This window comes from Pseudopodoces humilis, chromosome 1, assembly GCF_049639895.1.
Source record: "Pseudopodoces humilis isolate 2021_Gansu_Grassland_sample_001 chromosome 1, ASM4963989v1, whole genome shotgun sequence".
NCBI lineage: Eukaryota > Metazoa > Chordata > Aves > Passeriformes > Paridae > Pseudopodoces > Pseudopodoces humilis.
The window spans coordinates 28566679-28638767 of NC_142200.1; the positions used below are offsets into that span (position 1 = coordinate 28566679).

Here is a 72089-nt window from a genome sequence, read left to right on the forward strand (position 1 = left end):
ATGGAAAATGCCATATTTGTAATGCCACAGTGGATTCCCCATATTTAAATTTAATGAAATATCTGCAGTTACTGAGAGGGTTACCTCTGTTGAGAAACTACCCCATGCAATGCCATGACTACCATGAATTTTTGTATTTTCATCCATATATTCACTTGATTTTGTCTTCTAAAGCCTCTTGCTTTATTTATGACCATCTCTAGGCTTTTTACCCATCAGGATGGTAACATTCATGAGTCTTATCTAATTCTGAGAAAACTGAAGTTGTTCTGAGACTTCTCTAGGCATTTTAGTCTCTCAAATGTATAGTCTTTAAGACTAGTTGCTGAATAAAACTGCAGTTCTATCTACTTGGACCTCTTTTTTCAGCCAGTTCTTGTCTGCCTAAGTGTAACAGATAATTTTGTATTTCATTTCTATTTGCTTTCTGTTACGACCACTGTGAACATAGTAGTTATTTGGAGACCAATACTGTCTTCAGAGTGATGCAAAGTCATATTTTAAACCTTTTTCTTAGTGAGATAATATGCATTGTGCAAAAGCTTTTCTGTGGTTTCAGGCAACTGTATCTTCTACTACAAGGCTAGCAAGAAGAAAATAAATCATTGTTAACACCAAAATAAGGAATAAATCACTGAGCAGAATAAGAAGATCATTTTCCCATCATTTCCCCGTGTTAGACAAACTAAGAAAGATTAAGTTTATGTGTATAGCCATACCAGGATTCATTATCAAAGTATTTGTAGTTGATTTCCACTGCTGGGAGAGAAAGTGCAATACCCCTTTCTCCAGAAATCAAGATGCTGCTTAGAAAATGGTGTGTTTCTGTTTTAATCATTCGTTTTTGCTTACACCTCAGACCTGCACATCATCCTATGCTGGGCACAGAATTTTAGAGCTCCGAAATGCAGACAGAGTTCTTCAGGAAGCTGGAATACTTGACTGACTTCTTGCTTTTGTCTTGCCTTTAAGCCTATTGGAAAACTGTATGAAACACGATGGAAAGAAAAGGAGATATACAGGTTATACCTGTGTGTTCCACATTCCTGTAAAGAAATGATCTTCAGTTTAGAAACTTCTTTTCCTTTTTCTTTTCTTTTCTCTTCTCTTCTCTTCTCTTCTCTTCTCTTCTCTTCTCTTCTCTTCTCTTCTCTTCTCTTCTCTTCTCTTCTCTTCTCTTCTCTTCTCTTCTCTTCTCTTCTCTTCTCTTCTCTTCTCTTCTCTTCTCTTCTCTTCTCTTCTCTTCTCTTCTCTTCTCTTCTCTTCTCTTCTCTTCTCTTCTCTTCTCTTCTCTTCTCTTCTCTTCTCTTCTCTTCTCTTCTCTTCTCTTCTCTTCTCTTCTCTTCTCTTCTCTTCTCTTCTCTTCTCTTCTCTTCTCTTCTCTTCTCTTCTCTTCTCTTCTCTTCTCTTCTCTTCTCTTTCCCTGGAGAATCCATAGAAGACTGCAGGTAAAACAGTATCTGACTCCATAGTGGTCCCCCTGTGCTACAGTACATGAGCAAGGAGCAGTTCCCTTTCAGGGAAGGGAATTTTTCTCTTCTAAAGAAAGATCTAATTTCTCTCAGAAAGGAGAAAAATGGGGTGGTGAAAAAGCAGTTCCTACATTTTATTTGTCCAAATAAAAAGAGGGGATTTTTTTCCCCCAGTATTAAAACATAGGAAATACTCAAGTTTTCCATAAAATCTGTGACAGTGCTCCATGCTTGCAGCAGTAATCAGTAACATCTTTGTGTGAGCTGGAGCCTGTGTAGCTGTGCTTCAGCAGCCAAGTGCTTGCTCCCAGTGTCCTGGAACTCCCAGCTTGGCTGGGGAAGACCCTGTTTTCGAGGTGGCTGAGCTCAGCCTGCTCTGAGCACCAGCCAGGAGCATGGGGCTGTTTGAATACACCCTCCCACATGTGCTGCAAGGTGCCTTGGGCAACGCAAGAGACTCTATGGAGCCAGGACCTCTCGGTGCACCTGGGAGCATTAAACAATTGGCACGGAGGCCAATGGGTGTGAACACCCTGAATCCCAGGAAACCATCCCAGCACCTGCCTGGTAGGAATGTGGGGCTCCCCAGCCCTGCCTGGGATCTGCCAGGCACAGCAGCATCTTCCACTGGCCAAAAAAGACCCTGTCAATTCTGTAAACTCTGCATGGTCCAGAGCCCTGGAAAAAGATGTCCAGTTTTGCCTTCAGCTTTGGTGTGGAGAAATTATACAACTTGGATAACCATAAAACTAATGGGAAATAATGAAGAATCTTCTTAATTTCAGTGTTTAAATTTCAGCTTGGTTCGCTGATGAGCTGTATCAAAGCTGTGGAAGTGCACTCCCTACAGAACAGAAATGCCTGCATGCCTTCAAAAACTCATCAGGCCCTTTCATAGGGAAATTCCCTTTCTATATGGAAATTCCATAGGAATTTCCCTTTCATAGGGCAAAAAATTATGTTTTTAAAACCAGTCCAAGCACTTGATTATTGTGTAAAACACGAGGGTAAAATTGCATAGCGAAACACAGAAGTAGTATAATTTCTAAAGTCAGCTCTAATATGGAGCCAACAGCTGGCCAGAGGACAAGCAGATAATGCCCAGTGCTGATGACCTGCTGTGAGCTGGGGAGCGCAGGGCACACACCCCTGCAGCGGTGTCAGTGCTGGAAAGCATCTTGGATGGGTTCAGAGTGCAACTCCCAGGATGCCCTGGGACCTGCAGTCCTGGTTTTAGCTGGGATAGAGTTAATTTTCTTCCTAGTAGCTGGTAGCATTAATTTTCTTCCTAGTAGCTGGTAGCATGCTGTGTTTTGGGTTTGGGGTGAGAACAGTTGATAATACACTGATGTTTTGCTGAGCAGTGCTTACTCTAAGTCAAGGACTTTTCAGCTTCTCACACCACTTTGAGAAGGCTGGGGGACAAAAGGAGATGGGAGGGGACACAGCTGGATCAGCTGACCCCAACTGCCCAAAGGGATATTCCATACCTTATGACATCATACTCGGTATATAAGCTTGGGAACTGTCTGGCCATTAGTCAGCAGATGGTGAGCAATTGCATTGGGCATGCCTTTTTTGGTATAGTAGTAGTAGTAGTAGTAGTAATAATAATAATAATAATAATAATAATCCCATTTCTATCCTATAAAACTCTCAACTCATGAATTTAACTTTTCCCCCCCGGTTTTCTCCTCCATCCCACTGGTGGGGGAGAGTGAGCCAGCAGCTGTGTTGTGTTTAGCTACCTGCTGGATTAAACCATGACATCCATGTATGGATTGCCTTCCCACAGGACCCCTCCTGAGGTGCCAGAGATCAGGAAAACTCAGAGCAGAAGCAACATCCCCCAGCCTGACCCTTGTTCTCCCCCAGCTTGGCTGCTGCTGCTAGTTTGCTGCTGTCTCTCAGAGGCAGCCATCATCTTCCCCCTTCCCTGTATTTCCCAGATGACATCTTTCCCTGCAGCTCTGCTGCAGGCTGTGCCTACATGGACAGGCACCCAAGGAGAGGCTGGGTGAGTCAGGCTCCCTCCAGCATTGGCAGGATGTCCTAGGAGCATGGCACCAGGCAGACTGAGCTGGCCCTTCATGGGGACATCCAGGGTCTGACAGACACTCATTCTGAGCTCAGACTGTGTTTTGAAAGCAAGCTGCTGTGCTGCCTCTAAACTCATCCCTGGAGGCAGAAGATGTGCACTTATCCAGTGCTGCTCCCAAGCTAATACCTGTGTCAGGAAAATATGCAGTCTGTGCAACCAGCTCATGGTCAGCTCTTCATATGCCACTGCACCCTGCCATTTTTTTTTCATCATTTGCAAACATCTAAGTGTAAAACAGAGTGCAGGAAGGTATGTTCCAGTTTCTTATGCAGTGAGCATCACCCCTTTTCAGCCTGCCTGAAATGCATCTGAAGAGCAGTGATGTTTTCCTGCTTCCATCCAGCACTCAGGAGAGCTGGCTCAGACTTGCTAGGAGCAGGAATCAGCCTCTAAGCTCCAGAATAAGGAAAAGGTAATATTAACATGTTTATTCATATGGCTACCTTATCCTTTAGTTTCTTTAAATGTCTTCCCAGTGCTGTATTTTTAAGGAAATGTAGCAAAAGCAATGAATTTTGCCCAAGGAAAAAGTGTTATCTTTTATGTTTTATATAAACCCAAATACATATTTTAGGGTAAATATAGAACATCAGGCTCCACAAAGCAGAATTTCAGGATTTTGCAGAGCTTGAAATGCTCTTCAAAATAAAATTTACCATCTGTAGTTGCCTATTAAATAATAAGAGATTGCCATCTTCTGGTCAGAAGCAGTTGTACATGGGGATGTTTGTCAGCTTTTGTGAATATGTAGAAATTATCTAAGCGACTTCTTGGAAAGCTGTGTATTTTAAGAGTTAATGTTTTTTAAAATGTATTTTTGATAGAGTGAACCTATTTTTTCAAAGCTTGTTTAAAAACATATTGCAAGAATAATAGGTAAAAAAAATTAAGTTGTAGCTTGGCTGTTTCCTTGTGTCACACTTGTCTGGGCTGTATCTGGGATAATGCCTTTTATGTCTCCATCTTCAAGAGGTGCCCAGGGTCTCCCTTTTCTGTGACCCATTTCACCAAAGCCAAACTGTTACAGCAGGAAGACAACTTTCCAGCAGCTACTTACTGCCATCCAAAAGAAGTGGAGCATGGCATTGTATTGCAGAGTTGAAGCAGGCAAATGTTTCCCTAAGTAAATTATCAATCATATGCATTCCATGGTCTTTGAATAGAAAAAGGAATTTCCCTGGGGGAAAACTAAAAGATCAGATGGCATCAGAGCTTCAGCACAGCACTGGAATTACGAATGGCTAGAGCACAGGCATTTTACATTTTCCATTGGAGACCCCCTAATCCATGGCATAATCCAAGCATGTTCTGGTTCCTAGTGTTCACAGAGCTATGGATAACACACACACACACACACACACACACATATAATAGGCTGGATTTTAGGTTCCTCTGTCTTGTGCCCTAGTTCCATTGGTGTGGGAATGGAGAAAGAAAATGCTGTTCAAAGGAGACAGCTTCAAAGATGACTATGCTCTCTCCTTCACTGGGAGAAGAAAAACTACTTTTCAAATGTGAGATTTGTTTCACAGTACATTTTGGCCCCTAATCTGCTGATGGTTTCTGGCAGAGCTTCTTTTGCCCTTCTCTTCTGTACTTCAGACATTGCTTTTATCATTTTCTCAGTCTTTCTTCTGAGCTGGCTGCTGTGCGCTATGTTGCTTTCTAGACATATATGAAGTTTCAGCAATGTAGGAATTATCATAATCAGATGTGCTTCTGATGGTGGTGTTGCAATAGTAATTCTGCTTGCTCCATGTTCCACACAAAAATATCAGTCCTTTCTTTGGACTTACAGCAATCCGTGTCTTGCCACTCCTGTTACAGAGGAGTTAAACCTGAAAATCTCTGGACTCAGGCTTCAGATTTCAAAGCTGCCATCTACCTAATATAAAGATCCTTATATAAAGTGTGAACTGCTCAGCAGATGGAATGGGTATTCTCCAGAGGAAATCCTTGCATTCAATCCCTGGTGTATTCCCCTTGCAAACTCTGTCCACTGCATGGCAGTATTACACCAACAGCACTGTGGCACCAGCCCTGAGGCACGGGGAAAGTTGCCAGAAATTATCCCAGTATCACCCTGGTGGTATCCCTTCTGCTGAGTGGAAGTCTCCTCTTCCCAACGCTGGAATATGCTCAGAGCAGGGCATGTGCTGCAAGATGGATGTTGGGCCTCCCTGTTCCTGTGCAATCCTTGATTCTCTCTATTAAAACCTGATGGGAGGGTTTGATTTGACATGTTGGGATCTGGCAACAGTGGGATGAGAAAGATGCTCATACTGCCCTAATGTCTCTCTCCTTCTGGGAGAGGAAAGGACCTCTCTTCTCTGCATAGTTTAGGTGCTGGGAGTAAAACCCTTTCCTGTGCTGATCACAGAGCCCATGTCTCTGACAGGGTGGCAGCCAGGCAGACAACTCTGAGTGTGTGCACAATGCTGCTGTTCATCAGTCACACGTTTGGGGATTCTGGAGTGAGGGAATGGGCAGCCATTGCTATTTGGCTATAGAAGGGTTAGGATTTTCTTCCAGTCATTCAAGAACAAAGCAACAAAAAACCCTCCATGTGACAAGAAACATGATAACAAAGGGCAAAAGGCATTTTTTTCAAGTTGTGAACTGGTGGTGGAATTAAACTGTACATCCAAACCTCCTGACTTTGGAAATATTTTGAGGTTGTAATAAGGTTGGTCTCTTCTCCCAGGTAACAAGTGACTGTACAAGAGGAAGTGACCTAAAGTTGTGCCAAGGGAGGTTCAGATTGGACATTAGGAAAGAATTCTTCACAGAAAGGGTAATTGGAATGGAATCCCATATTGGAATGGGCTGCCCAGGGATGTGGTGCAGTCACCATCCTTGGATGTGTTTAAGGAAGGACTGGACATGGACTCAGTGCCATGGTCTTGCTGACACGGTGGTTGGTCATAACAAAACCATAACATGGACTAAGTGGTCTTTTCCTACATAAATAATCCTATGATTCTGTGACTCTGATATGAGGAAAGATTTCTTCACCAACAGGGTTATCAAGCATTGGAACAGAAGTGGCTGGGTTGCCATCCCTGAAAGTATTTAAAAGATGTGCAGATGTGACACTTAGGGACGTGGTTTAGTGGTGGAGTTGGCAGTGCCAGGTTAATGATGCCAGGACCCAATGATCTTAAATGATCTTAAAAATAAAGATGTCTTAAGAGACATCTTAAATGTCTCTTCCAACCTAAGTGATTCCAGGATTCTATGAATTGGTTTGAGCATAAATGTTGTGGCTTCAGTAGGACCATGAGAAGTGTAACAAGTTTGAGCCATTCCTGTTTGATTACCCAGGCTGTCACCTCGCTTTGACAGAACTGATGAGTTAACCAAGAGGAAATCAAACCCTACCCACTCCTGGAGTCCTTGGACCTGCAGAGATAGAGGCCAGAAGTGCCTCTCTAGATGTGCTGCACAGCTCTGCCCTGCTTCTGAGCCATCATACAGCCCAGTGAAAGGAGGAAACATCTGTGTGGTGCAATGCCAGCGCTCCAGCCTCCCTCCTGTCCTGTGTGAGGTTTCAGGCAGCCTATGGAAAATGGTCTGCAGTTCAGCATGGATTTGGGCATCTACAGTTAATCAAAGAAGAAGCCTAATTTTTATTATCTTAAAGCCCTGAACCCTCTGGTTGCTGTTGAGTTAAAAAAAGTCCTGTCTTACCAAAATGGTAATACTTTAAAAAGCAGGTGTTTTATATTTTATTACTTATCAAGATTCTTTATCTGTAGCTACATGTGAAGAGAGACCCATGGAAACAGTACACTTTTGCTAGCACAAGCAGGGAAGAGCTAGAAAGGCAGTACTAAAGCAAAATATAAGGAAAAGTAAGTAAACAGGAGTAAAAGAAGGAAATGGTGATGCTGCAGGTCTCCAGATATTTCTTTTTGCTCTTAGCAATTAAATGGGCAGTGTCTTTTCAAACAGGCTTTCAAAGCATAGTTATACATTAATAAAATGAACTGTAGACCTTCCACTGCTCAAACAGCCAAGTGAGCAGGAGCAGAGCATGGTTTGTGACCTGGGGCAGCAGTTCTCCCACTGGTTCTTCACTCTTTTCCCCAGTTCAGCCTTGGTGCCTATTGAGAAGCACTTCCCAGGCAAAGCCCAGTTCTGTGGCAGGGTGAGAGTGTGCTGGAGACCATCCCAGTTGGCACTTTGGGTGTGGACACCCTTTTCTGGGGGGAGGAGAATTGAAACCCATGGAAATGATGCAGGTTGCCCTGCTTGGCCCGGCACCAGAGATTTGTTCTTGGCTTGTTCTCAGAGCAACTGTAGCCAGGAGGACAAACAGGAAAAGGGCTTGAAGTACAACCAGAATTTGTTAAATCAATGGATAGGGAAAACTGTAAGTGGCTTGCCATTGGGAAATGAAAACAGAATCCACGAGCCCTGAAGATAAGATCCTGAACCTTAAATTTAATTACAATAATGTTATTTTTTTTTTTTTTTTACTGAGGCTAAAAGCAATATACAAACATTATAGGTTTGGCAGCATTGAAGTTTGTGTCTTCCAGATTCAATATCTGCTATCTGGCTTCTGTGCCAGGTTTACTTCTGGTAATTTCATGAGAAAGATAAGTAATTTAGGCAAGAAGACCCAGCTGCCGTAACAAGTTGGAATACTCATTTCGTTCTGTGGTATTTTGAGTTCACTGCACACAGAGTTGAGCTCACAGCCTTTCTTCAGGTTCAGCTGGTGCTGCTTTTTGACCACAGGCCATGTGCTGGCTCTGAAAAAAAGTCTGCTAAAATAAAAAACTGACTGTTGCAGACCTGGAGCATAAAGTCCATCGCTCTGAAAGAGCAAGTAAATGATGCCACTTTGATGACTTCAAATAATTAGTTTGGTTTTCTACTAATCCTAGAGATAATTCTTTATCACTTGTACAGTTGAAAATGGGGCCTGATTCAATTTTACATCTCAGGTCTGCAGCTCAGCAGAAACCCAAGTGATTTTGTTCTTCAATAAATTCTATTAATCAATATTTTCTACCCTGAAAACCAGTGTGTTAATACCCAGAATCTTGTAGTTATTGATGTGTGTATCCAGAGCTAGATTATTTACTTTTCTTTCCCCAAATTCCATTTTTCCCCAATGCTGAGTCAGGATTAAGGAGTGCATGTGCATGCTTATGTAGCTAGTTCTTTTTAATAAACTCGGTGCTAGAGGTCACATTTACAGGCTCAGTTTATATGGTAATCTTTAAAAACAACCAGCCTAAGCACTGGAAAATGAGTATCAGGGGTTAGTCCCATATTAGCAGAGAAATAAGTTTGGTTTATTAATAGGTCTTTTTTAAGTCTCATTTCCATTCTTTTAGGTTTTCCCCCTACATGGGTGCATGCCAGAGGCGTAATGGAGCGAGAGAAGAAACAAGCCCTTTTTCAGTTCACAGAACCCCAATTCTTTATTAATCACAGCTTGCTCACAATGACATACAGGAAAATAGCACTAATGAAGAGTAGAATATGCAGGCAGCAACCTCTAGGGGGGTAGGGACAACTTCAAAACTGCAGCTATTTTGGGGATGATGTGTTAGGTTTGGTGATACTGTACTTGGCACAAGCACCCTGTCTAGTCATTCCTCCTGCTTCAGCCCTCTTAGTCCTAGATGTCTGTCACTAGGTAGGGTTGGCTAACACTGAAGAGTAAAGTCATGATGAATGGAAGTCAGCAGTGTCATAAAAAAAAAGGTAACAACTGGCTCATGGGTTCCAGGTGAAATATTCGGTAGCCTCTTGTACTATTACACATGTAATGTGGTAGCATCAGATAAGTATCATAGATCATGGCACCTACAGATAAAGCCACTTGATGCTATCTATTAGTTGCTCCATCAATAAATTTTCAAGTGGTGAATTAAGCTCACTTTACAATTAGCATTTGTATGGCTGTTTGGCATCATCCAGAATTTGTCACAGCTTGATGGTTACAATGTGCCTTTTAAATTTGTTGATTTCATTCTGTTGAACAGCTGTTGTTGCCTCTCACTTCAAAAAGCAGGAGCAACAAACACTCTACAAGGAGATTCAACCTCAATTGTAGAGCACAGTCCAGAGTCCTGCAGCATAAGTTGCATTTGAAAACCCCTTTTAAGAGCCTTTTGTCTTGGACAGCTGAACGTGAAGTCACAATACCCGTGATCTAGTCACTGTTTCAAGAAAGCTTATTGATGGCAAAGCAGCCTAGGTTATTAGGCAATGACTGGTCTCTAGCACCATAGAACTACTACTGACCTCATGGTGGGTTGGAATGAGAAGTCGCAGGGAATGGAATTAGACATGAGGTGCTTTGAATGAACAGACCCAGCAAATTCAACCGAGTGGAAATAGACAACATCAGAAGCCTGTTACAGGACATGTAAGATTATGAAATAACTTGCATAATGCAATAATTGTATTTTTTAACAAAAATGTAAGTATTTACAAAATAAGATCCAAGTTTTTTAAACATCAAGCAAATCATTCTGCAAAGAGACCGCATTGTTTTTATTTTATTTTTTGTTTCTTTTTTAAAGTTTTTTATTGAGTTCTTGATTTTTACCTTTTTTTTAAACCACGTCATACATTTCCCATACTTATATCTCATGATCCATAATAATATAGGCAGGGGGAGTTTACTAATGGTGGGGATGGGTCACATCCACCATTGCTGTTTTCAGCCAGACAGTTCCACCTGGAGCTCCTTGTTTCTACGGACCTCTGCAGCATGCCTCTCCTGGAAAACATCAAGAAGGGAAAAATCAAACCTTTTTCTCATTCCACCTGCCTAGGGAGACTCATGCTGATAACCTGTTTAGGTCATGCATTGATGCTTGTGCAAAACTTGTTTCACAGCACAACCATCTTTAGAAGAAGCAGCACGGGAGAAGTGCCAGCTGGAAGCATGTTTTGTCCTTACTTTCTACTCCTGCTCTGGAGCTCAGTCTTTTATCTGATATGGCCTTATAATCCTCAGCACTTCATGGAGTTTCATTTAAAAGGGCCACATAGAGAAGTGTTGCTTGCAGCATATAATGTGCCACGTGCTCACATTTACCCTTTGAATTCTTGGATATTAAACTAAATATAGGGAAGGATGAGTGAGGAATTAATTGCCTGCACATTGTATGTTACTTACTCTTCTGCAGCACTTAGGAACTATAATAAAGATCCAAGAACTTAGTTGCCATAAGCCAATCTGAATGTCTCAAACATCTCCTTAATCTGAGCACTGGAGCTACATGTCCTCTTGATTCTTTCTCTGTGTCTGCCAAAGAATACCATCTATTGCACTGATTGAACCTGTACATCAGTCCTTGAAAAATCTGTAACACTGAATGCCTTTTATTTGTTGCTTGGTGTTCCTATTAACTGCAGTATACAGAAGTTACCTCTGCAGTAGCTGCTAGACACCAGTACCTTGGGGCACCCACAGCCCTGTGGAACTTTGGAAGACTTGGAACCAGTTACCTCACTTCTTTTTCTGTATATTAAGGATTCACTTTTGATGTTGGCAAATTATGTCTGTTTTTGATGTTTTGGTGTTGGCAAAATTATATTTTTTAATTACTGGTCAGTGCAAATGTTTCCAAGTGAGTTACTGTCATCTTTCTTCATAAGTCTTTCTTGGGTTTCATGCATATATGCCAACACATTTCTGTGGAAACAGGGTTTAACAGTCTGTTAACATTAACATAGGACAGAGAGATGCGTCAGCTGTCCTTCCCGCTTCCTTTTGGACCTCAAGGACAACCAATTTGTTTTTCCCTTTGTTTTCATAAGGTCTGGGCATGTGCCTGCAAAGGAAACTAAATGCAAAAATGTCAAGCAATATGGCTATAGTTCTTAAGCTCAAGAATTATCCTGTTTACATTTTTACTTGTAACATCATCCTTTGACTCTGTTTCTTTCCTACTCTCAAAGACTTTTGTCTCCATCAAAGATGTAGAGGTGCTTTTGAAGATCTCCTGGAAAACTTCTGAGGGCTGTTTTCTTTAGCCAATTTACTAGTATATTAAAAACTTCAATACTGAGAGAAACAAGTGATCACTCATGCAGAACTAATTATTTTTTTCTTAACATTTTTAAATCTTTATTTGCATGTTTCTCTCCCTTGTGTGGAACATGTTTTTGGAAAAGGGCATACCTCACTCTGCATCTAGGGTTTGTGATTCCCTGTTTCCTCTGGCTGCATCAAAGATCTCCATAGGAAAATTTACTATCTTCCTTGCAAGACTCGTGGAAAGACAGACCTCTTTTGCTGTATATGAAAAGTTTTTTTTCCCATAATTTTTCATCTTTCTCCTCTGGGCAAAAATTAAAACCCATGAGGTTTCCTCTGAACATCAGGGAACACTTTTTCATTGTGAGGTGACTGAGCACTGGCACAGGTTGCCCAGCGTGGAATTGGAGTCTTCATCCTTGGAGACATTAAAAAGCCACCTGGATATGGTCCTGGGCAACTGGTTCTAGGTGGCCCTGCTTGAGCCTGGGCCTGGACCAAATGATCTCCAGAGGGCCCTTCCAACCTCAACTATCCCGTGATTGCGTGACTGTAGCACTTCAGTCCTTTTTCAAAGGGAGTGGGGGTTTAGACAGGTATCCTGGACTTAAAAATAGCTCAAGTGTAGCAACTGAAATAAGGACTATGCACAACATCTCTGCAAACATTGATTCTTCTCTCTAGTCTAAGGTAAGGAGTGATGGTGTGGTTACCTTCTCTTGGAGGCGTTCAATAAGAGCAGCTAAATTAGCTTCACGGTTTTCTTTGATCTGTTCCATTTTCAGTATCAGCTTTTCTTCTGCCATTTTGCTGAAGTTATTGTTCTCCTCCAAAGCTTTTTGAAGCACTTCTCGCTCATGTTCTCTCTTCTCTGCCAGATGTTTCAGCACCTGGGCCTCCTGGGACTGGAAAAAGAGATGCAGCTGAGAGGAAATACTCATGTGGAGCAAAGCATGTTGCCATGTTGCCAGGGAGCACAGTATGTTGCCATAGGGCAAGAGTTCCCTGAGTGTGGAAACTGTGTAAAGTTTGCTTCTCTTTTTTAGAATGGTCACTTTGTGAGTGAACCAGGTTAGCCTCAATAAAACAGTGTTTGGAAGCAGTGGATAAATGTGGGGTACACGCCTGAGGCAGCAGCAGAGAGAGTCCAAGGCACTTCTGTTAACAAGAAATGCTCTTGTGCTGCTGCCCTGGCTGGCCTGGATTACTGCAGTGGTTGCTCAACCCCTGACAGCTGCAGTCTCTCAGTTATAGGCCTTTTATCTTTAGAGATAGGGACCTGGCGTTGAAGAAATGTACAGAGTTAAAAGGGAGATTACTGATGCAGGACAGGTGCAATTTTCACCCAGGTTATACTCTTCTTTCATGAGCTTGAATAGTTAGCAACTGGCTTGGAAGTTTATTGACATGAAAGACAGGTAGCATCAATTCAGACAATGTTTTTTACCCATTGCACTTATATTTAGATTAATCTCACTGATTAGGAAGGGAGAAAAAGTGTTTTATTGCATAGGAAATAACAAAAATTTTTAGTTCAAAGTTTTTATTTTTCAAGGAAGATAAAAACTATGAGTAGGAATTAAACAGATCCAGTCTATGCAGTCTATGCTTAATATTGTGTTCTTCCTTGTTGAATTGTGTCACTTCTCAGAAGCGTAAGGTATGTTATTTATATTACATCAAATTTCTAACAGGAAACCACTAATCCTAGGAAAGAAGCCAAAAGACTTGCAGCATTGGGGCCATTCTCCAGTCAAATCTAGTTGAAATGACAATTATTTGGAAAGGATAAACAACATCATGCACTTTTGGATAAAATAAATAAGAGGCAGCATGAGAAGAAACAGAAAAACAGAGAATGAAATAGGGTGCCAGGAGGCTAAATGCATATTTGAGTGCTGATCCCAAGGCACTGTTGCCATTGTGACCCTTAAAAATGAGTTAGTTTAAGGCCTAAATTAGTTTTAACCATTAATTACAATTAGTGGTAATGAAACATTTTAAATTCTATCATGTGGCTTTAAATGGACTGAAAAAGGCTGCAATTCTTTTGTATGAGGAAGACCCCACTAGGAGAAAACAAATATTTTAATGAAAGCAAGATATGCATAAAGCCAAATGCAGTGACAAGGCAAATTAAGCAGATGCTAGAAAAGGCTGCAAAGGCCAGGCAGAACATCTTGCAGCAAGATGTTGGAGTAAAACACATCTGGCTTGGAAAGGTTGTGATGGCTTGCTTGAGATCATAGGAGAGAGCCACTTCCATCCATCCTTATCACTTATTGCCTTTCATCTCTGGCCTGGAGGCAGGTACAGCCTCATTTCTCAAACTGATCCCTGGAGCACTTGCTGGTAGGAATGATCTCCTGGAAAGGCTGGCACTTCCCAGCGACTCTTCCTGGTTCTTCCCTCCCTTACAGCATATGCTGAACAGAGTAATAGAGCAAACACTTTTCATGTCTTTGCCCCTGTTGTGCCAGATAAAGAATGTTGCAAATGGGAACAAAACCCCTTAGACAGATGAAGCCAAAAGCAGGGCGAGTTTCACTGGTGGAATATAGAAGGATGAGCCAAAGACAAGTGGAGCTGGGTAAAGAAGGAATTTTGTATAGCAATTAAAAAAAATCATAAAAGCCCCATAAATTTAGTAAAAATGTCAACATTTTTAATAATAATATAATAAAAGTATCTTATTTTGAAACAAAATATTTGATTTCAGATACTTAGTATTTAACAGTTCTTAACTGTAGATTATTTTACGACGTAAAAAAGTTATTTAAAAAGATATGATGCAATGTAAAACTGAAATAATGAAATACTTTCATCTCTTTTTCCCACTTGTGGACAAACCTGAGTGGCTCAGTTTGACCAGTGATTATGAAATTATTCTGAATTTTGTTTTTAATTTACTATTCAATGACAATCTCTCGTCTACCTTTGGAAAAGTTATGATCATTACATTTTGTTTGCTGATATGAATTTTGTGAACTCTTTGCTTAAATTATGTAAAAGTAATGGATAATCTGAGAACCCATTTCTCTTCCTGTTGAGAGTTTCAATAGAAAATACACTATTAGACTAATTGTAATGTCCTTTCCCATGAAACATTTCAGAAGAGACTTGTTAATTTGAAAGGCTAACATTTCATGGTGTTTAAATATGCATATATAATGTGTTATAAAATCAGATCTTTTGGATTTGGAAAACAATTTTCAAGGACATAGCCATGCACTAATAAAAAGTAAGATTTGGACTATGCATATAAGAAGCATTTGCTTTCAATGGAGGTTGTGAAATGCCTTTGAGACTTTGAGGCACCTGTCCATTTTTCGAGATTTGTTTTCTTTCATTCAAGCCCTTTGCCTTCTGGAAAGACTTTATCATAAATCCTGGAGAACAGTGGAAAATTAGAGCTTCATATCAAAGTACACACATTTCTGGATGCTGTGCTGGCAGACAGTACATTCAAAAGTAATTTGTCTTCTAATTCATGATAATGAAGAAAATCCTTATACTCTAATTCAGTATTTATTGGATGCAAACTGTGTTGGCACCAGAAAGACACTGCTTGAAAGCTGAAACAGTCCTCAGGAGCTGACTGTAAACCCCTAATGCGATTTTCCTTTTCAATATGTCTTTAATCCCATATTGTAACAAATTTTGAGAGAGGAAAATCACTGGTACCCAGGACTGCTTCAAAATAAAGGAACCCCCCTCCCTGCCACAAAACATCCACAGGGCAGAGTCTCATTTAGACTGATGTCCCTTCTGTAATGGTGGTGTAGCCCAGCTGTCAGTCTGCCTGTTTCCCTGGTGTTCAGACCATTCTGAAATCCCCTTATGAGAATTCTGGAAGGCGGCTGCTATGTGTTTGTACTGGATTGTCAAATGATTTTCTGTTTCCAACCCATTTGGCAGCAGAACTTGGCCACCCTGTCTGTTCAAAGTCTACTGCACATCCAGAAATGGGTAAATGAATGACCATGGATACCCAGGGGAGCTGGGATTAATAGACTCCCTTTGTTGTTTGCCTTGGCTTTTAAATGGCTCTGTTTGGACACACACAGTTCCAGTGATGCAGGATTCCAACATACATAGGAAGTTTTTATTTTGAGTTTATTTTCAATGCTGTTTGAAGTGCTGCAAAGGATATTTTCAAATCTTTGATAGTTCTAACATAGCTGTAAACCTCTTATGGTAAGTGTTTCTTATACAGATGTAGTGAGAAAATGAAAAGAAAACAAAGCTGTAAATGAGATGAAAGATAAAGAGATTAATAAGGAGAGAAAAATATGAAATGATGGAAAATCAAAAAGCAGTATTCAAGGGAGAATATTCAGAAGACTTCTTAAATATAACAGGGCATAAACAATGCAGCTCCAGCTGCAGCATCTAATGTTACATCATAGAATCAAAGAACCATAGACTGTCTTGGATTGGAATGGACCTTAAAGATCATCCAGTTCCAAGTCCCTGCCATAGGCAGGTACATCTTCCACTAGACCAGGTTGTGCAAAGCCCAATCCAACCTGATGTGGGACACTTGGAGGGATGGGGCACCCACAGCTTCTCTGAGCAACCTGTCTCGCTTTCTCACCACCCACACATTAAAGAACTTTCTCCTACCATCTAATCTAAATCTCCCCTCTTTTAGTTTAAAACCATTCTTCCTTGTTCTATCACTGTCTGCACTTGGAAAAAATCACTTTCCCTCCATTTAAAAAGCCCCCTGAAGGTACTGAAAGGCCTCAAAATAATGTGGGAACACCAAAATGTTTATCTGTTAATATTTAAATATGTAAATATGGAGGAATAAAATTATTGGAGAATATTCCTGGTACAGATGGCTTTGCTCCAAGAAACATACTGATATGCTAAAAATGCAGGCAAACTCCTGTGATGTTCATGTCATATTTTTAAGGGACCATGTGCATCTTCATTTTTCAGAGATGAGTGGTGTGAAAGGAAATCCACACCTGTTACCTAGCTGGCCAGAGATAGATGCAGACTACTAAACACTCATGTCATGAGCAAAATTAGTTATGGAAACTGGCTTTAGAGATACAGTGTTTAATTATTACTCACAGGAAGAAGATTCTCCTTATCTGAGCAAGAGGTGCTTTATTTTCTCACATCTATCTATCTATCTATCTATCTATCTATCTATCTATCTATCTATCTATCTATCTATCTATCTATCTATCTTTGTTTGACAGATATAGCCAAATATTGAAGTAATTGATATGGAGAGAAAAGTAATCCTTTATTGCTCTTAAACAAGAAATGGGTTCAGAAAACTGCTTTTAAGCTGGGAATTTCAGCTTGAATGCATTCAACCTCAGACACCAGTACCCCTTGTTACTAGGGTGTCTGAGACACACTACCAGTCATGAGTGCTCCTCTTTTACAATACATTTGTTCACTGATTGGGGTTTTTTTTAACAATATAGTTGTTCAGAAGAAGTGCAATAGCATTGGTATTCTTTAATATACTTCAATATTCAATATACTTTATATATTCTTCAATATTCTTCAATATACTTCAATATTCAATATACAATATATGTGTATCTAAGAGATACTGTTAAGGAAGATTGTGAAGAAAGGAGGAAAGGCTCCTACTGAAATGTAAATGCCAAGGTGAAGCCTGGGTGTGGTGACTTGAAGTACTGATGTTTTCAGGAGAAGGAACTGTGGCTGGGATTTTTCCATGTGAAAACATGGGAATGGATGCAAATTCAACTTATCTCAGAAATACCCACTTGGCAGGAGAGTCAGACAAATGTGATCTGTAACTGGATGAAGCTCTGCTTCTAGTGAAGGTAGTTGATGAACAATTTTGCTTAAATTTAGGTGAGGATCTCTTTTTTAAATTTATTTTTGTACAATCTGCCAAATGACCTTTGGGATGTGGAGTAAAAAAAAAAAAAAAGGTCCATCCATGTTGTGATTCAAGAAAACTCAGTTTCTCTTCCTCAACTGGCACAAAATTGCTGCTCTCGTGGTTGTGACCTGTGAGGGTGAACAAGGCATGTTGGGGGCATGCAAGAGGTGCCACCTGAGCCCTCTGCCTTCATGGTCTGCTGCAGTCTGAGGCCTGGCATTATAATGTTAATGAAGACCAACGTCAAATTGTCTTATGGTTGTTCATTAGTGGCAGAGCCCATGGCAGACTGGGGAGAGAATGTTTGCCAGCACTGCGATGTATGCTCATGGCTCCACGTGCTCTGAGACAGACCCTGGTGCCCAGCACCAAATCCTCTCCTTGCTGGTAGCAAACATCTTCCTACAGCCACACATTCCATAGGCTAATGGGTTTCTTTTTGGATGTGGAACTGCAGTTTCTTGCAGTTTTGTCCATCTTTTGTAAAACTTAGGAGTGAAGCACTGCGTGTAGACTCACCATGGTGTAAATCAAAATGTGACAGGAACATCTGTTTTCAGTGCTGATTACACCTATTGCTGGGACATTTACATAGAAAAATGCTTCATGCTGTATTCCTTCTCCACACAAGCACAGCTGAGGGCCAGCAGCAATAGAAAGGGGGATCGATAAGCGGGAAAGACAGGAGACACATGCCTTGGGCACTGCCTATTCTCATTCCCATCCTTCTCACCTTAAAATTTGGTGGGAAACTGTAACAGAAAGGAGATGGAAGAAGAAAGCTCTACCTTTGACAGGGAAGGTGTGCCCTTCTCCACCTGTCACCTGGAGCGGCAGCTTTGCAGGTGCCATGCAATGTCCAGGGAGGAACATTCATCCCCCAGCTCTGCCGCCTTCCCTGCCTTGGCAAAGCCCCATCAGCCTCCTGTAGAGAGCTGTAAAACACGGGCAGCCAAAGCAGAGATGGATTAAGAGTACCCAGAGCCGCCTCTGGGCTGTGGGGCTGGCTCAAAGGGGCAGAGATTTGGATGCTGAAGCCAGCACTGAGAATGGTCCTGATGCTGGCACAGGTGCCCTGGGCTGGCTGCTTCTGTGGGGAGCACAGCGAGCCCAGCCCAGCCCAGGCTGCACCACAGGCTTGTCTTGTGGCATTCTCTTAAAATGGCATTAAAAACCCATGAAACTGTAAGTCTATATCCAACAGCATGAAAGTTAAAAAAATAAATTACTGTTTTCCTGCATTCTTTGTCACACTAAGCTCTAGGGATAAGCTTGATTCAATTTCATCCCAACACAAAGCCATTAAAAGTATTTGATTATATACAGTTTCTCTCCTATAATCCAAAGTCTAGTAGAAATGCACATCCCTTTAGTGTTTCTTTTTTATGCTAGTAAGTAAATTTAACATAGGCAATAAAAATATATAATTTGACATATGCCCCTTGAAGTCTGTACACCACTAGTAATAACAGCTGAACATTCAAGGCCAATGGGCAAAAATAGATAAATGTTAAATATTCTGTAAGAAAAACTTCTGCTGCATACAATGTCACAGTGCTCTAATTTCTCAGCTGAGGATGATGAAAAGATCTTTCTGATTATCCACCAAGGTATGAAAATATAGCACATATGTTCCAAAAAAAAAAAAAAAAGAAAAAAAAGGATAACAGTGACATGCTGCCAAGATGATTCTATAAATGGAAAGGACAAATCTGTGACTAGCCCTAATGGGCTTTGCTATGTAATGCAAAAAGCAAAAAAAATGCGTCAGGTAGAGAAAAAGGGGGAGAAAAAGAAAGAGGAGTCCTCTAAAAGCTTACAAGGAAATAAACAAGAATGAAAAACTGGAAAAAGCATAAGCAGGAGACTGTAAGTGCATGTATTGCTCTAGATGTTCTCATGAGTTTGAAAATTTATTAATGAACACTGCCTAATTAACAGAGCAGAACCTAATTCCTAAGCTGTATAAAATTCATTAGCAATTTTTCTTTAAAGAAGTCAATTCTCGTCCATTAGTTATACAGGATTTTAATTAGAACTGCACTGGAAGGACATGATCTAGAATGGCCATGCCTGACATAGACTGAAAAGTATGATAACAGCAGCCATGCTGGCTTTCATAAAAAGTCTGTCTGGCTCATCTAGCAGCAGAAAGTGGAAGAAGATGCTGAGGGAAACTAGATGAGGTTGAGCAAGCCTCTCTAAATTTCATCAGTTAGCAAGTTCCATATTTTTTGAGTCACAAGTTCCATTCACATAATAATTTTCTATAAGGAAGTGCTCTATTAATTTTGCTATTATATTTTTGACATAAATAATATTTTAATAACCTCTAAACAGTCTGTGATAACAAATATACCTTGAATAAACAATACATGGAAACATGATTTCTTTTTGAAATTGCTGTGTGATGATTTCTTTGAATGTTTTGTCCCCTTTGGATTGTGTGAAATGAAATATAATTGTTCCTATTCGTCTTCTCATTACCATTCATGACTTTGTAGACTTCTATTTTATCTTTCATCTGTTGTCTCTTTCCAAGCTGAAAAGTAATTTATCTTCTTATGGAAGATTTTCTGTTCCTCTAATTGCTTTTTTATCCTTCTCTGCACTACGCTCTTTTTTGGGGCCAAAATGAAATCAATAATTGAGATGTGAGAACACCGGGGATTTTAACAGTGATGCAAAGAAACATTTTGCTCTGTTCTTTGTTCTTTCCCCAGAAATTTCTGCTGCAATTCTTATGTGGAGGATCTTGTCTATTAAAATAACTCAGTTATATGTTCATTCAAAATGAATATAGTGTCAAGAAGAAATGGCAGGTGCCTGTATTGCTATCACTGATTACCAATCTATTGCATTACGAGTTTTTCTTTAGGAAGAGCAGTAATGAAATCAATGGAATAAGATCTCTGAAATGTTCAATTTGTATTTTCCACCAAGTATACTAATAATATCAAGTTTTTAAATTGCTGTCATTTCATTCTGTGTCTGTATCTTGGGCATTTGTACTCAGCACAGAGGAACTTCATGGACTGAGTTTTTGGGGAATATCTTAACTTGGGTGAGTGAGAGCTCACCCTTCTCAGCAGGTGCTAGTGCAAATGGAAATTCCTTTGATATACAGTCATGTCCTCTGACTGAAATGAATGTTCTGGCAGAAATATTTGTTTGAAAGAAGTGATAGTGCTAATGGGTGTGTGCTAGAACCACAGAGTCATTGTTAGCTAGTTAGCAAGCCAGCAAAAAGGACAAAAGTAGCAACACTGCAGTTCTCATCTAGATGAATTGCTCAAATTAGTGAGGCTTGGAATAGTCAGGTTTCACTGCAAATCCAGACTGAGTGCCAGGTTTTAAAGACCTGTCAGTAATCCAGATCTACTGACTTCAGCAGACACATAACAAACCACTCACCAGAGTAATCATTCCCTTGAGGTTCTTGGCAGTGATCCTGATCTGGTCTGACAGGAATGAAAGAGAATGGAATTCTTTCCCTGGATCTGATCCATGTGCTATCTGTGATATAGATGCCGTCCCTGAACTTCTGTATATGTTTTTGATGACATCAGGAAAAGCTCTGCTCTCAGCAGTTTTATCAAGAAATCACATTGTTTAAAATAAATAGATAAATAAATAAATAGATTTAAAAAATAGATAAATAAAAAGCTTAAGAGACATATAAGCTTGTTTCATTTTCAGAAACCCTCTACCAGGGACTCCATGGGCAGGTATAAGGAGTTTCTAATGCTTATTTAACTGTGCAAGCTGATTTGCCACAAAATAACATTGATCTCCTGGGTGAAGGACACATAAAATCCTAAAATCCTAGAGCTTCTGTGGATCTCCTTTTGTGTGTCAGAAAAAAGAAACATGAATTAACCAGGACAATATATTACCAATTTTGATTTTTTCTGTGGTCATTGCAGCCAGTCATGACTTTTCTGAAATGGTGCAACACCGCATAAATGCTGTGTGTACATAGAACACTGATGATTTCCAGACTGGCAATTCAGGCTGGCTATGGTGAGTGTCATCTTCTGGCTTATCTGATCTGGAGTTTGTCTTCTACTCTTTGTAAAAAGTAAAAAAGAAAAGCAACCCAATTTAGCACTGACTTAGAAAAAATGAAGGCCTCTTCAGCACATCAGTTATGATGAAAGCCAAATAAGCAGTTAATGGGTATTTCCAGCTGCCTTTGTGCCAGCCTTTGTGAAAAAGGTGTAACAACTCTTCCAAATGGTATGTGACAAACTTAGTGATTATGAAACAGAGCTTTACCATTATGGGCAGGATCATAAAGAGGGGAAGACAGTCTGTGGAAAACCCTAGAAGGCCAGTTTCCATCACTTCTGAAACTGCTAGAAATGCCTCTTAGCATCTGCACTATGCTGGTGTCCTCATTCAATTCTGTGTGAATGATCCCAAACTCACTCTGTTCAGAGTGTTTCTCTATATTGCACAAATAAGACATTTTAGCTGCCTTATGCAGACCCTGTGAATAATTTCCACAGACACTACAAGGAGTCAAAATCTGGTATCTCACAGAGCATCTGCTTGAATTGCAGATCTGTCTCTTAGACACAGTAATTGCACTGGTTTTGAGCAACTATTACAGATACCCTGAATGAACCACTTAGTTATGTTCACACAGTAAGCAAGCGCATTTGAACCCACTTGGCCCCTGTCTGAAGCTATGTCTATTTTGTGATGCATGCTTCCCCAGCATTGAAACCAGTGAGGCTTGTTTGCAAGCTGCTGAAAGAAAATGAACTCATTCATTTCTATAAACATATTGATGATTTTTGTCTGTACAGGCTACCATGAGTCAGTGATGGCAATGGAAAACATACAAATGGACAGGAAACTAGACTCCTATTCTATACACTAAATCATGTCTAATTACTAGCATTTTATTTTAAGGAAAGATACCTTTCTCCTCTCCTCTGCAGCCTCCAGCTTTTTCTGGATCTCCTCAAGAGAGAGTTCTTTCTTCTTTGGAGAAGCTAAAGTTCTTGGTGCTTCTGAGACTGGAGATGGCGGCTTTAGGATCAGTTCAAAGGCCTGGCCTGAGGCACGTTTGTTGATTTGTTTCACTTCCATGTCTGCACAATAAGGTGGGAAATTGTAAGTCCTTCAATACACCAGCAGTATGGAGGAGAGAAGCAGCACCGATATCAGAGTAGGATCAGAAGCACGGACAAATGATTTAGCATTTTTGCCTTGGGCGTTTTAAATGCAATGGCAGATTATGGGCAGAAAACTGTTCTCGGGAGTACATTCCATTTTATCTGTAACAGCTTAATTATACCATAATCTCATAAAGATAAAAATTTACAGCAATTCTGGAAGCTTATTGGGGTTCTGTGCCATTTAACACCCCCTGCAAGCAGTGCCCAAGCTGATTAATTTTTTAAGCATGCTTTCATCTTTTCTTCATCTTCTAGGGAATTATGCCAGCTATGAAAGCTGTAATTCTCAAACAGTGAGCAGGGAAAGAACAGCTCAGTATGAGAGGGCTAACATTAAAAGTTTAGTTAGATCCTATTAGGAACAATATCCAGCATCAGGGTACTGCACACTCCATAGAAAGTAATACCCCAAACCAGCAATTGTTAAGTCAGTAAAATATATACCAACTAAAACTATGGACTAGGGGGTGATGGGTGATGTGAGTGGTTTCCCAGCACTAGCACATTTTCTGACCTGCAGGATGATTTCCAGCAAGCATCACTCACCATCATATTTATAGATGTTCATGTTGCGAGGTTCTGGGTAGAAACAGGAGCAGATCAGCGAGAGCATGGACAGCTCCTTCATCTTTTCCTTGTAAGCTGAAAGGAGAGATCTTGTTAGCATACTTCACTTCCCCAGCTCCTCCTTAGTGAATCTCTAGCTGAGATGAGTGGCTGGGGACCAGAAAGACTACTCCATCACCCACCTGGCAGACTTCTCTAGAATATTTACTTTACTTATTTATTTACTTATTTTATTTCTTCTCAACATTGAACCTTTATCAAATCATAAACGAGATCCTCAGAACTGCAGAGATGGCTTCTGGTCCTCTACATGACCTCAGCCTTGGGCATAATGCGGGCACTCCTCTCTGGTTTACAGAAAGTGAATCTGGCTACCAGGAAATGCATTTAGCATTGGAAGAGTGCCATGACTCCACTCTCCCCTGGCAGGTGGAGAGACACAAAGCTCTTACAGTTTCTCTGACATATCCAAATGCAGTTGAGAACAGCTATGAAAAGCTGGCCATATATTGCCATAGGCAGATGCTAAAGACATTATTTTACAAATGAAAATGTCATCCAGGAAATTAAAAATAAAAACAGAAATGAGGATACATTTATCAAATCATTTGTATAATGTCCTTAATATGCTTAACTACCTGAAATTAAGCTTTTCCTTCCTCACTTAGTGGCCAAAATATGTGGCTTTCACACTCAGGGCTAGCCTATATTAGCTGATGTAACTAATACCCTTGTAATTTACCTTTATGGTGCTATCTTTGCTGACTTTATAATGCCTGTAGGCCCCAGTCATGAACTGAGGAGGCACTGGTCTAAAAATGCTGATACCAATACATCATCATTATGCAGTCTGCTGTGCACACCCTTCCTAACTACTTGTAAGTAAGAAAAAGTCTTGTACTTGGTGCCTTGGCAAGCCAATGACACAGCCCAGATTAGAGGTGGTTCTCCTGGGCCCTGGGGCAGTACCCTGCCCACTGCCCACTCTCCACAATGCAAAGATGTTAAGGCAGGGTGCTTCAAAATTCATCTTGGCACACACAAACCCCTGCTATTATCAGTATCTACAGAGGCAGATACCCATTTGCTGCCAGCATGTGAAAATGTGGCTTAAAATATGTGTGACTCAAAGTATTGTACTTAATAGATCAGACCAAATTAACCCTTGTTGTTGCTAAAGGAAAATCAGATGGTCCTTTGTTCTTCAAACTGTGGATACATATGAAATTCTCAATCAGCCTCTGTCATGGATGCTCTTGTGGTTTTGATTTTGCTTTTCCTACTGAGAAAGAAACCTGTCATTGATGAGGGCTTGAGAGCCTTTGGGTGCTGCTCGGAATGGTGGTAATTGAATAATCCATGGTTCAAGAAAAAATTTCCAGCTGCCAGTAAAGAGTTAGTTAATTTAATTAAGCTCTGCACAAGGGCCTCTAATCTTGTACCTTTAATAACTCACTTAAAGGAGATATAGCTTTTCAGAAACCATTGGTAAAGGACAGGATTTGAGGTTAAGAGTGTACTGAAGACTTTGCTTTCTGTGAACTTAGGCTGTCACAGAAGCTTGGTCTTGATACAATTTTGGTTTGAAACCTAAGTACCAACTTGCAAAGAATAACTCAAAAATCTTCTGAAGAGAAAAATCATGTCCATCTGATGTATTTTGAATTATGAATAATGATAAACATAATAAATTGTTCACTTAGACCTCCATCCAACAAGCACACAGGTGTGGTTTTCCAGGCTTTTCTCTGAGGAGGGCTTGCCCAGCCAGCTGCTCATACCACTGGAGTTGTGTCATTCCCAGCAGCAAGGTTGGGGAGTGGGTGCACATCAAACCCTGGCACATTGCTAAACATAGAGAAAATGGACACTGGGCTGTGTGTTAAAGACACGGCCATTGATGATACAAACAGAATCTTGTACAAGATCTGCTGAATCACAGCTAAAATATATACCTTGAAATATCTTTGTAGAAAAAGGCATATAAAACAGCATCCTAGGAATTTTGCCTTTTGGAGCCTTTGTTAATATTTTTTATCTTTGCTTGACATATGTTCTTCTTCCTGACAGCACTTAAAATGATTAGAGAAGGGTGTGTTTATTTCCCAGCTTGCCATCTGCAAAGCACAGCAGGAGAAAGGTAAGAACATGCTCAGCTCTCTTTCCTTCCGTGCAATAGCTTCACTGAAAGCATGCTGGCAAAATCATTGTTTTAGTTCATTCTGGCCACTGGCAGAATTAGGATGACTTTCCATCCTTCACAAGAATGACTTGAGGGTGTCAAAGGACCAGAAGAGGCACACACGTCCTCTGGTGTCCACCATCAGCATCATGATGACGTCCCCCTTGATCAGGCTCAGCTCTGAGTAGCAGGAGCCCTGCTTTGTTCAGCTCTCCTTTCCTTAAACATTTCCTTAAAACATATTCAAAAAGTGAAGGCAGTAATGTTAGTCCAGTTGGTGGTCTGATTAAAGTGGCTGGCCCATGTCACACAGGTTAGGGAGGTAACTTTACTTTCCCAAACCCCAAGGGTTAGTGTTTTAGCAATGGGAGCCTGTTATCTTGAGAAGCTTTTCTGTTAAGAGGGCAGCACACACTGACCAGACAACCAAGAGCAGAGCATTTGTGCAATCTGCACAGGACCTCTTGTGCAGCCCAAAAGAGGCACAAAAATTACCTGCCTCAAAGTGGAGCTTTTCAAAACCCTTGAGGAAAAGCAGTGATTGCAACAAAGTTTATTTTCCAAATGTGTTTCCACTGGCTTGCTAATGATATCCCTCCTTGTGCAGTCATGTAGGCTACATATCATTCCATTAACTGTGCAAGTTAAATGAAGGAGAGTAAATGATGGTAATCGTAATACTACAAAAGCTTTGATAGGGAAATCGCTAGGCAAGAACAATGTTGACAAAAGATGGCAACAGAATCTTTTTAGTTATATGTATCAAGATCTAAATGTTTATATACACTAAGAACACTGATTTTTTGCTAAAACCAGAAGAGAATTCAGTATTAGTATTTCTTATAGTTTTGCTGTGAACATACTAATATTCATAGGTCTCAAATTCTGGAACTGTGTGATTATTCCAGAACCTCATCTACCTTTTGAGAATAAACCCCTTATATTCAGATTTGCAGAGAAAGCCTTAGAAATACTATCAAATACCCCTAAATCTTTAACAGCTTCAGAAAAGAATGAACTCAGACGGCTTTGAAACTCAAGAATGCATGATTTGTTTTTTCTGAAGAAGTCTCAAATGTACCTTAATGTTATTGTTTTCAGCCAACCTCACCTTTCCCTCAACCTTCTCGTTTTATTTTCAACAGCTGTATTTAGAAACTGTGAAAGTATTCCTTCTGTGGAGTGCACATCCATGCTCCTCCTCTGTGGGCTCTACTTGCTGGTCCAGGTAAGATCTTCAGGGGCCATTTAGGGGCTCCAGTTCTACAACTGCATGAGCAAGAAGGTAAGGACAGTGTGACTGGACCTCTGGAGGAAAACAATTCGAAGGATTTCTTTCCCATGTTGTATAATTTTTGGGATCTTTTCTTTAGGCTAGTCTGGTCCCATGGTCTGAATGACCATTAGAGCCTGGGGCATACTAGATATACTGCTAATAAACAACTTCCAGTTTCAACACCTATCAGCTAAACTTGTTTGTGCTCCCAGATTGCTCTGCTGTGTGAATGAAAGCGTGGTCAGCTGGGGTGCCTTGATGATCCTCTTTGAAAATGCTCTACTGATCTCAAATAATATGTTTATTCAGATATGTCCTATATTCCTCTGCTAATGACAGAAAAGTAGCTCATTGCCAGTCCTGCAGCTCACTTGCCCAACAAATGAGGCTGCTAAGGCAGATTGCTATGGCTGCCATTAGAAGTCAGCAACCACTTATTTACTGCTGGGAGAAATAGGAAGGTTAAGGAAAGCACTTCTAAACCCTTCCTGTCTGCTCTCCTCTGTTATCCAATAGCTATTAGGAATTTTTTATGGTTTACACTGTAAAATGAAAAATCTGTCCTGACTGACGGGCAATTTGGGTCACATTTTGTTCCTTGGCAAAGCACAGCTCAGACAGATTGCTGTGTCACAGCAGACACCATTATTAATAAGCAAGACTATTTTTAACGCATGAAGGGAGAGAGAAAAGTGTAAATGTTACTTATAATTAGCACCTGATGAAGGCAAATGTGTTGATTATTTTTGCCTTACTGAATCAAGTCCACATAAGAAATGTACTTTATACACACATTAATATGTATATATATTAATCACATACATTAATACGTATACATTACATATATTAATTTGTAATGCTACTTGTGTAATTACTTGGGTAATATGTAAAGTACCACTTGCCAGCTAGTTCTTGAAGTTCTGCACCTGGAAGGAAAAGGAAACTGGCACATTACCCATGGTCAGAATGTGCAACACATAACATAGCTCAGCCCTGTGCTCCCTTGCCAGAAACCTCTGTGACAGCTGTCTTTCTGAGACTGAGCTGAAATTCTGCTTAATTTTCTCCTCTGGAAGACACTGAAGCATTAAGATGTAAGATTAAACTTGAAACACAGGTAGAGAAGACCTATCCTTCATATGGATTTCTGATGGATGTTATTGACAATGTGTTTTTTTTTACAAATATTATTTTGGTAATGCTCCCTCTGGGGTGCTAGAGCTTTTGGTTTGTCAAGGCAATGCTTTACGTCATATAGTTTTGGGAACACCAACAGCCACACTCTGTTGACCAATAATTTACAATTTTATTTTACTAATCCATTTTAATAATGTGCTGCATCCTTTTCTGCCAAGCAAGATGATGTTATATAATCCCAGCTGTGCTGTTTCCCCATAGCTGGTGGGGTATTTGGAGAAAGTTAAAGGATGAGTGTTGCTAAAGTGGTGGGCTACTACTGGGACAAGCACATGGGACTGGGAGAATTAAAATTCAAGATGGGGCATGAGTAGTATGGATTCCAGGTATCATTTAGTTTTTGGCATATCTGACATCTATCAGCCTGGGACTCACTTTATTTAATGCTGGCCATTTACCTTATTTACGTTATTTACAAGAGATACTTTGGAGGAATCAGGAATGCTTACTTTTTAGTCAAGGGAGAGATTAGCACTACCAGGGAATGATGGTCCCATTCAGATGTCTTAAGTTAAACAAATTTAGTTGTTTTAGGACCATTAAATCTATCTTCACTGTCAGGAAGCGTAGGGATGTTTATAGGCTTATGGAGTCACAAGTGATGGAGAGAATGAAAGCAAAAGCACCTGAAATAAATATATCTTATCCATCCCTTATGCTCATGTCAATGAGTGACATCTCATTTTGGTGGTTCATATAGTAGGGGCTTATTTTGTTACTCTCTGAATGCAAAATAATGCTCACCAGAGTATTAAATTGAGTCTATATCACAGCCTCAGGTATATGTGTGCTTTTCCAGTTTCCCCAACAAAAATAAAGTTACTTTACAATTTAGGGACTCTTTAATGCTCTACAGTGCTCACCTGCTTCACTATAGGGAAAGGTGGCACAAGACTCCCACTCACCTGGGGCCATTCTTTGGGGGCCAAGTCTTTAAAATTGTACTCTTAATATACTGCAATGCAATTTAAGATAGAGATGAGAACAGAGTTTTGGTTATGTCCCCTGTCCCTGATTTTTTTGGTATTTCTATATCTAGGCAATAGAATAAGCAGGTAGTATGAAAAAGTAACAAGAATCAGAAAACAAGGAAAAATTGAGTTAACCAGTGAGTTTCCTCTGTCAACCATGACTCTAGAATTTCCTACAATATGCCTGGAAAATGAGAAAGGAAGAACTTGGGACAGCTCTAATCTGCCTTTGTGGCAACTGGGAGTCTGAAAAAATAGTTTTAGGCATTAATTTCTGTAACCCTCATGAATGTTCCTGGGTTTTGGCAGAAATATCAATTTTATTCTCTCTAACATGAGATCCTTTTAATAAAAGTCTTTAAAAATATTTGGGAGGGAATCAAGTGTCATCCATAAAAGCACAGAGTGGCCGTGAAATCAGGGATCACCGTAGCATCAGTTCTTCAAAATACACAAAAACCCCAACCTAATGCAAGCAAGAGATCTGACTTTCAGCTTCTTATTAGGACTGTGTCAGATTGTACCAATGAACCCTGTCCTCTAGGGCAAGGCCTGCCATAGCATTTCCACAGCATAATTTAGGTGACAGCAGAGGATCTGGCTGGAAAACCCATCCCATGGAATGCACAAGAAGTTGTTTGTTTATGGAAAGAGTATCCAGTAGTGGTTTTCTTGAATCTCTAGTGCAGGGATACAAATGCATGCAAACATGCAGATTGGAGAGTGGCACAAGTCTCACTAAAAATTGTTCCTAATTTTACAACCTAATCTATCACTGGTCATGACTATGGATTTTTGGATTACTTCAGGTGCCATGTCTGTGGGTTTTACTTACTGTGCATGGTTAGAGTAAAATGTCTTCACTTTATGATGTCAGAATGTTAAAATGTAAAGTTACTATTTTGTATTATTTCAATGTATGTATTTTTCACTGCTGAAGCAATGAGAAAACCAAATTACTGAACCCTGACTATTACAGTCATCTGTGACAAGAGTTAATGGGACTTCTTTGTCGAGCTAATGCAAACCCATTTCCAAAATGAGATTTTGATATAAGGGTTTTTTTGAATTTAAAAAAACAACAACTTTGTCATGATTACTCAAAACAAACAGTGTTGCAGATGCTTTGTTGTAGTCACATTGTGCTTTCTAGTCACTGAAATGAAAACACACACATTTCCTTCTAGTGTGGAAGGAATACAGCAGACATTTGCCTGTTCAGAGTCTGTTGGTGCACTTGGGGTCCCACAGCCTCACCACACTGCATGCTGGTGGAAAGATGGGAAGACAAGACAAGAAAGCTGTGGGCTAGTTCCTCCTTCTTCAGTTCTGCAGAATGTGGTCCATAGCAGTGGCAGAGCCAGATGCTGCACTCCCTTCTGAGCCACCCCTTTGCAGAGCCCGTGCATCACGCTGGCATAAAGATGCCCTTGGCAGTTCGGTTCCAAAAGTCCTCTGGGACTGAGGGGAGGGCAGTGGAGCCAAGTACTTACATAGAGGACTGTGGCCCTTTTGAAATTTGTTTGAACTTAAGAGAACTTCAACCAAGGTGAAAACAAAAATTCCGGATTTTTTTTTCCACAAGGGAAAAACACAGCTTTCTTTAGAGTCTGCTCTGCCTTTATAAGGCATCCCTTCACCATATTTCCCTCTGTGCCTTTACATCCCATCTGCCTGCCCCCAGTTTTCTTCCCATAGAGCTTTCTGTGTAGGAAAGTATGTAAGTTACTAAAACAGACTTTGAAAACAATGGGGAAGATGAAGAGTGAAGAATGAACTTAGAGGCTACAGAAGTCCTAAGACAGCTTTATTTCCTGCTGGTTAACTGAACGTAACTGCTTAATTTTTGTGCAGTCAGAAGTTCAAACCCTGTTATTCAGATGATTTGGCAGGATATTGATGTTTAAGATGCTGACCTTACACCTACCTTCATAAGAGGCCACCAGAGACACAGATAGTTTCTGATTATCATGTAAGTGTGAAAGTCATGCAAACATCAAAATTTGAAAATTTTTAAGGCAGCCCCAGCCAGGAACCATTCTGCTATCTGCTGTCTCCTGTATTAACTGGAAGCAAAAAAAGACTGTGGAAATTCAGCTATGGGATGATTTGAACTAAAGTGATTTTCCTGAATGTGGACTGGATGGAAAAAGTGAATAGGCTTTCAGCAAGGACCAGGAGGAAAGCAGCAAGACCAGGAGGAACTAACCTTCCTTATTTGGCTCACCGTACCTGCTCAAGAACTGTTGCTGGTTTTGTTCCATTCCTGCACCTGGGGCAGTTTCTTTTGACTGGCATTGTAGCAAAGCTTGGCTCTGTCATGACTTACAGAAAACTCTGTTTTACTTTTAGCTGAGGACTCTTGCTAGAGTAGTAGTAAGGATTCTTCATGTATTGCTCTGGGTTTGATTCTAACACTAACTTTACTGTTCTCAAGAAAAATCCCTGTCTCCTGATTTATCACTTAGAGTCTTACATGAATGATTTAAGAAACTAAACCTTGAGCTCTGGAATTTTTGAATGGGTGGATCTGCCTACCATGATTTAGTGCTCATGGTGTGTAATGTATTTCCTTTGCATTGTATGCCTGAAGGGTTGTGGCATACCCTTTCACCAGGACACAAAGACATTAATCTCTTTTACACTTCTGAGACAGGTTACATATAAAATGGCTTAAAAAGCCAGATATTTCACGACAAAGTTTCCATTAACATAGCTTTGAAGATCCCTCCTGGTAAGGAGATCTCCCTCCAGATCCCTCCTGGATCTCTCCATGCATGATGTCCATCTCCATGCAGGCTAAGAAGCAGTGTCCTGACGTACATGTCTGAAGGTCAGGGAAGCAGAAGGATTTTCAAAGACTCTTCTCAACACAACCACCCCAGCCTTGCTGTATGCAGGTTATTTTGTCTCAGCGTTGCTGAGACAGGGGCTTCCATAACATCATAACTTCCATAACTTGCCTTCCATAACATCAGCATAGTGGAGTTTGCTTCAGGACTTGCCTGCAATAGGACAACCCCAGATTGCTGATCCTTCCCTCAGAAGTAGACGTGTAATGCTCAGGAGCTCCCTGAGCTGAGCCGTTTCCTGTGGTGCTTGGCTTGGTTCTGGGGCCAGGCTGGTGGCTGGAGCACCAGGGAAGGACATGCAAAGGAGCTGGAACTTCTTCAGTGTCTTTCTAAGTGTGGGGTGGGGAGAACTGAGTTACAGATTGGAAACTGCCAAGCCTGCAAGCAGCCCACTTTCCTTCAGCAGCATGCAGGCTTCAGCCACCACAGCAGCAGCATGTCTGCAGCTTGGTGCTGTACTGAGCAGTGGTGGGAAGTGAAATTTCAAGTCCTTGTGTTGAGCACTCCAATCTCCTCTGGTGCTTCAAGCAGAGAACCCAGCAGAATACCCAGGACCAGCAGGGATGGCTGCTACCTCCCAGTATGCTCTAAAGGTCATCTCATTATCGCTTTGTGGGAGTATGCGGGGGCCCAGCTGAGATCTGCGCTACTTTCTGTAAAAATGTGTCAGATGCAAACACCCTATGCCAAAGAGCTTATGCTGTGAGAAAGAGAGGCAAGGGATGCTGGGAGAAAAAAAATCACCCAGACATAAAAAAAAAAAAAAACAAACCAGCCTTGGGTGACAGACCTATTCTGTAGGAAAGGTTCTTGGAGAACAGAGCTCTCCTGAATTCTGTATAAGTGACACCTCTTTGCAAGTGCTGCAGGCAATACAGGTGCTGGCTGATGAAACAGCCCCTTGAGGGAGGATGCAAATCAAGTATGATGAAATAGAATGGCAACGGTTTAATCATGCAGCCTACTATGATCAAACAGCATCTTCCCAAGGTATGAATCACACTATGGGTTCTGTTCCAGCACAGTAAGACTGGGTTACTAGAGTAGGGTGTGAGAGAGCTGGCTGCCAGTATTACTTTTATTTATCTGAATCTCTCTGTCATCCATGTGTGTTCGGACACTAATTTAGCTTTTCCTGGTGATGTCTTCAGAGGCTTGCACTGACTTCAGTTTGCATCACCCTTACCCCTTTATGTTGGCTCAACAAACACTTCCTGGTTGTGCATCACCTGGCCATGCATCACCCACTGACACTCGACACTGTGCGTCATCTTATTCCAAGCCATCTGGTTTTTATCATGCTTGGAGACTAATGACATGACCTTGCATATTGCCAGTCTTCGTGATGGAAACAGGAGTTCTGCTACTGTTCCTTTTCACCTGGACACAGCAGATCCTTTCTGGACTGGCATTACATGATGAAATCCCTCCCCTCACCTCTGTGCTGAGATTACAGTCAAACTGTTCATACTGAGCTTCTCCAGAAAGCAGATTTTAGCAGAACTACCCACACGTTTTGAAAGCAAGTCATTAGCAGCATCAAGGAAAGGAATGGCCCAAAATGGTTCAGGAAAAGCAAGCAATTAAAAAAGAATGGGTAAGGAATGCAACAACTTCTGTTTTCATCATTCAGCTGTTGTGGAGTACCTTAATCAAGGGAATGGAGATAGACTGCTACATGTACAGTTTCCATTAACAGACAGGATGGTTCTTGCCATTTTTCTGGCTCAGACATTGACATGGTTTTAACAGAACTGTAGCTCTGACATAAAATATGACATTTTTATAACTCATATGGATTTTTTAAACACAACCTTTATTTATCTGTGCCATTCCAAAATGCAGATACCTTTAATGCCTTCCAGTATTTTCAAAATTTTGCTTTGAACTGGTGAATGCCAAAATACTATTTAGTTCTGTCTTGAGGCTCAGAACAATAAGCCAAGTAAATTGCAAGGTGCCTTTCTTTTTTCTTTTTTATCTCTAGACAAAAAAAAAAAAGAAGCAGGGCAATCAGCTAAGTAGACATTTGTGTTTGTATGATATGATATAAATGCAATTACAATTTCTTGTAGGGTTGGACTCTCAGTCTTTGCTTTCCAGTAATTAAATGCATTCCTTGCTTGTTGAGTCATTGCACTGAGTGCAAAATCTATTGCTGTTATTTTCACACCACAAATATCAGGAAAATCCATTTAAGAGAAAATATGCTGCTGTGAGGGCTGTAGATAGTATCTTTCAAAACTAATCATTCCATATAGACATGTATTAAATGTACTTAACCCAAAGCCAAATATGTGTTAACTGCATCTTTATGCTACACAATCATTCTTACTGGCTGCCATGACTACTGACTAAATGTCAAAATGCAAAAGACAATGAAAGGAGACAGTCTGGAAAATCCAATTTACTTCTAGGTTTTGAATGGAATTTTAATTTTGTGGGACATTTTAAAATAAGAATATCTCATCAGTGTGAATAAAGGCATTTTCTTTATAAAGTTTGCTTGCTGCACACAATTGCAGATGACATATGTAAGTAGATTACTTACAAAGGAAGAATTCCAATCCAATAATACAATGGAACACAGGTTATAATTGTGTTAATTAACAGTAGTATTTTAAATTTGAATGCCAGAACAAAACAAGTTCCTAGTAAATAACTTCTGAGTTTCCATATAAAACTCTTTGATATTAGATTTTGCCTGTTGACATAATTCATAATTGTGGAAAATTTTGCTTTAGACCCAAGGAGGTGTAATAATGGAAACAGTGGTATTCTGATGCTTTGTGTTGTATGGCTTAATTTCCCTTTTTCATAACAGAGACTATTGAAAGGTAAATGTTTTGATACAATTTTAAGTCTACTCAGTGGGCTATATGTGGGTGTAAGGGCTGTATTTAAATATGAGATATTACAAAGGACTAAATTTCTGGGTTTAGAGAAATGTAATCCCTCACTTAAAACAGTCTCCCTATGTAGGAAGCCTATTAAAGGCATGCTTATCTTTGGAGAAATCCTTTGATTCAGGTTTTGAAGGACTTTCAAAGCACTGCATAGAGTAAGCAAAAATAACAGCAACTCCCTCACCAACCATGTTGATACAAAGCAGGTTCTGTAAAACTCATCTTTTCACTTGGTGTTTTCTGCTAACAAGTGGGCAGCAGGATGACTAGGAGAAGTATCTTTTGGCAGGTCACCAAATCTAGAAACTGGGGCTAGTGTGGAAATCCATTTTTACAACACTGAAAGGGACAGGATAATTTTCTGTTAGTCTTCTCCACAGTCCAAAAAAGTACAAATGCCCAAGTGATGTTTTGGATGATGGGTTCCTAAACCCATAACTGTCAATGCTGAAGGATGAAGTGTAAGAACCAAAATAGGAATGGATACTGGGGAAGTGACTTTTTAAAAAAATAACTGCAGAGATAAATTCAGCATGTGTAGGTTGGCTCCAAAAGTCTCACAAGGGAGAGTTTTGATTTGTTTTTTATTTGCTTTTTTAATTTTTTTTCTATTTTTTCAATCTTTCTTTTAAATATCCAAGTTTGGAAGACAGAGAAAAGAAGCAGAGGTGTGCATGAATCAGCAGGAGGGGTTGGGTTCAACATTGATTGAAGGTGTTTGGTGGAGCTGCACCTGAGGTACCACCACAGTCTTGGATCCCCCAGTTTAAGAGTGACATGGAGAACCAGGGGAAAGTGAGGGATAATTGGGAAAATAGGAGGCTTAAGGGACGCTGTATTAGGTGCTCAAGTTCATGAAATGACAGAACCAAATCTTTCCATTTGACATACATCTGTCACTCTGTGACTTTCAGAGTTTTCTGTGTGATCTTTACCTTAAAATTCTATGCAGTCATTACTACGAATTACCAGATTTATATTTCTACTATCCTGCCATGACTTTATGCACATATGCAAACACTTGACTTCTTCCATAATAAAAAAAAATTATTCCTCTCAACAGCATATAACCTCTATCATGGTTGGGCATAGATTATAAATGAGTATACTAACCAGAAGATGTATAAAATTAACAAGAAAAAAAAAGATAGAAAAAAAATGATGGCTCTTTTTGGAAACCATACTGATGGTGCAAACAAATTAGCATATTATTCAGAATTGATTAAATTGGCTGAGAGAGAACATTTGCTGGTGGGATACTTTTATTACAATTGATGCTACGATAAAACTAGAATGAGAGCCACTTCTTGCAGTGAAGTTTGCACCTCTGTTTAAAGTAGCTTTGCTTAGATTTGCATAGTAGAAGCACTTTGATTTTTGAAGATGTAAAATTAATGCATATGGTATGCTATAACATTTTTTATGGAATTTTGGGAATGTGACTGCTCCCAATTAAGTTTTTCATGACCCACCTATTTTTTTTTATTTTTTTCCTTCTCCTTCCCTGTTTTTTACTGTTTTTCAATTTAGTGGCATTTTTCCCATCCTGAAACATTACTGAAAATTTCTAGAGTACATTTGCTCTGTCAGTCTATCTCTACCCCTGCAGCTATCTGTCTGTGTCTCTCTATTTTTTGTTCAATACCAGCCTCCACTTAGAAGAAAATCTTGATGAATTCGGAGACAGTGCTCTGCTACTAAATTAACTACATGAGGAGCTGATCCCTGCAGAGATGCTCCACTGATTGTTGGTGTAAGGGTGTTTGTCTCATTCAGAATAAAAAAAATGATCCTGCAATAGCGAGATTTTCAGGGCACTGTGCACCAGCATCAACAATCTGTCATTAATGGCAAATCAGAACTTCTTTGTTGCTCAGCCTGTCTTTTATAATAGACTTATCAAACTTCCAGAACTGGATTGTCCATCGAATTTTTAATATGTTCTAAAAGTAGCAGGAGTTAGATGTCCTCAATTGTCAATTTTTAACAGCCTATTCTGTCTTTTTCATTATATGACCAAGTTATTTTTCCAGTATAAAAAAAAATATTTTTCTGAATAATAAAATTCTCTTTTTTTTTTAGTGTAGCTGGCTCTTACATGATTTTTAAAAATATTAAAGGGGATGTTTCCTCCTAAGTTGATGCTTTGGGAGATGTAAAGGGGAAAAAATAGGTTCATCAGATGCAAATCAGCATGAGTCTACTTCATTACTTCCACTGGTTTAGTATCTAGTTCCTCCAAAACTGGTGTTCCTGGCCTTTGCACATCTTAGCCACTTAGATATTCAACACTGTCAAGCACTGCTATTTCCCACCTTGTGTTGCTTTGTTTCTTCCACTGCATTAGAAAATATGTCCTTCCACTGAACATCACATGGCTAAACTGCAGTTTGGTCTACAGTTTTGTCGTCTGGAAGGCTGCTGCTTGCTGAATTTTGGAGAAGCTTTCATCTAAAAACATTTTACTATTTCCATGAAGATGACTAGGGGAAAAATACAAGCATGTGGGTAAACTAAGCAAGAGGTTATTGCACTTGTCTGAAAGTGCTTTGTGCCAGGGAATCATTCTTCATTTGAAAAATCTGTCCAGGCCTGGAATAAGTCAGTGAAATATAGGATTCGGCCTTGTCTGAGACATACAAATCCAAGCTTTACAGCCAGTTTCTCTCAAGCCACTTTGTGCTGGATTTTGATTCCACATGGGCTGAGAGTGATATTATGGACCAGAGAAACACTGGAAACTGGAAAAAAAAAGAGGAAACAACTATCCTGTGGTCTCAATTCCTCCCCTTCTGGCCTCACAGAAGTGTGAAGGACTACAAGAATGAAGCAGCTGTATGAAGAGATGAGAGCTGCATCTGCATTATGAAAGTAATTGCCAAGAGCAGAGAAATAAAAAAGAAGGAAAACCAAGCAGGTAAAGTCAGTCAGGGAATAGGATGACTGAAACTGGATCAAGAATGAGGGTAGCACTTGACCGACTGGATAATGAAACGAGGTTGAGACAATCAGGGAAAGGGTACCAAGGAAGTGGGTGAGACTGGAAATCAGCAGGTCATGGGGATGGAGTTGATGAGAAACTGATTAAAATGGTAGATTGTTCGCAAGAACATTGAGAGTCATCTCAAAAGAGATTTTCCTAACTGCTATCTCAGACTTTCCCCTAAATGCAAATGACGTTAAAAGACTATAAAAATAGTGGTCACAGTTCAGGGACAGACTAGGGTCCATCTGATATAATAGTCTGCTTCCACTATACTTTTTCTTAATTCTTTTTAAATCCTGGAAATTCCATTTGTACAACTACATAGAAGTATGCTAAATATAATTTTGCAAACCATACAAACTGGTAATTACAATTTTGCAGAGGACTTGAAAGTACCTCTGTCATGTTTGTTCCTGTTTTTCAGGCCTCTCACAAAAAGATTAAATACTTTACACTGTTAATCAAATGCAGTATGATTCTCTTAGTAAGATATTTCACTTCTTAATGGTTCATTGCCAAAAAAGTGAATGCACTTCAAAATGGAGTAACTTGTTTGTCAATGAAGCTTAAAATAAATACCTTACTATTACTTTTCTTAAGAAGATATTGATATTTTACTTGTAAAATGATGACTGAAAACATCATTTCAAAAGTTATTTGCCTTGAGAACAAGTGGTTTGTTGACAAATATTAAGGATTTAGGTTTTAAAATCAGGAATCAGGGCTTCATTCCTACCTACAGCATGTAATATTGAAAGCCCCCTAACTGAAGTGTCAACAGCATCAAAAAATATCTGAGCACATAGAAAAGGTATCAGCTTAGAAACAGATTTTTGTATTGCATCTATGTAATAAACACCAGCATCTGGAGACAAAGAAGGTATATTCAAGTGATATAAATGTGACTTGAGTAACATCAGCCATCCTTTCTTTTCACATTAATAAAGTAAGCAACAAATATATCAAAATAGTTAATAGACTAATAAAATGGGTTACAGAAGTGAATTTCATTTGCAAAAATGTCTCTGAAAAATTACAGATATTGATTCATCCATTTGTTTTAAGATTTCCTAGGCACCTGCCACATTTCTTACGGCTTCATTCAGGTAACTGGAGGATTTGAAGTACAAAAATACTAGTAAACCAAAAAAGATAATTTTTGCTACACTTCCATATAGTAATGTTGCTTATTTTTTTGTGCATCTTTGACATGGCTATGGTCGCCATAGTCTTTTGAAAAAGAAAAAAAAATAATAACCATGATGATATTAGTCACTTCAGGGAGTTCTGCCAACGAAATGACATCCAGAGTCATCCTACTGGAAACCAGAGGATGAATCTGAATATGTATATATCAGAAATCTTAGTCCAAAAGGACAAGCTGTGTTTTCAGCAATTTTGAAAGCATCAAAAAGAGCATCAAGATCAAAAAGTTATAGCTACTTAGTGACTACTGAATATATTTAAATGTAAAAATCTTAAAAAGATACCTCATCTACCTTCAGGTTGAATGTACCTTAGCTTAGGGTAAATTCTCAATTTGTAGAACCCTATGCCTTCAGTAGCACAAAATATATGCATCATTATTTCTTCTTCACCTAAGAAATCCCCTAAGGATTATAAAAAAGTACCTCAATAGCAAAGAATGCTAATACAGCTTTAGCAGGTAAGTTTCTCTGCTTCTTAATCTGATCAGTGTGGATTTTGGCAGTTTCTATAACATCAGAGCATGTTACACATTTCCATGCAGTATGGAACATAACCTCATATCCCAGCTCTGAGGTAAGTACCCAAGATTATCCCCATCTTAAAGAGCAGAAAGTCAGGTCATAAAATGATTAACCTACAAATCCAATAAAGAAACTAGGTGCCTAAAATGTTGGTTAAGAAAACTCAGGTTTCTACATCAAAAATCAGGATCCTAGAAGTTCCTACACAGATGAGGAGAGGTCATGAGAATACAGAAAAGCACAATTTGTGCTCTTTAAATTGGTGTGCATTGTAGGGTGCTAAACTTTGGACAAGCAAGGATAGCTCACACTTGAAATGTTTAAGCCACTAACATTGGAAATTGTGTGTTCTTTCAGCTCACAGGCAATCCTCTGAGGAAATCTGTGTAGCCTGTTTCTTGGAAGCATGTGGCACACATAGGTAGCACAGGGTTCTTCATAAACAGAGGAGCAAGCCACAGTTTTCTTTTAAAAAGCAGCTGAGGAGGAACACTGCTGGCTATCTTACTCCTGCCCATTGGAACAACTTCCTACAGTGACTCCTTTGACTGGGAAATGCCAGAGCTGGGGTCAAACTCTCAAAAACACTCAAACTCTCATATTTAAGCTAAAGCATCCTGTCATCCAAAGGAACTCAGGTTCTATTTTCTGCTTCCACAACTGTTTCTATTTTGGCATAGGGTCATCTTCCCTCCTGTGTGCCCTCTTGTCCTCTCTCTAGCATGATGTTCTTCCCATGGGAGAGTGGAAAGAAGACACAGCTCAGTGGCTCTGGTATTCTGTGAGGAGAGAGGACACACAGGGACAAGGGTCCCCACATCCCAGCACGACACTTGGAGGCCAACCACCAGCTGTTTGCCTCAGAGGCAGGAGTGCATCCACTGCCACATCTTTTTCTCCACCCACCACAATTGAAGAGACCAAACTAGTGCTTCTCTAAGGCTGTGTGTGAAGTGTCCAAGGTGAAGTCTCACCATTCCTCTCTGCATTTTCCTCTGGGTCACTGAATTATGATACACTCACTCTGGGCAGACCTTGACCATAGCCAGAGGTGCTGACCTCTCCCTGTGTGCTGTGGAGGTACAGCCATGCCTGTGTGTCACTACAGGTGCTTTACTAACCCTATCCTCAGTCACCTCTCTAAACTAAACAATCTGCTTGGGGCAAAATTGGTGAAAAACTCCTAACAATCCTGTTTTGTGATTGTGTCTGTGAAGGATCACTTCTCCACACAATAACTGCTACAACAGTGATAGGTTCTTTGTATTAAAATGAATGCATAAATCATTATTTATGAATTGCTTGGATTTGAAGCTATAACTTTGAAAAATAATGTTTCTGAATATATTCAGCAAAGCTTAATGTTTTGTGCAGATGCTGTGCACCAGTTTAACTGCACATCCTGGCAGAAATATCTTAAATTCACTTCATTGGTTAAATTATGTATTATCAGACAGGGAAAAGAAAAACAGAAGTGGAAGAGAAAATGAAATCATTTCAGATCAGCTTTGTATGCTAGTATTTGTCAGACACATAATGTCATAAGTATTTAGTTCTCAGAAGCCAGCATTTCTGCATCAGTCCATTTTATGCTTTTTTTACCCAAGATGCAGGTCCACATGGATTGAGGTCTCCAAAGAAATTTTTGTCCATTTTTTAAAAGTGCTGAGCAACTATAGGAATAGATTCTGTCTGCACTGCAGTCATAGGTACCCAGGATTGAGATTCCTGTCCCAGGTAGATTTGCTGGCTGACATTCCCCAGGGGGACCCAACCCCTCCAAGTGGGATCACCAGTACTTTTAAACTGAATAAAAACCAACACCTCAGACTGCATCCACAGAATAGTGTGAGGGTTGTGTGTAGCCTAGAAAGAATTTTGAATAGCAGCCATTCCTCCAAATCAGCTGCCAGCTTCTGTGTCCCCATAGGCTAAAGACCAACTGATTGTACCGAAGCCAATGGCTGTACTCCATCGGCTCCAGTGAGGCAAGACCCATTTCCAAAGCTGGTTCATCTATCACCCAGTCTATAGATAAATGCTGAAGAAGACATGTTCTCTACAAGCCATCATTAGTCTGGCAATAGTTTTTGTTCATAAAGGTGACTTGCAAGGAGAACTGACTGTGGATTTTTTGAAGGTAGTTACTGCAGAGGTAAGCAAGCACTGTTGCTTCATGATGTGCCATTTTCTCATCCTCTTAGGCAGAACTTGTGAGAATGCCAGGATAAAGGGGTTTGAAGCCTGATAGCCTAAGCTGAAAGGTAAATTTACACTCCCTCTCTCCTGCCTGTGAGAAGTCTTGCTGGAGGATTCACTTCCAATGGTGGTGCTGCCCACTGACCAGCGGGGGCCAGATGCCACCCTCAGTCCCTTATGTTCAGCTTTTTTGCTGCACCAGCTTTAACAAAGCTTTTACTGAGTCAATTTTCCAACTATATCAATTATGTAGTGTGACACCATTTTTGGATTCCTACTTTAGGACCTCTGAGGCCTGTTACTTTTCAGGAGTGCTGAGCATCCCTTTGTTTCTTTTGTTTGTTAGAAGGTAGTTAAATTAGACCTACATGAAAATACTGCACAGGTCAAGTATTGCTCAGACTGATCTGTCATGGGAACCTTCTGCTCTCTGTTTTGGGCTACAAAATAATGCTGACTTCTCACTGCAAGCAATTAGGAGAATTAATTAGGTAATATTGTGTAGTCTTTGAAGGCTAAAACGCTATCTAAATATACTGCTGTATTTGAGTGCCCCATCTCTCTTTTGTAATGAGGTTCTTTTTTCAAATTAATGCTATTAATTTGAAAATGGAGAATTCTTTTCTAAAAAAATTAGTATAAATATCACCTGAGATAAATCTAACCATGATGTTAGATTACACAGTATATGTAATAAAAAATAGATGTGCAAAATGTGATCTAGAGAAATGTACTATTGTAGGACAAATAACAATAAAAAATATTTAAAAAATTCTAGTCTTAAATAATAAATTAAAGAAAATTCAAATTCACTAAGTCTGTGTGAATGAATTACAGGAATACATTATTAAACAGGGAAGTTTTTAGTCTAACTAGAGCTTATATTGGGACAAAGAGATGATGGTAATGGAGGTGGAGGTGAGAGAACATTTTGGAAGTGTTCAAGCTGTTGAATTTTATTTTTATTTCCTCAGTGTGTTATGGGATATCTTCCATAAGAAAATGGAATAGATGACGTTCCATCCTTCCTGTCTGTACACCTCACAGGGCAAGTAAAGAACTGCTATGAGGCAATAGAAATCCTTAGCCATATGGACTGTTTTTAAAATGATTCCTGCTTTCTCAATAGCAGGAAGAATAATTTAGTCTTTAAAAACCAAGAAAAAAAATATGAATATGTGTTAACCTCAGCTCTTTAGTGAATTTTACTTACCTACATTTTTATATTAGCTCTATAATAAAAGTTCTCAGAAAGAAATAAAGTAACTGAAATGTTATTACTTCAGTTTCCTTATCACATCAAAATGATATTCGGAAAAGGGTTTTTTTTCACCTAGAGGGTGTTTGGGCACTGGAACAGGCTCCCCAGGGAAGTGGTCACAGCCCCAGCCTGACAAGAGTTCAAGAAGTGTTCGGACAGTGCTCTCAGGCACATGGTGTGACTCCTGGGGATGGTCCTGTGCAGGGCCAGGGGCTGGACTCAGTGACTCTGATGGGTCTCCTCCATCTCAGCATATTCTGTAATTTCTTCTCCTAGCTCTTAAAAGAATTTGCAATAGTGGTATCTCAGTCAAATCACTTTTCCTCCAACATTATGATACAATAAACTCTCTGATTCTTGCCTGTGTCCATTCTTCTCATAAAGTAATTTCTTATTTATTTTTTTCCTATTTTTTTTTAGACATGTAATTTTCTGGCAGTTGGAAATAATTCAGAGCTGACATGTGCTCATCTATTTGTAAAAGGGGAAGGTTAAAACCTTCTGCTAAAAACTGAATAATATGGAAAGAAGTATGTTCAGCCCAAATTCAGCCTGGCACTTAGCCATATGTTGTTCAACTTGAAGCTTGCCATTGCCACTGATATTCAGATGACTACTCGTGTAATTGCTGACAATCAAGCAATTGTTTAGTGGCAGATCAGGGGCAGAATTCTTACCCCTTTGCAGTAAAAAAAGGCTACTTATTAAAATAATGAAACCAGTTAAACCCAACAACCATACACTTATTTATGAATTCATATGAATGTTACATACCAGATAAAACAGTAATGTAGTACTCAGTTAATAGAAAAACTTAGCAGTGGCCTTGCATCCACCAAGCTAAGTGTCGAAGTCTGAGCTTATAACCAAAATGTGAATGACAAAGTAGAAGAGCAAGTCTGAAGCACTTCTACAATGGTTTAATTAGTCTTACTCAGATATGTGAAAGAGGGAGCATGGGACTGAACCCCTGCATCCTCATAATCCTACCCATTTATCACCTTACATTGTTCCTGACTATCTCAAAAGGAGTTGACATTAAAACACTTCCATAACACACTATTAACACATATCCCATGTATTTCTGCTAATTTCCTACAAAATAAACCAGAACCATAATCGGGACTGAGATTTTCTCTATGATGGTTGTCTGAGAGTGTTCAAGTAATAAATATTCTTTAAATAAAATGCCACAATGAAACAGAGAAATAATGGTTTCAAACACTTTTTTTAGTTCCAGTGATATCACAGACCTCTTCACCTTCACACTGCCATCTATGTACCTTACACTAAGTAAATTTATCAAACCAGACACGTGGCCTGATTGGTCTGTAGTGACCCTACCTGCAAAGGCCCTGATTTATATAATATATGTCCTGTTTTCTTGGGAGCTTAAGGCATGAAGGAGCCCCTCTATCCAACACATATTTCATGTGGAAGGTGGTGTCAGGAGGAGGATGAAGTTTAAAAGCCCCCAGAATTTCTGTACAGTCATGTTACATGGAATTTCAAAAAAAGACACACTTAAAAAACAACCGAACAAAGATGCTTGTGTGGCATGCATCATTCATATGCTCTGTAAACTAAACAGAAAGAAGAATCTTGTGGGCATTCAGAGTGTAATGATCTCCAGAAGATCTCACAGCTGTTGAAATTCCTACATAAGTAGAGGGAGCTTTCCCTGAAAACCTTCTATTTTACACAGCCTAATAGAAAATTAGGCTTAATTTTGCTTTCTGTGGCAGAATATAAACACAGGCTTGTTCAAGGTATTTAGTATCTGCCTAACCTGAGTTATGTGAAGAGTTCTGTCCAAAGCCAGTAGGACTATTCACATGCTCAGACACCTGAGTAAGTGCCTTACTGGATCAGGGCCAGAAATATAATAGTGGGCTAGGTTAAGATGATTAGAAATGTTTTGCTGGCTCCAGTGGCAGCAGGACCTAGCCTTTATTGCCACTTTGCAAAATCTGCTGCTCAACAGGGGAAAAAATCAGGCACTCCGTAGTTCTTTCAGTGTTCTACTGGGTAAAGTTTGAATACAGAACAAATGTAGCTCATTTACCCCTAACTGGAAATGTGCTTTACTGAGAATGCATCAATTTTTCCACACGAAAATAAAATTTGTTGCTTTGTTGTAACTCTTGAAATAAAGTGGTTTTTTCTAATAGGCTGTCTAGATACAAGTTTTGTCTATTTATAACTATAACAAGGAAGAATATAGTTTAAAGAAATGGTAAGGAGACTCCTTTAAGCTTTGTGAGTTTAAAGATGGAATATGTTTTTAATAAAGTAACTTTAATTTTCTAATTGAATGTTGCCGTAATTAGCACTTTTGGAAACTGGAGCTAGGTGGCTGCATGGCTTTTTATTTCTGGTATAGGTGGCTCGTTAACCAGGGATTAACAGACAAACTGGCGCCACGCAGTCCCTCAGTCTCTGGGTAAACCTAATGATTCCTGGCATCACTCCTGCCGCAGAAATCTTTATATTTGTGTGCTGCGGGATCATTAACACCAGGTTGAGGAGCCCTTCCTTCCCTTGTGACAGAATTCCTGACAGGCCTTCTGCAGCGCTAAGTCCCAGACCGACTACAAATTATCAATACTGATTACCGGATTGCTGCAGTGGGGAGGGGACGGCGTGCTCGGCACTGCAGGGCTGGCCAGGCTCCCACAGCCCTCACTTCCCTCCTGTTTGCATCTACAGCTGTCTCATGCCTTGTTCCCAAGGGTGCCACAGCCGGGTTAGAATGCTTTCAATCCACAGCAATTGTTCCTTGGGAGCGGAACATCAGCATTCAGATAAATGCTTTGGTGTAATGCATCGGTTTCAGCCGGCGCCAGGAGGGTTTGGTGTAACTTCGTGCAAAGCGATGAAGAGTGATAACAAGAATCTGCACAAATGAAAATTTGAACAGGATTTGCTTCTTGGGGAGGACACTAATTGTGTTGGGAGCCCTTCGTCCTTATTTTGTGGGATTTGTGTGTGCACGACATTAATAATTGTGAAAACTTGAATTTGAATGCGTCAAACGCAGGTCCAGCCTCATTCCTCTTAAAAACATACAAAAAAAAAACCAAAAAAAAAACCCAAAAAAACACAACAAAGCCCCCAAAACAACAAAAACCAACCCTAAGGAGCGTTAGGGTCTGGACGCTTTCAGCAGCCCGACCCCACGACTGCTCTCCCTCTCCTTCTTCCACACCCTCACTGGGATTTTTTTCGCCCACCCTACCCAGCAGCCTCCCTCGAACAAAGGGGCCGGTGCCGGGCTACCGCCCTTCGCTCCTGCCAGGACCGGCAGGACCAACCGCGACCCGATGGGAACGGGCTCCCCAAGAGCCGGGAGCCCCCCGGGGCCGGGGTCGGGGCCGGGGAAGGGCGGAGGAGCCGCGCCCCGCCCGGTCGCTCCGGGCCCGGCGGGGCGGGATGGGGGCGGCGGGGGCGGCGCGCCGCGGCGGCAGGGCGCGGCTCCTGCGGGAGAGGGGGGGATGCTCTCCCTGCCGCTGGAAAAAACGAGGTAACAACAGCCCCGGCAGCTGCCCCCCGGGAGAGAGCGAGCGGGGCGGGCGCTGCTAGCGCCCACCAGCTCTCCGTGATGCAGTGACCTACTTCGGCCGGTCGCCCGGCCCCCCCCGGCAGACTGCAGGTGCGGGCAGCGCCGGGGCAACGCCGAGCGGCGGCTCCTTCTCGCCCCCTCCCGCAGCCCCGCGCCGTGCTGGGCTGGGCTGGGCGCGGCCGGCCGCAGTGCGCGCCCGGCGGGGTCCGCCCCGCCGCAGCCCCCCCTCCCGGCACCGCGGGACCCCGCCGGCCCGCAGCCCCCGACCCGCGCCGAGCCCCTCCGGGCAGCGGTGCCTCTGCTCGGTTCCTCCTTTCTTCTCCCCACGCGGTTTCAGAGGCAGAGGGGAGCGCTGACTCCGGCCGGCGGGGACGGGTGGAGGCACAGGGATAACTTTACCGTTCGTTTTTGGTTTTATTTTCTTTCTTTTATATATATATATATATATATATATATATATATATATGCACATATATATATATGCACACATATATATATGCACATGTATATATATACATATACACATATATACATACATATACATAATATATATATATAAAATATCTATATGTGCATATATATATATAAAAATATCTTTTCATCTTTAAAATAATGAAAACCGTTTCAAAATTGTGCTGTGCTCATGTGCCGACCTCACCCATCGGTATACAATTAATCCTGATCTCTGGTTAGGATACTAAAACAGCCCCAGGTCCCACCCAGCCTCCCTTTTTTCCCCTGATCAATGAAATTAAAAATATGTTCAGTGTTCTCTTGATTTTTTTTTTCCTAAACTTTTGGGATAGCGAGAAGAACACCCAGTGCAGGTAGCAGACCTATGAGATAGTGGCTGTAGTACTGGCTGAAGGAAAAGAGAGGCGTTTTCTTACCCATTGCTGTTTTAGCCATGCTGGGATGTACAGCTCTCAGAGGCGGTGAAGGCAAAAGGGTCCAGCTACAGCAGTGGAGAGAGGGAGAGAAGACTGAATAAGGCACTGAGTCAGCAGAGTGGGGCTGTGCAAGAGAAGGAGCAAGAGGCAGGAGCCCATGAATAATTATCACTCCTCTACCCAAGCAGATTGGCTCGAGAGGTCCCCTGACATGACTCCTGCAGAGCCAGAATCTCCGGGCATTAAATATTGATCCACCAATAGTGCCGGAGTACAAAGTGCCAGAATGCAGTTTGAAATGGAAATCAGTCCTTGGATGCTTCTCCCCCCTCGGTCTGGCGTTAATAGTACATTCCATGTCAAATGTTTTATGTCTTACATGAAAAAAGCCTATTGGTGTTGAAGGCTCTGCTGTTGCTACCTGTAAAACATGCACAAATTCACTTTAACATATTTCATTCCAAAGATACAACAAGAAGAGGAACCATTGCAAGGGATTTCCTAGACCATTCCAGTAAAACAGTTGCTCAGGTTATTTTTGCCTAATGCAAAGGTACACAGATATCATATACAATTGTTTTATACTGAATGTTTCTGCATTTTAGTACCTGTTTTATTGTCCCCAGACCTAACCTTGGTCCCGTCAAACTTTTCTTAAACTTTTCTTAACCTTGGGAAATGGCAGATGGACCTGTTTACCCTCTCAAAGGGCTCTGGAAATCCTGGAACAGAATTAATGTGGACAGAAGTCAGTAACTACTTTCCTGATGCACTATGCTAAGAGTCATTGGGAAGATGTGAGCTTGAGTCCCTTAAAGTGTTCAGGATGAGGTCTGATATGGTCACTACATGAAAGGGGATGAATATACCCTATACCCTATTCATACTAAGAATTCCCTACACTAATTTTAAGAATCCTCTATCCCTGGCAAGAGGAAAGCCAGCAACATAACTGGCAGCCGCTAAACAAATGTGGTGGAGGTTAATTGAAACATTGCTGGAAATATGGCAGTGATGGGACCTGTTTGTACACCTCATAGGCCTGGAAGCAGTTGCTGGCCTAGAAGAGCCAGTATCCAGGACCTTGGCACAAAGAGAAGGATGCTCCACCTTTACCTTCTCATCTCACTGTCCAGCTGGAGCTCATCTGCCTCTTCCAGGGGATCACTAGCCTTACTGTTAAGAGCTTTCAGGCATACCAGACTCCCACACTGCTTCCAGACAGACAGGCCACAGGGCAGATTTTCAGCTTGCAATTTGGAGGACACTACTTGGGTGTAGGAAAAGCAGGGTATTGGCACCACTGTTCTTCCTTGTGTGGGGCTGTTTGCAGCATAGTATTGCTAACTGTGATGCTCTCACTCTGTGTGTGCTTCCCTAGAACAGGTAACCCACCAGTGTTTGCTTCTTGAGCTTCCTTGAAGTCAATGAAGAGCACCTTTGAGCAAAGCATCACCCAGCACATGAACATAAGGCTAGCTTTCTCTTTTGACACTCTAATGACAACACTGAAAACTAAACTAGGTTTGTTCCTTAAGTGAAAAGAGTAAAGTCTAGAAGTGAGTCTGGGGAGAGAAACATCCCCGTGCACAGACACCAGCACGTGAGCTGAGGTGGGGCAGACGCCGTGCTGGCTCCCTGCCGAGGTGCAGGCAGAGGATGAGAACAGGTGTATCGAGATGCAAGGCCCATCCACCCTCCCGAGAGGCCCTGCCCGCTGGGAAAGCAGGAAGGCGGTCCCGGGACCCGGTGCCGTTCTAAGATGTTTCACTTCTGGGCCTTCGGTTCCGTGCCTGCGTAGGGGCGTTGGTGAGCAGGGGACAGGATTGCGACTGGATGTCTGTAGTGACAGGAGCTTATTCCCGAAAGGAAATGGTGAGCAAGGGCGCAGCGCTGCGCACACAAGGGCGGCCTGGCCGCAGCCGCGGGGCCCGCCGAGCCTCCGCGGCCCGGCCAGGGGCGGTTCCCCCGGGCGGGCCGGGCCGAGGCTCCGGGCGCCCTCCGTGGTGCTGCAGCCCGAGCGGGGCGGCTGCGGGATGGGGGCCGGGCAGGCAGGGTGGGGCCGGAACAGGGTTCGCACGGGGGGCGGGAGACAGGCAGGGCGGCAGGGACGGACGAGGAGGGGGCAGGCCGGGATAGGTGCGGCTGGCCCCGGCCCCGCGGAGCCGTGAGGGTCTCGCTGCCGGCCCCGCCCGGCCCCGCCGCACCCCTTGGTGCCTGCCCGGCACGGGGCGGCACCGGCGCTCGGCTCGGCGGGGCTCGGCGGGGCTCAGCTGCGCGGGGAGGGACGTGACACCGGGGCTGCGCTGACACAGAGCATCTCTGCTCGGCTCCCCATCCCCCGCCCGGCACGCCCAGTAGGCAGCGAACCCGCCCCGGCGTCTGTCTCTTGTGTTTAGTTGGTTTTTCCTGTTCTCTGAGCTAAAGCAGCGGCACGGGCGGCCGGCAGAGTGGGAAGGTTCCCCCGCCCTTGCGGGAGGGACCTCTCTTCTCGCTTCCCTGCTGCCGCCGCAGTGGCAGCAGCGCTTCCCCGCTCCCTTCGCCGCCGGGAACCTCTGCCCCATCCCCGGGTAACCCAGGCCAGGGCCGGGACTGCCCGCAGCCCTTTCCAAGACAGCCGGCGAGGATTGCCAGGCCTGGGGAACGTGGGACGCCGAGGATGACAGTTCGGGTCTCTCCCGGGAAGCAGTTCCCGGGCTCCTGGGGCCGGGAGTGCCGAGAAAGCGGTGCAAGAAATTGCTTGGCAATCACTGTCATGTCAAATCCTGGCATGTACAGGAGCAGCTACCAGACACCTCATACATCATTTCTGTTCCACTGACTGCCACTATTTGATGTTGTGTTTCACATAAATTGTATGGGAGCATGAATTAAACTCCAGCATGTCCTAGCAAGGACTTATTTTCTTTCGCAGTTTGGGCCTTTCCTTGATTGACATTAAAATGTGTTTGCAGGCCAGGCTACCTCCAGGTCTGTGGCTGTACAGGCTGTAAGGATGTGCTCCTGAGCAAAACACCCCTGAATTGTTTCTAAATAACAGTGGGGTGTAACTGTGGCTTTCATCCCATTTTTGTCGGACATTTATCTGGCCATGGCCAGATAATTGAAGACTTTTTGTTCATTTCCCGTGTTTATTGTTTTCTCCATGTATTAGGAAAGATTTTACTTTTTACCCCATTGCAGACAAGGGAGAAGGAGAGGTAGTGATGGAAAAAAAAATGTACAGCACTTTGAAGACAATTGCTGCCAAGCAAATGAACTGCATTGACACTGAAATGTGAATCACAGAGATGGGAACAGGTCATGAATCTCTTTTTCTCTGCCTGTGCTATGTGTTTCCGCTGCACAGGCAGGGAGGCTTTGCCACCTTGTTTAGTTTTCTTAAATAACCTGAAAAGTAATCTTTTCTCCTATTGAATTTTGGGAGAATTGTTTACACTTAGCCTTTGTCATTAGGAAATGTAATGGACCTTATTTAGAGGAGCTGATCTTTTTCATATTTGTTGGCTTCTACTCCTTCTATAGGCCCTTCTCTTTGTGTCTATGAAATTTTAGAAAATAAGTCAGTAACTACTTCATTATTAGTTTGTTTACATCTCTGTTACTTTCACGTCCTCACCAAATCTTAGGCTAAAAGTTATTGTTCAGACTGTATGATGAAGTCTTCAAAACTCAAAGAAGAATGGTGCCTGTACAACCTTTATTACTCTTCCAATGAATTTATATAATGATAGAATTTTAGATTATACACTCATATACTATTTTTTTCTCTCTACATACATAACAAGATGGATGGTACTCCCTTTTTGAGCACTATTAGATATTTTATTTTCATTTTGCTCTCATAAAAGAGAACCTTGACACAGTCCTCTGTGTCCTTGAAATCATGGGTACACAATAAAGATTTACTTGCAGGAGTGTTTGCCAGAATATTTTCCTAATATGGCTGAAAAAATCTTTTGTGTTGCCTTACTCTTCACAGCAGGTTAACCACAGATTGGAAGATGTTAGCATCATTTGTGTTTCAGTGAGCAGATAAGCCCTGCATATTTTAATGTGAAATTTAGAGAGAGAAGACTCCAAATATATGCATGTGTGATTTTCATAATCTTTGTAACAATTGGGAATTTTTGGTAACTTTTTCTGAAATTTTCTGTAGAACTGTATAAATATATCAAGCAGATGAAAAGATTAGTGAAAACACAGGGAGGAAGGAAGAAAGAGCAAAGATATATATGTATGTATGACTGTGTCTTGGATCTGAAGCATGGTAACCATTTTCTCTTCTTGAATTTTATCTTTCTTATCCTTTCATTTCCCTATGTAACATTCATGCTATGAAGCAGTACTATCTCGTTCCCATTAGCATTTCTCCGCTTCTGAAATTGTGCTTTTTTTGCTGAGCATAGCCTATCTAAAAATCATCTAAAGAAACTTGGTAGTAGCTTGATAAGCCAGCTGCAGACAATGTCACCACTAGTGATTTCGGTTGCTGCTTGTTCCACACACATGTTGGAGTGAGGCAGCTTTAGAGCTCGCCTGGTTTCATGCAGGCTTTTCTACTTGCATGGCTGCACATGGTGTTCCTTTCAGCAGCATTCAGGATCACTGTGGGGAAGCTGAGTAATGGTATTAGGGCATTTGTGGATTTATTTTTTCTTTATTTTCATAGAAATCTGTAAGCAATGGCTTAATGCCAGCATGGGTATTGTACATAATGAGATCTCCCTCAACAACCTTGTCCAAGAGTTGTGAGCTAGAGCTGTGCAGGACCACATGATGGGAGTGACTTGGTTGCAGCTAGATCTGTGCTGTGCCAAAAATACAGAAACTGTAGGCCTGGTGGGCGAAGGCTGGGGAAATTGAGGTGGAAGCCAGTTACATCATTCTGAATGAGGATAGCATGTACACAAGATGCTGAGAACTCTTGTGTGGAATTAAACCAAGTGGCCATCTATCCAGTAGCCTGTAAATTGTAAATCCTTCCCTTCCAAGGCTCCACCAGATAGCGGAATTTTCTAATCAGTGACATTCTCACCTTGGATGAACCCCTCATCATCAGCTGTTGCACAGGGCACCTTTGAGGGGAATCCCAGTGCCTGTGGAACAGTTTTGGTTTTCACATCCTGACCCATCTTCATGTTAGCCACCACTGGGCAGCCTCCCCACATCTTTGCATGTCTTCAGTGTCCTCACAGAAGTGCTGTTAGAGATGCTCAGCTTGATGTCTCCATGTGAATCCTGACATTTGTAATTCTTTGACTCTCCCCTGCCTTCTTGCTTCCCCTTCCACACTCCCTTGCTTGTAAAAATTTTTTCCCCTAATTTCTTTCTTCTTCAGTTCACTCTTCACAGGTAAAGTCTTATTTTTTATTTTTGTAAAGGGATAAGCTGTCACTTGTCTTTGAAATGGGAAACTGTATAGGAAGAGCAGCTACAAGCACAGGCCAAGGAGCAGCAGCAAAGGGCAAGCTCCTGTTATTCTCCCAGTATATGTACTTTGAGGCCTTCCTGTAATCTCTACACATTTAGTTACCTACCCTCTAGTACTGCAGTTTCTCTTTATCATCAGTGGTTGCAGGTGAACTCTGGGGGAAGGCTGACAGTAGGAAAAGCGCATGAAGAACTTCCCTAGGGATCATTCCAGCCACTGACTGCTCTCAGGAATGCCTGAGCCTAATACAGTTTTGATAGTTCAGTAACCCCTGACCAGTCCTTTTCCTTCTATGGTGTCTCGTGGAAATCTGTTCCCGTGGAAATCTGTTCCACAGAGCAGCTCCTTGCTACGTGAAGAAGCGTCTTCTGTTTATATTGAGCATGTGTCCTACCAAGACCAGATATGTTGATCTTGATGTGGGATACTAAGTATTCTTTCAGCCCTAGAATCATAGGGTCATTCCCTCTTTAAAAGTTAATGGAGGGAAGGATACCAGATCCAGCTATACTTTTACAGTGGCAGAAATAGATGATACAGAAGGAGTTAGTTTAGGCTGATGGGGAACAACACCATCTGCTGCACCTCAGAGTTCACAGTGAAATTCTCCTAGAAAAACAGAAGCGCTGATGTCAATATTCAGCAGACCTAAATCAAAAGTCATTCCAAGACCAAGAGGCCGAATTGGAGAGTATCCTTCAAATGCCCTATTCCAGTGGGGTATATCCTGACATGGTTCTGATTTGCTTTCCTGACTGTAATTTTCTGAACAGCAAAATGCCTCATGTTACGTGAAGTCAGCAACAAAATCATGCTGTAAAGTGCCTAATTCACTTTGCTCTGTCTCCCTTACTCCTTGCTGTGAGAAAGTACTGAGCTATTTTACCTTTCTTTTGCTCTTCTTTGAATTGACTAAATTTCTTGTTATCGTTGGCTGGTTGTCAGCTGTTTCATCACGGCTTTTTCTCACATGCCTTGGAGAAGACCAGCAGACCTTTTGCTTCTCCAAGTGTATTCAATACCATTTTTCTCTATGTAGTCAGGCATATTCGTAGATATACTTGTTTTAGGACAATAAGTGTTATATTATTGTTGGCTGTCAAATAAAGATATGGTTCTTGATACCAGGCACATCATCTATTCCTTCTGCAACTAAAATTTATTTTGACTTAGTGATTTAGCATGCAAAACAACAGATGATGGTGAAGTAAAAATATGCTGAGGTTAGATAAAACAGACTTTGAAGATATTAGCTGAAATCTTAGTGTGAAATTCACACTTAGAAGGAAACAGTAGCAGAAAATCACTTCGAGAATGAAGTGTAAGAGAACTTTTTTAGTTCTAGTCTTGCTCTTAGTACATTAAAATATTTACAGGAAATTTAATTTAACAACTGTTTTTTCTTATGGCTTTGCCAGACTTCATTATCTTCATCTGATATTTTTAGTGTTGCTTGCCCATTATATTTTTAGCAATGTCAGTGGACTGAGAGCTGGTCAGGGAAATAGGAAAATTGGAAGAACAAAATGCTAATTATGAACAGAGAGACAGGGTAACAACTGGAATAATGAGGGAGAATGGGTACTGACTGGACAAAGAAACTGCAATGAAGAAGCCTTTGGGAGAACGGGTAATTAGGGTCACAGAAGCAGACAAGGGAGAGTTGGTTGTGAGACAGGGCCTGGCATGTGTTTGCTGAAGAGATGAAGAACAGGGATTTGTGGCATAATGTGGGGAGGTGGTTGCTTGGCAACCTTAATTTGGTCCCCTTATTATACATGGGTGATCACATACTGTTTTTATGCAGGATTTCTGTCTCTGTGCAGGATGGACCCGCTCTGGGGACGTACTGGGGCTGTGCAGGAGAGATGAGTGACACCCCTATGGCTCCTGCTTCATTTATTGCTTAGCTGGGAAGTCAATAATGAACAATGGGAGGGGAAAGAAAGGTCATGCATCTGTAATAATGCACTGTTGCACAAAAGATACTTTTCCTATGTAGTACTAATATAGATACTTAAATCACTTCTGTGTGGAACCTCTAATAGTGTAATAGTTTCTAATTATCTAATTTTTAATGACCTCTTTTAGAGCCCTAAATCCAGTTTTCTCAGCAATCACACCTGCAAGTGATGTTGCAGTGTCTGTGTTTGAAATATTTTTAAATACTTCTAAATTATATCTGTAATGCCTCAGAAATAAGATCTAAAATCAGTGAATCTCTGCCTTTAATTATTTTGTGTCTCTTGTCCTGTATTTTAAACAGCAGTAATACCTTTTCTTTGCTGCTGTGAATTTTTTGTGAATTAATTTTAATTTGTGCAGCACTCAGATATTGAAGTGATGAGCAGCACTGAGAAGCTCTGGAGGAAATTAATATTTCTGGCATCATACGGCAATTGAATAATGGGCAGTGAACAAAGCACAGGCCACACAGTGAGTTATGAGGTGAAAGCAAAGTATTGATTAACTGTTTGGTGAGAATAGCATAGTGGTCATATGCAAAAATAGCAGTTAAAGACTGTGACATAGATACAGGAAGTTATTATCACCCTTGTACTGAGAGATTTCCAAGATGGGATTTAAAAGGTGTACTGATGACCCATGTGCTTCTTTCTTTCTCTAGGCAGGGTCGCTTGTTTGGATAGTGTGGAGCTTCAGGTTTGTGATGAGCACGTTCATGGCTATACTCCTTCTACAGATGTGTAGGGTTCACAAGTGCGTTTTGTGCTGAGGGTAGAAGGTAGTGGAGTTTTTTAATTTTTTTCTTTCTTTCTTTTTTTTTTCTTTTTTGAGTTCCTGTCTCTCATGGAAACCTACTCCAAATGATGTCCCTTAGAGTCACTATCTCTGACTAGTGTGGTTAGGTACACTAAGAATGGATAGTGCTTAGGCACAGATTTAATTTGTGTCATGGAAAATAGTGGCAACGCATTAACAGCTTGTGACTGGTCAGAGATTAACTAAACATCTTTAATGCTACTGTTAGCAAGGAAAATGGTGTTTTAGGAAGAGTTTATGCAGCTAGGGAGTTACAGGCTTAGTAACTCGTGATAGAGAATAAAGAATGGTTTCCTTTACTGACCTTTTGTTTTGATTATTGTTGTACACAAGGTAGCTTTTTGTTAGTGTCTGCTTGTGGACACTGTAGGTATGGGGCTCAACAGGAATTTAGTTTTTGAATGGCATAAAATTTCTCCTGTTTGTTGGTTCAGCTCTGAACTTACAAAAAGCAACGTACCACATGAGTTCCACCTCTGTGGCACGGGTGACCATTCTGCTGTCTGCTGCATATCTGTCTGTCCCCTTTTGTCTTTTCTTATTTTTATATGCAGACCTGCAAAGCCTGTCTGCTGCAATCCCATGTCACAATGCACCCTGTCAGTTTTTGTTCTGTAGCAGACATGTAGAAGGTGGTAAAACACCTGTGTTCCCAGCAGCTTATGCCACTTATATTTTTTGCTTTGCATAGCTATTAATTTTTTATGTCTGAAGTTTGAATGTAATCACTAAGTTCAGAAGAAATGAATATTTTCCAGTAAATCTTCAGATAAAGAAATAAAAGGAAATCTCATTAAGCCACAGAACTTGAAAAGACTGTGAGCTATTATTCATATGAGCTAATTCAATGGCCAATTAAAGCTGTAACTCACTTTTATCTTTTCTAGGGCTGAAAAATTTCTGACTTACCTCTGATTTCCTATTCAGTTAAATGTTATTAGATTCAAGCAATGTAAGAACTTTAGACAGAAAAAGAAAAGAATAGGAAAAAGCTGTCCATCTTTGTCAATGGCTCATTGGTACACAGCCATTGTAATAACCAAACATGGAAAAACACATTAGATGAAAACTTCCAGATCAGCAGCTGAATTTCTTTGAATTTCTTTGCCTTCTAAGTCTACCTTCTGATTTTATTTTTCTGTTTTAGTTTTCAGTTTCTTTTCAGTTGTTTTCCTGAAAAGCCAAGGTGATTTGGTCCCTGAAGTTCCTTGCTTTAAGGCATTATCTTAAGTCTTAGCTTTGTGACTCTTCTTCTATTTCTGTCATTGTTTTCTAACATCTTTAGAAACATATTATTCTAAAATGACATCATCAATGGACAAAAACTGCATCTGTTTCATCATTTCTTTTAACATGTTCAAAAATTCTATTAGCTTATTAAAATATATCTGCTTTTAAGAGTTCATGGCACTTCTCCACTGGGATCTGCAGATCCCTTTCAGTCTCTGCTTTCTAGATTGTTGTTCTGTGCTATGTTAGAATGCCTGTTGCTGGACCTATACCTTTGCATTGGCACACGTTAAAATTCAAATTGATATTATTTAAAAAAACAACAAAAATATTTTTCCACATATTCCATGCTATAGTAATGATTTAAAGTTAAATGATAGAGGAAAGAAACCAAATATTCTTTTACATCTGATTTTTAGCAGTGTTGTTTCATCAAGGGTCAGATCCTGCAATTTACATGGCTTCTAGGTAGCTTTATATTCATGTGTACATAAGCATAAGATAATCTAAGTTAATGAGAAACACTGGCTTCACTAGGACAAGCAGTCAGCTCCTCCTTAGGCCACTCCATGAGGATGAAAGTGTTTGACTGTGGAGATGTTTGCAAAGAACTGGGCCATGATATCACCCTGCTAAGTACTATGTTTAATTTTGTGAGCAGTTTTGTTAATTAGACCTATTGAAAGTGCAGTAAATGCTCCAATCAATAGAGTGTCATCACTTCATAAATGTTTCAGTCTGGAAAGGACTATTACTTTCTCTGAGTCATTCTGCAAATAATTATTTATGAAATCACAAATTTTATTACTAATTTCATATCTACTAGCATCAGTTTAATAGTCCCACTTAGATTACTAAGAAATGCTGCCTAGAAAGTAACTCTTTGGATAAAGTTGCTAAGTATACTATTGCTTTCTTCAGTCTCTCTGGTTAATCAGCCTTTAGACATTTAATGTGGTTGTATTTATTTAGTGCAATTCCAAAAATCAAAGTATCAAATTGGTCCAAGTTAAAGTGTATTTTACAGAAATATGTTGTATGAATTCTTATCCCTTGTGAGATTTTTCATGGTATTGCTTGAATCCTAATTTCTAAGTCTAAGTAAATACCATTTTATTTTTTTTTTTTTTAATGGGATTCATGGGTATTGATATGGATCAGTGAAGTACTTATTCACTGTATTGCCAAGACAGTTCTGATTCCAGTCATTGGTTTTCACTTGCAGTCTTTCTGCTGGTAATAGATTTTACAAATGGAAGAAATTCAATTGTCTGAAAGGATGATAAGAATCCTGAACAGCAAAAGGAATGCAGCATCCATCATTTCTGAGAAACCATGTATCCCTATCAGTAAAAAGGAATAATTTCTAAAGTAAATAATGCACATTTAGAGAGCTCTTTTTTTTCAATTCAGTAATGCATTTAAATTGGCATTATTAAACATCTATTATGGCAGCAGCGATTCTAAAATGAGAATTGTCAGCTAAATGTTTGCAAAATTCAGTAGGTTTGGACTAACACAGTACAGCCCATGCCCTTTTTTTTTTTACCTCAGTAATCATCTATCTCACAATTGCAGCACCAGCATAAAAGCTTTTCTTACAGATAGAGGGGTTTTACAGGCTAAAAAGTTGCTTTGAATAGCTCATGGAGAATAAAGAACTGTTTCATACAATTATTTTTTCATAAAATCATAGAATGCTTTGGGCTGCAATGGACCTGAAAAATGATCTAGTTCCAACCCCCCTCTTCTGAACAGGGACACCTTCCACTAGACCAGGTAGCTCAGAGCTCCATCCAGCTTGGCTTTTGATACTTCCAGGGACAGGACATCCATGACTTCTCTGAGTACTCAGTGCCCTCACAGTGAAGAATTTCTTCCAAATACCTTACCTAAGTCTACCTTCCTTCAGTTTAAAGCCATTTTACCTTGTCCTATCATATCATGCCCTTTTAAAAAGTCCCTTTCGTGTTCTCTTTAGGTACTGGAAGGCTGCTGTAATGTTTCCCTGGAGCCTTATTTTCTCCAGTTTGAACAATCCTATTAATGTGGCGTAATTATTTGAAAATTTCGGTAGTGGTGAAGAACAGAATTGCTATGACAATATTACAGCAAACATATTTTTTTCATGATGTGCCAGGGTTAACGAGATTGTCTTCCAATTCCATAGTTTTGGAAGCTAAGATCAGGTGGTAATCTGACTTTTAAAGGCCACCATTTGATAGCTAACAAGTTTCACTAAGAAATTTGCTGTCTTTATTCAGGAATTTGGATGCTCAACTAAACCTTTGAATATAAGAAAGTTCACTTATACAGTGAGCCTTCTAATAAGACTTTATTTCATCTCAGAAATTCAGTTTGTATGCTCCAATCAATGGTAGGATTCCCATTAAAAACAGATTCCCGATAGAAGTGTGGAGATGTCTTACTTCTCTGCAGAGAAATGGAATATTGCATCCAGTTCATATTTTTAAAATGGTTCAAAGGTTTAAAAGAGCAAGGGAAAGAACTACTGAAATGATTCATGAGCTGTAAGAAACACCTCATCCCATGAGAAAGAAAGGAATTGGCATGTCAGTGAATTAAAAGCAAGACTCAGAGGTGACCTCATTAAAATATGTGAGCATATTCACAATAAGAAAATTCCAGGTACTGCAGAAGCAATGGCTGGAAGCTACCACCAGCCAAATTAAAATTAGAAATTCTGTGCTTGTTTTTAACGGAAAGAGTGATTAATCATTGAAGTACATGATGAAGGAAAGAGATGGGTTCCCCATCTCTCATTTTCAAATTAAGACAGGATGTCATGCTGGAAGATGTATTTAAGTCAGACACAAAGTTACTGAGCTCAGTACAAAGGTAATGGCCTGTGAAAAGTAGATCAGATTAGATGATTACAAAGAGTGGCAACTCTGGATTTTAGCTCTGTGACTCCACAAGAGCAGGTCTTTGCCAAGAGCTGGGTGAGCAGCTGGTGGTTCTTGCATGGATCAGAAATTGTATCAGTTGTAAAATGCAGGTTGCCCAGCCCTTATGCAATTATTATTCAGCTGCGTAGAGTATGCTGAAGATCAATTTCTTTATGAAAATCCTGGCAAAATCAATAAGACTGGTTCAATGACTAGAGAAGCTACTGAAGACTGCTTATTTTAATGTCTCTTGGATCAGGTGACACAATTTTGTTTATTAACACAGCATAAAGTCTTCCATACCAGTTCAAATCATATGTCCATTTAGCCCTCATATTTTCTGATACCAATCAGGATGTTAACAGTGTAAGCCAAGGGAGTGATGTACAATAATTCAAGTCGGAAGACTTCCCCAGCAGGTCTGTGGTCCAACCTGCTTCCCATGATGAGGCCAAATTCAGAAGAAAGGATGGTCCATGCTGCTCAGGCCTTCCCAGCTTCCAGTGATCACTGGCAAGAGATTTCTTAGGCAGCACCTGGAATGCTGTGCATAATGTCCTGTTCTCCAAATTTGTCCAGTGCCATTTTTGTGCTGGCTGTCCTTGGATTCAATGATAATGGTTCCATAGTGGTACATTGTACAGAAAGTGCTGCTTCGCTTTACCTTGAACCTGCTTTTTAATCAAAGTTCATCCCGTGAGAAATAATGCATAATCATTTTCCTTTTCTAACAGACCACATTTTACTAAAGATCTAGCACAATCCCCTTCTTTTACCCTAGTAATAAAATGCAAATACATCGTTGAGCTCTTTCCACTTTAATACGTGAGATTAAAATGTGATATTGATGACATTAGAAATAATGGTGCAAACACACAATGTTCCTAATGGTCTGAGCTATGATGAGTTTTGGCTCCACTCAATAAAAAATTTTTTACAAAGCAGTGTCTATTCAAGACTGAGTAAGCTGTGGAAAATCAATTTTCCATGGCTGCTTTGGCCTTGTGCAAAACATTAGTGGTTTTTTTAGTGAACCAAGCCTTTTGTTTTATTATTTGTTTTGCTTATAAATTATGAGGGTTGAGTTACTAATTTATAATGGCCAAACAAATCTTGTGTGACAGTTTAATCACCTAATTAATATCTTAAGTCAGAAGTTTTATTGTATTTTTTTGCATTTATGAGATTTTGCGCATTAACACCTGAGTAGGAACATGTAATAAAACGTATCATGACTTTATCAAATGTCAAAACCCATGACACAGCTTAAATCTGTAATTTTTAAAATGAAGTGATATTTGAATAATTGTCACATTGTAAAACTGCCGCCCTGTGGAGGCTGATGGAAAATTACACTTCAGCATGGTTCCTGAGGACTGCTCCTAATGCATTAATTACGAAAATTACCACTAGCTTTGCTGGGATGAGATTGGTCCAATTTCTCGGAATAGGAATCTGATTCTGCTATGCACACTCACATGTGCCAGAAATCCTCTGCACTTTAGGGCGCCAACTTTCAGGCCAAAGTGTTGCACACCATGAGCAAGCTTGGGCTCAGTCCTGCCGGCTGTAGACGTTGGCGTGAAGAGCCAAGGTCTGGGCAGGCAATGTGGATTATTTGTTTAGCTGGAGGAAAGTGGCTTTCTGGGCTCTCCTGAGGAGCTGGAAACAGATCTGGCCCCAACAGGAGTTTGTGAGTAAGGAGGGGCCAGGGAGGATGGGAGGCCTGGCTATACCACAGTTCTTTGACTGCAGTTGATGAGCACAATTGCCAGCCCTCAGGACCTGGTCTGATCCCCAGCAGGAGGCAGAGGTAGCAACTTCCTTGGCCAAGGCTTGCAGAGCTGATCTCTGAAGAGTTTTGTGTCGGAAGGGTTTTGGCAGCAGCATTCCAAAAAGCTGTCTGCTGAACTTCCCAAGATGGATGCTAGGCTTGTCTTCCATGGGTCTCCTGTGTTTGTTTCCCTCGCCTCACTGAAGTGGAAACAATTAATTGTCATGCTTAGCAGCTCCACTGCTTTCTCAGTAGTTTTTTAAAGGCAGTTTGTTGCCTCACTAAATATCACAAAGCTATTTATGACAGCTCTGACCAGCTGCAGTTAGCAGACATATTTCCATGGGTTTAGTCTGGGTTTGTATGAAAGATTACTATTTACACTGCTGTTTTACTTTTATGTTAGAGCATTGTCATATCACTGTTTTAAACTGCTTGCAGTGGTTTCTGAAAGCTTCACTCAGGCTTAGGAAACTCTGGGGTTCATGCCTGAAGGTCTTTGCTTCAAAGCAAACCCTAATGAATTCAGTGCAATTCCCCCTGGATATCACTTTGAGATTTGGAGTTAATTTGAAACCTTCTGCAAATACTCAGTAAATTCTATGATTTGGAAGCATTGGGAATGACACGCATTCAAGTAATAGCAATAGGAACCATCCAGGATCCTCGAAGCCTTCAGGGTGGAGTTATTACACCTTTCAGAATTACTGGGAGCAATACGTATTTTTCAAAATGAGTCTTTCAGGTGCCAGTCCCACTCCTATCACCACAATGGTGCATTGATTCACTCTGCAGCATGTCTTCGAGTAGCATTTGTGCATGACTGAGAGAGACGAAGAAAAATGAGTACCATTTAAGGGTGAAGATGTCTGCTTTTACACTATTGTGTCCCTAGGCTTGTATTGCATCACTCTTTTTACAGGATAAAACCAGATTTCTTCTTAATGTATGCGTATAACCATAACAGAGAAGAAAACAACAAATACTTTGTTCAGTTAGTGTTTTGAGTGGTTTTGAATTTAGGATGGAAGGCTGTGATGTGTGTTTGTACAGCCATTTGCAGATTTCTCCCTGAGATTGTCAGTAAATGTGTTCATCCCATTCACATGGCAGGGGCTGTTGCAGCACTGTTGGAGACCACAGAGGTAATTGTGGGCTGGTTACCATGGCGTGCCCTGCTTCAGCTACTGGAGTAACAAGCACAATTCAAGAGAACTGTTATCTAAATGTCCTTGAGGAAAACATGGAGTGGTGAAAACATCAACAACTGTAAGGACAGGACCCATTCATTAACAAAAATAAGGCCAACTAATTCACTGAGCTCCCTGAGGAGGAAAAAAGTGGCTTCAGGGTAGTTTTATGTGAAGAACAAAAGTTTGATAAAGGGACTATAATTTTAGCAGATCCATATGTAAAAACATATTGGGACTGGAAGCTGACACTTTCCTGTATTTCAGCTTGTAAAAAGTACTTTTTTAACCATGAAAGTTACCAATCATCTCAATATTTTCTTAAAGGCTGTAATGGTTTTACTTTCAGCAGCATTTTTACAAGTCAGTGTAAATTAATTTAGGGACCATCCATAGCTGTAGAGTTACAGAAATAGTTATAGTAATAGAAAAATCTTATGTTATTTAAGCACTCTTGGCTTGCTTGGCAGTTGCCAAATCACTCACAGTTTTCAGAGAACAAGAGGCACAAAACTCTCTTCCGTCTTGACCAGTCCATGCCTATGAGGGTTCTGTATTGTTTAAATTTAACAGAAACCCTTATGCTGTTTTGTGCTGCACAGCCCATCGCAGAACTGTGTCTTTTAAGACACTGGGATACATATAAAAGTAACTATAACTTTAGTAATTTCTAATTACCTGAATCTACTTCACTTTGGTGGGTCCTGATGAAGTGTGGTGTGTGTCCTGTGTGTGCTATGTGGGGATAGAACTGCATCAGTCTTCATCTTAGAAAGATCTAAAATGGAAATGATTTTTTTAAAAAAAAAATTAATTGTTTAGTTTAAAAAGGAGAATACAAAGCTATGATATCTTGTCTCTTCCCATTTTTCAGTTTGAGAGAGTAATAACTCAGAAATCCTGAGTCCTTGAATTTTTTGCTCTTTTTTTTTTTTTTGCAAGGCATATGGTATTAAAAATTTATTATTGTATTTCAGGTTACAGTACAAGTTCTAGTAATGAGCTGGGCATTTGTTTGTTTAAATATCTTTATTTGGCATGCTGAAAAGACCAGAGTTAGCAATTTTTACTTTCAATACAGAAATGTTAAACCTACCCAATAGATAGAAGGAAAATATTTCTGCACAATTAGGATGTGAAACACTGGAATATTTACCTAGCAAGTTCAGTGAGTTGCTATCCTTGTACATACGTAAAACTTTCTTGGACACAGCCTTGAGCAACTTCATTAAACTGGAAGCTGGCCCTGCTCTTGGAGGTCCACCTAAGTGGCCTAAATTCCTTCCAACGTAAATTATTGTATGATTCTTTAAAAAACTTTGAGGACAGAGGCAGCTCTTGTTTTGGAGATACAGAATTATCACAAAGTTTTGTGCTAATAACTCTGCTTTGTAATTTATTTTTTTCTTCAATATCTGCATCATGGATTGCATAAATAAAGGGGAAGCCCTGTAAAGACGTGTTGTTTTTTACATACAGTTTTATGAGAAATAATCATAAGACCCACAATAACAAGAACTGCTCCCTGGCCACCACAGCCCTGGCCCAGCATCTCAGATCTGTGTGTTCATTCTGGAAAGGTCTGTGAGAAGGGAGCATGCCTTTCCTTACCTGGCTGATCTGTGTCCCTACTCATTGGATAGGGATTGCTACCAAAGCATTTTCTGCTTGCTGCTTCTCAGATATGTCCTTCAATTCTACTTACAAGTAAACATTCTAGCTAGAAAATGCGATGTTGCATACCAAATGTGGGCACTGAGATGCCTTCCATGTACAGGAGAAGTCATAAGGTTTCAATGCCCATTTGTTTGACCTTCAGCTAAAAAGATAACACAATAATAGTGATTGAATGTTCAGCCTGTTTAAATTAGTGACAGCAAGGAGAGATGTGCATTAGTCCACAATTGGCTTGACGATACACAGCAGAATATTCTCCCCTTACAAGTTCTCTTTCATCTGACATGATTGCTTTCCCTTTCTGTTCTGCAAGGCCTCAGCTCCTGACCTGCTGGGTTTAGAATTAGTCCCATTAGTCTATTATTTTTCTTTTCAGCAATGACAACCTCTTTAAAACAGGCCCCTTTTATGGGGATTTTAAAGGTTTTCTGTGGCTTTCACTGGAGCCTGACAATTACTAAACCATCAGTAAATTAGCCCTGTTCCTCCTAAAGTCACTGTGGCATTTTCAGGATATTGCCTCCCATCCAAGGTCTTTCAGGAGTGGCTTCTCTCTCTCCTTTCTTCCCCAGACCCCCTGACCAAACGCCTTCAGGCATACCAAGCATTCCTCTCCACTGTAAACGGATTAATATTTTCAGTGTAAATGCTTTCCAGGCCCTCACACACTCTGAGGATGTCTCCTCTCAGGTTTGAGATCATTGTGGTGAGGATCTTTAGCTTTAAGCCATGAACTGCAATATATATATATGCTATTATGTGTGTTTTTATAGCAATAAGCCCATAAATACCAAGTAGAACACTATTGGTAAGGTAGGGGTTGAGTAAAAGCTGAGTTCTCTTCATGTGAGATTTTTTTTTAGCTTGGTTTATGCTGCACTTTCCTGTTTATTAAATATTTTCTTCTGCTTGTGCTTTTAGTGTTTTTCATTATTTTACATGTATTTTGGGAACATTTTCCCTGTGTAATCTATGCAAATGTCTTTCAGGATTGCTTTCAAGCTTCTTATGAAACATTTTCCAGGGCTTATCAATACTTCTGATTTTCTGTTTCCTTTTTTCTCCTCATTTGATGTCAATAACACCATAATTTCATATGGCTTATCTCTTTACAGGTTCAGCTTCCATCTGTGTTCAGGCTTTCTCTTAATGTTGCTATTGGATCTTGATTTTCGTAGTTCTGTAAAACAACCCAGGTTCTTCTGCTTTCTTCACTTCCCTTTGCAGGGGAAAGCTGTTCTTGTGCTGCCAGGGGGTTGTTGAATCTTTTTGCAGAATGGGAACATGTGGTGCTGCTAGATAGTAGGAGGTCAGGAAGCTTCTTGCTGACATAAAATTAATTTCCCTCCCTGATTCATATCCATGTATTTTAGTGAAAAATGTCTCTGTAGAAGGACTTTGGGCATAGTCTTCATCTGTACTTGTGTACAGCAATGAGAGCAGTAAATCTTTCATAGCTAGGCAGGGAAACAAGGAAAAGTGCTAACTTCTTCCAAAACAACAGAAAATTTCTGATTTTATAGGTCACCCTTGATTTTTCATGGGATATTTGACAAGAAGGGAGGTAATAGCTCTTGGCCCTCTCTTGGGAATTGGAAGAAGTGTATATGGTGAGTGTCAGGAAGGTGCAGCTTGCAACTGAAGCTTTACTAATGAATGTGTTGAAATTTTGATCCATTCATTCTCTTTTTTCTATATTGGATTAATTTTTGGTGATAAGATGAAATAAGCTAAACCTCAGAGAAATGTTGTGAATATTAATTAGGGACTGTTGATTGAACACTGACTGTTTACCATGTGGACTGGTACATAGGTGGGGACTTTTTTCACATTAATTGTAGATGTAAACAAACAACCCAGAGGAGAAATCTGTGGTAATTTTCATGTATCGGTAAATAGGAGCAATGGACTACCAGAAAATCTTGAATGCATTTCTCCAGAACTATTAATAACAAAGCAAAGGCTTTATCTGGAGTGAAAATCTTTAATTTTAGAAAGTTTAATTTTCTATTTTAGAATCAATAACTTGTTACTGTTGGTGGGCAGAGATATGTTATTCAGTTTATTTATTCACTATCACTGATGGAGAAAGAGAAAACATACAAAAATAGTCTTCTTTATCATAACCAATATGAATTTTTCTAATGAATCTGTCAAATAAGATTGGATTTTGTAGAAAATTCTGTCCTAGTATTTCCAGGGAACCAATTCCCTATTCAGGGGAGAGAGGAGAAATACACAGCTGCTTTAATTTTACTACCAAAAATACATAAAATTGTTATATCAATTAAAACAGAGTTATTTTTTTGCCGGTTACAATGACATTTTTATGGTTTATTTGTTTCCACTGAGGATGGTGATCCTTTGTTAAATATAATGTGATAGGCTATTATATTTTTTGTCCTGTAAGACATATTTATACCTTTTCTGCAGATTGTCTTCTGATTCAGAAGAATTTGTACTGAATCATCATTTGAACTCCAATTTCATGCCAGTGCAAGGTACAAGGTGCATCTTGTAAGCATTGGTATATCCCTGGAACATGGCCACAGCAGAACCATGTTTTTTGATTTTGGCATGTACTTGAAGAGCATTCTCATTTGGAGAGACAAAATGCTTCATTATTTAGATCACAGGCAACAGATCAGTGAATGCTCCAGAATTATTCTGCCTAATCAACTAATTATGTTGCCAGCTGCAGCCTGAACTAGCACCCTTCATGCCTGAGATTAGAAAGCAAAAGGACATTGTGTTAGGAATTCCTTCAAAAATTGTGTTTCAGAGAGCAGGACAATCATCAATTTGGTCATTAGATAGATATGATAGATATAAAGTGTGTTTTCAATTGAAGTTTTGTATAGAGAAATACAGAGTGTTGTATAGAGAAATGTTTGGATATCTCCCTTTGGTGTCTCCTGAAGTTCTACAGAACCTATGAAAAAATAAGTCTTCTCTGTAATTAAAAATTATGTATTATTTTTATGGTGTTTTAAGTCTCAGCTCTAAGGAAAAAAAAAAGTGGGTGAATCTCATTAGAGGTAATTCATCTTTCTCTGCATCCTCGTTGTAAAATAATCTTGTTACACCCTTTCTGCTAATTTTTAACATGGCAACTGTTTGGTAATAGAATCCAATTCCTAAATAATTTTATATGGTTCATCCCATCTGTGCTATGCTGTCTTCAGTACTTCAAGACAGAAAACATACTTCATGGTAACAGCTCAAGTGGGAGACTGCTATGAAAAGATTAAGAACAAGTTTCTATTTGCAGTTGTAATGGAAACTGCAATAAAAATTGCTTTCAGAAATTGCCTGTAGAATACTTTGCAGTTGCACTTCTGTACACCATTGATTGATTGGATTCATTGTGATGAATATTTAGTGCTTTGAAATCTGACTGCAGGGTGGCTCAGATGCTTAGGTGAAGCACCTGAGGGACTCCAAGCTTTTTGTTACTCCTGATGTGCTAGCATGTCTATACCAGCCAGCACTGTGGTCCACAGGGAGCAAGGTCTGCACAGTGAAATGCCACCTGATGTCCACAGTGAGGGCATTCCATGAGTTTTTACTTTGGACTAATTCTTATCTGGCTGTGAAATGCCCAGGACTGGGCAAAGTGTGTTAGAGAGGGTGCAGTACTGGTGAATTTGCTGTTTTGCATACAGCCTGAGCTGCCTTCCACACTGCCCCATAATCCAGGAGAACAGTAGCAGAAAGTAGGTATAGTTATATTAATAAAGCTCATACTTAAAGTATCCATGTCTCTTGTAATAATTTTTTTCTGAGTCTGCTAAATGTCAAAATGTCAAGTCATATACAGTGCAGTTCACACTATTCACATATGTTTCTTGGCCAAGCCATCTGGGCTGAAATTCCAGTCTCAATGAGAATTTTGCACTCTGGTCAGGGCAAAAAGTTATTTTCTGGCATATTATTCTCCTTTTTCTGCTTATATTTTCATTTAAGCTAAGATTTAAAAAAGGAGTGCAAATGACTATAGATCTTGAACAGTGATCTTATCAGATTTCAGGTCATCGCTAATTGACAGCATTTTAGGGTGTTTTGTTTGTTTTAAATAAACATAAAGCAGGTCAAATAAATCAGGCAGAACACTTCAGCAAGGGATTTAGGTTTTAGCTTAGCTCTTTTAAACAGAAGTCTAAATGACTCCTTTTGGAAAGATCTAGCAAAATACCTCAGGGAAGGTAAAATTGTTTATTAAATTCTTAATGTGTAAATAATTCAAATGTCACTTATAAAAATCTATATTAGTTTTCTCTTTCTTTAGTCTCCAGTTGTTTTTGTATTTGGCATCTGTCATAATTGTCTTAGCCTTTGTTGGAGGCTGTCATAACTGCAGGCTTAAAACTCTTTTAAAATATATTAGTCACGTTTGCCTAATACATCTTGTTCAGCACTTCACAACATTGGTACCTAAATATATTGAGAATTAAATAAGAGAATAAGTTTTCAAAGGCTAAGGTGGCTTCTAAAGGGCACTGAAAATCTTCCAGTAAGGCTGCATTTAAACAGTTTTGGTCTAACTCAAAACATTTGAATGTTTCTCTTTGCTGAGATCTACTCCAGTAGGTAAATACCAAAGGAAATGTATCAGAAAAAGCTCCAATGATGGAACTGAGCACAAAGTGTCTGAATTATGCTATGCATAATAATAATATCTCATAATAATGAGATATGCAGGTGTAAAGGTTGGGTGTTAAATAATTCAATATTACTGACACATAGGCATTCCTAGTCAGAGACAGCCAGACAACAAGAGGATTTTTTTTGTTAGAGAAATAAGCACCCAAAGCACCTCAGGGAATCCCTGCATTATACTCAGAATCTTATAGCAAGTTGACAGTGGCCAAGTCACATGGTCATTTTTATGATATTCACCGAAAAATTTCTCAGGCTCCACAAAAAGAAAATATGAAATATCTTGCTGAAGGAAACTTGGATGCCTCTCTAGCTGGGTGATAGCTAAGTGCAGTTCAGGTCCCCTTCAATTTCCATTTTGCAGGGGTTAAAAGGAGAACGTAAAGTTTTGTCCAAAAACAAGGTAGGCAGCAGTGTTCTATTCTGAGGCTTTATTACTCCAATCTGAATTTGTAGAACAGAGATAATAATCTCCAGTATAAATCTTGGTTCTATTTGCCTTGAAATGAATGATGAACATTGTCTTTGTGTTCAGAGTGGAAGGATCAGACTTAATAACACTTCTGCAAGCACTCAGCAACTACAGGATCAGGTTGTTGCAAGGACTGACCATCTGTGTGGTAAGAGCTAAAACACAAATTACCACCATTTTCTAAAGAGAACAACTTTCTAAAACCTTGACCAAATAACACCATTTTTTTTTTTTTGTCATCTATTTTGACATGTGTGAGGTTTTCTTTCTCTATATTTTTTTTGGAGGGAGGGTGGGGGGAGGTAGGCGAAATAGCGGAAAAAAGAGAGAAACAAGTTTTTTAAACAGTGACATCAGCTTAGTAGTTCTCCCCAGAGAGTCCCCCTTTTACTTTACATATGAGTGACTCTAATCACCTCTGGGATGGCTTCTTAATGCATATTTCTATTTTGCATCAGGAAGAGAAAAACATATAAATAAAACTCCCAAAGGTGGAGAAAGGCTTATTGTTTGAACTAAATAATTAAGGAAGGAGCACTGTGAACAAGGAAGGAAAAAATGCACCAAAAAGAATATTAAATCAGAGATGATGACATGATAAAAACATAAAACTTGAAGGTTTTATTATTCATCACTTACTGTTATGGAAATGTATGCAGTGGCTCCAGTATGATGCATGCAAATCCTCAACCCATTCTTCTGACATTCAATATCTGCATGATTTTCATAAACCCCACCTTTTTTAAAGTCAGCTTCAAGTGCTTCTATAGTCATATTTAAACAAAAAAAAAATAAAGAGAATGAGATAGAAGTGTTCCTAGTGTAATATGGCATGATGGGAGCTGTTGCCAGAAACCATGCATGCAGGAGCTGAGATCTGCTGTTGTGTGTCCAAGTCTCCTGGTGGTAAGGTGCGAAGACATGAAACTGGTGCCATGTGTAATCAGCTTGTAATTAATTTCTGTGGTATAATTGTCTCTCAGTTCTCTAGTCACATAGCTCCTTATTCTTGGAGGGCTTTAGTGGTAGCTGGGAAGTGCTATCAGTTTTCACCTGCACAAATTTTCTGAATGTCTCTGTTAGAGGAACAGACCTCCCTCCACTGCCATATTTCATGAAGCAGGGAGTTCACCTGATCAGCTCCAGGGGCATTACCCAGAGGCAGGATTCATAGCCATTTCTGCTGAGGTCCTTGCAATGTGGTTTTTTCCCTGAATTCAGGCATTTTGGATTCCTATATGGTTAAGGCTTATGCTTGATTTTGAGTGGAATTCACATTCATGCCTCTGTGCTGAAATGGATTATTGACTCAGGACAATGAAGAGGGTTGCTGCATTAATGTCAATCACAGTACCACAAAGAATCTCCCTAAAAGATTTTTTCCTGGAGCTTGTTCTATGGTTTTGTTACTAATCTGTTATTACAATTCTTAGATAGAAGACCCCACATACTGTCAAACTCTCCAGCCTCTAGTGCACAGTGTCACTTACCTGCTTGTAGAAATTTAAACTTAATTTTGACAAAAACATTCTAAATATGTCCTAGAGGAGCAATGGCATTTCCTGAATAGTTTTCAAATGCTTATGGCCTTCAGTCTCAATGCATACTATAATACAGTGGTGGAGCTGTAGTTTCTGGGAAATGCCAAGTCAACAGCATGGTCAAAGCACTGAAATCCTGCCCTACAGGAGATGCTGAAATTTCAGAAATTTTCTCCCACCTACCTTGAATTAGCATGAAAACCATTTTAAGACTCTTCACAAATCTGAAAATCCTGCAAATATTGCTCTGATTAACCACATCCTTTTGATGATCTATAGATTACTGAAAGGTTATATTGATAAAGTTGATAGCAATTTTATGACAAATGTCTCAATTTTGCACAGATTCCTACAGACTGCTTCATCTGAGATCCAGAAACTTGTTGTAAATGTTAAAAATGTTTAAAAAGATGATTTAGTTAAAATTGAATTTTATGATAATAAAATGATAATTTTTTGGTGCTAAAGAGCGACATGCTACTAGTGCTAGAAAGCTCAGCAGTCTGAAGTGTGCCTGAATACTTATTATTAAGTAATGAATAAAGAAATAATATAGGCACTTGTTCCTATAAAAGTGCCTGTGAGAATATAATATACTTGTATTTCTTATCTTTTCCACTAGTGGAAAAGAAAACAGAATGTGGAAGAACTGAATAATATAATCAGGAAAAAAAAATAATCAAAATGTATTGTGGTGTGTGGAAACAGAAGTTTGGTACCTTACACCCATCCATGTGTGGCTGTAAGCTAGGGAAAAGTGAGAGAAGCTGAAGAACCCATGGTGTCCTCCATAGGCTGCAGTATGAATATCTGCTCCACTGTGGTTCTCTGTGGGCTGCAGGGGAGCAACCTGCTCCACCATGGTCATCTCCATGGGCTGCAAGAGAATTCCTGCTCTAGTGGTTGGGGCACCTCCTTCCTTTCCATCTCTGAGCCTGAGTTCAGGATGCATTCTCTTGCCTTTAAATGTGAATATATAGAATGAAACCAAGATAAGGACACGCCACTTTACTGTCAGCATCTCTCAGAAATGGCTTTAGGAGCCTGTGAATACCAGCTAATGCCTCAGTCCCTGTGAGAAATATTATATATAACTTAACGTTTAGAACCCTGGATGAGTGGAGTGGAAAACTTGTAATTTTCATTTGGAGGAAAAAAAAAAAAATCAAAGAACCAAAATCCT

The 72089-nt window shown here is 40.2% G+C and overlaps 1 protein-coding gene across 1 annotated transcript; it reads right to left on the reverse strand.

Annotated features, from left to right (window-relative positions):
* Nucleotides 1-8984: 8984 nt before the first annotated feature.
* On the reverse strand, nt 8985-47429 carry STMN2 (stathmin 2). Its single transcript, XM_005517075.3, has 5 exons — nt 47240-47429; nt 23207-23302; nt 22401-22573; nt 12301-12492; nt 8985-10321 (listed from the first exon to the last, which is right to left on the reverse strand). Exons 1-5 carry the CDS (start codon nt 47256-47258, stop codon nt 10262-10264), a joined length of 540 nt encoding a protein of 179 aa, XP_005517132.1. The 5' UTR covers nt 47259-47429; the 3' UTR covers nt 8985-10261.
* Nucleotides 47430-72089: the final 24660 nt, after the last annotated feature.

Bases quoted from the DNA above. Each gene is read 5' to 3' on its own strand.
- STMN2 (XM_005517075.3), bottom strand. The intron at 12,493-22,400 runs GTATCTTTCCTT...CTCTTTTTCCAG, and splicing joins CTGCAGAGGAGAGGAGAAAG to TCCCAGGAGGCCCAGGTGCT. The intron at 10,322-12,300 runs GTAACCACACCA...GATGTTTTCCAG, and splicing joins TTGAACGCCTCCAAGAGAAG to GAGAGGCATGCTGCAGAGGT.